The sequence below is a fragment of the Muscardinus avellanarius genome, assembly GCF_963383645.1.
Source record: "Muscardinus avellanarius genome assembly, chromosome: X".
NCBI lineage: Eukaryota > Metazoa > Chordata > Mammalia > Rodentia > Gliridae > Muscardinus > Muscardinus avellanarius.
Window position 1 is genome coordinate 65,571,562 of NC_137792.1, and position 72,089 is coordinate 65,643,650.

A 72,089-nucleotide genomic window follows, 5' to 3' on the forward strand; every position below is an offset into this window, starting at 1 on the left:
TGACCAATCAGAGGGTATGGAATAGGGGAGAATGGAGCCTCTTTAAAACACAGGAGGTACATAAACAAATGTATCAAAGTTAATCACCAAACAAGCACGGGATCGAGGGAGGGGGAGGGAATGGGATGGGGGCTGGATGAGGGCTAATTGGATGATGTGTGCTTATATATCCTCTCAAGTGAGACTTCCGGGAAAATGGCGACCGAGAAAAGCGGGGCTTAAGAGCCCTGCTAACAACCAATCTCCATTACCACAAAATCAGCACCTTTCATAGCCAGAAAACACCATCACCAGAGAAAAAAAAAATCATCAGGCTCCAGAGAGAAAGCAGTCTGAGAACAGAGCTCAGAGCCACAGAGGAGATACACCGGCCTCACGCCTGAGGACGCGGCAGCAGTGCCATATTGCCGGTGGCAGCGGCAAATTCACCGGACGGCTACAGCAAGCCTAGGTGAGCCGCTACGGAACAGCCAGGCGGGATTTCTCGGCGAAGGAACATCTAAAGCTCCCAGTGGCTGAGCTCAGCACACGCTGCAGGGATTCAGAGTGGAAATCAAAACCAAGAAGAAATATGCCAGCCTCACGGCCGAGGGTGTAGCAACAGCGCCATATTGCCACCGGCGGCAGCATCAGCAAATTCACCGAGTCCAGTAAGGCTACATCTGCGTACTCAAGAACAGTGAGTCAAATTGCGGGCCACAGAGGAGAAATCCCAGTACTGTATTCCCTGGGACTTGACCCAGTGGAGGAGTGGCGGTGGCAGAGATATCACACCATAGGAGAACGTGCAACCTGGAACCCCCCACAGTCTAAAGCAGCCTCTATCGACTCTCTGGGTCGGAGACTCTGTGATACAACCCAGTAAAGGAGTAGTGGGGTCTGAGATACTACTGACTCGAGATCCAGAACACCTTAAGTGAAGTCATAGTGACCTAAGGGAAGAACCCAGAGAAGGCACAAACTTCTGAAATCATGGGAAAGAGGAATAATACTGGAGCAATGAATGCCCACAACCCCACAACATCAGAACCCGATAAAACTGAAAATCAGAGATTTTTAGAAGATCAAATCAGGAAAATAACTGTAGAAATAATAGAGGTGCTTCGAAAAGAACTCAAAGAGAGCCAAAAAGTGATAAAGGATGCAATTAATGAAGTAAAGGCCTCAATTCAAAGCACAAACAACCGATTAGACCACATGGAGAACAGAATCTCACTCTTATAAGATGATCATTCAAAAAATGAATGCATAGTTTCTAATCTAGAAAAAAATATCTGACAGCAGGTATCTGATATTGAAGAAATATGGGCCCATTTTAAGAGAGCTAACCTAAGAATAATTGGAATAGAGGAGGGAAAAGAAAGTGAAACCAAAGGGATCAACAATCTCTTCAAGGAAGTAATAGCAGAAAATTTTCCAAACATAGAGCAAGAGTTTGATACACAGGTCCAGGAAACTTATAGAACTCCCTTTAGACAGGATCAGAGAAGAGGATCCCCACGCCACATAATTGTCAAAATGACCAATGTGGAAGCCAAGCAGAGAAACTTAAAGGCAATAAAAACAAAGGGCCAAGTGACATTCAGAGGCAAACCAATTAGAATCACTCCAGACTTCCCAAACCAAGTCATGAGAGCCAGAAGGGCTTGGAGTAACATATTCCAAACTCTGAAAGAAATCAACTTCCAGCCAAAAATTTCCTATCCAGCAAAACTTTCTATCAAATTAGATGGAGAAATAAGAAGCTTCCATGACAAACAGAAACTGAAGGAATTTATGTCTTCAAAACCAGCACTAGAGAAAATACTTAAAGAGATTAACTACAAAGAAGAAATAGGTAACAGACACCAGAACCAGAGAAACAAGAGTTTCCATCCAACAGTCAACTAAGATTGGTTATCTGTGGAGATTCATTACTTATGTTAGTCTTTTACCTATCTCTAAATGGTATTGTTTGCCTTTATTGTTGTTAATTTTTAGGATTTCTAGTTGGAATATTAATATACCTTCAGATATAGCATTTGGAAATATTTTATCCCATTCTATTAGTAACTGTTAACTCTGTTTACATTGTCTTTGGATATACAATATATATTTTTTTAGGTAGTTTATATACTCTTCTGTTGCCTGTGCCATTGAAATCATATCCAAGAAATCACTGCCAATTTCAATGTTGTGAGGTTTTATGACCCAGATTTTCTCCTAAAAGTTTATAGTCTTAAGATTTATATTTAGGTCTTTTATCTATTTTGAGTTAATATTTGTATATGGGATTAAGTAATGGTCCAATTTTATTCTTTTCCATGTAAGTATTATTTTTCAACAATATTTAGTTAAAAGATTATTTCCACCACCAAATGTTCGTGGAAATCTTGTCAAAAATAACTTGACAATATAGGAAAAATTTAGCTCTAGGTTTTTATTTAACTCCAATGGTTATATATCTGCCTTTAGAATAGTACTACACTGTTTCAGTTATCGATGCTTTATATGGTTTGAAATCAGAAAATATATATCTTCTAGCTTTGTTCTTTTTCAAGATCGTTTTGGGTATCTAGAGTCCATATTCCATATTAGGATAGAGTTTTTTTCTGAAAAATAAATATATAAATATATGATAGTTTCACCTAAAAAATAGAAAAAAATATTTTCTGGTAAGAAAGAAAGTAAAAAGAAATATTGAAATGTTATCTTTAAGTCATCAAAAGCTTGTTATCAGACAAATGAAAGTGTTATGTGAGATTATCATTTTTAATTTTGGAAAAATTGCTATAATACTAGATGTCAACCACTAAGCCAAGCATGGGAGGGAGGGATGGGGAGGGAATGGGGTGGGGATCGGGTGGGGGCTGACTGGGCAATGTGTGCATGTGTGTCTAAAAAAGTTTGTATCCCACTATGATGTAAGAATACAGTGCACCAATAAAAAACAAAACAAAACAAAACAAAAGATAAATCTAATTTCAAAAAAAATATCCTCTCAAGTCTTGTATTCCAATATGATATATGATTACAATGCAACAATAAAAATTAAAAAATAAAGTAAATATGAAATTCCAATAAAACCTCAATGCCTAAAAAATAAGGTAATTACCCGAGGTGGGGGTACACTTTAGCCACCCTCATGGGATCCAGCAGAATCTTACAAGATCCCATTCTCACCCTAATTCATTCCCACCTTGACTACCTTGTCTGTCTTCTCAAACATATATTCCTCCCCACAATATATGTATGTTTCTTTTACTTTTCAACCTCAACTTGTACATTTTACAACACTTAAACAGTTTTATTTCATTGACCAAAATATTAAAATAAAGGCTAATGAACAATAGTGATAAAAGTTTCTGAAAAACTATTATTTATGTAGTATTAAGTTAATGAAGCCAAATTACCTAGTAGCTTGGAGATCAAATGCCCCTGCATTTGATCAGGGTTCCAGCCCCTGCCCTATTTTTTCTTATTTTGAAAGAGAGTCTCACTAAGTTGCAGAGGGCCTCACTAATTAGCTGAGGCTGTCTGCGAACCGCCATCCTCTGGTCTCAGCCTCCCAAATGCTGGGAGTACAAGTGTGCGCCACCACGCCTGGCTTAATTTTTTCAAATAGTCTTTGACTCGTAAAATTTCAGAATCTCTCTTTACAGATCAATGATAAGCTAAAGGAAAGGAAAAAATGTGGGCAAAACTATAAAAATTCAGTTGCCTACACAGCCACAATTACATTGCAACTGGACAACAAAAGGTTATTACTTTTTTCCTAGGGATGTGTCTAGGAAATTTTGCACATGCACATTCATGTCTTGAAAACTGCAAGAAAGTTTACATAATGTATCATTCTTTGGGCTCAACAGACCACACCAACTCACTACAACCCAAAATCTGCTACTATTACTGTAGTTTGCCATCAAGACCTCCATAATACTCATTCCCTTTATCCTTGTTTGACTCTTTTTTTTTGTAGAACCTATCACCTTTTGACATACTACATATTACTTATTTATTATGTTAATTGTCCATTATCTTTCTTCTTTCTTTTTTTTTCTTTTTTTTATAACAATTTTTTTATTGAACATAAATAGTATACATTTACACTATATTTGGTGCCCTCCCCCCCGCCCCCATTTCCCCCCCCCCCACCAATGGTTGTCCAGGTTAACCATGTCTTATTCATAATTTTACACATGTTCAAGTGTAGACCCTTATTAATCAAGACCGGCCTTCCTCCTCTCCTATCTTACCATCCAAACTTAGCTAGTATTTCCCCTTCAATATCTGGAGTCCCTCTGGTATTCTTTGTGTTTCCTAGTTTGGGCATATTAGAGGAAACATATGTATCTTCTTCTTCTGTGCTTGGCTGATCTCACTTATCTTTCTTCTTTCACTTGTTTATAAGCTGCGTGGAGGCAGAAACCTGTCTGTTTGGGTTTACTCCTGCATCATTAGCATCTACATCACCTGGACCAGAGGAGGTACTTAGTATTTGCCAAGTGAATAAATGGATGAAAAGGATTAAATATTACTCCGTGTTCACAGAGGAAAGCAATAAATTTCAAGAAAGTAATCGCTTCATGAAGTATTTCAGATGAACTTCATTAGTATTAACCTCAAACATTAGAAATAATATTTGACTGTCTTTGGTAATGCCAAATATACTAATTTCAAAAATGACTTAACTTTTTAGAAGCTACCAAAAATCTCTTAGAACGAAAAGCATTAAAAATAAAATATGACTAAATGGTACATTGTCAATTTGTGTTCAAAGAACATATTATAAGACAGTGTTTAATAATTTGGCTTATTTGCACACACAGTATAAGCCAGAAAGAATTCCCAAAAAAGAATTCCAAAAACATTTTTGTTCCCATTGCATGGTTTGAATAGGTGTATAACTTTTTGTGGAACAGTTTTGAAGTGAGGGATTCTGATTTTTTAAACATCATCATCTTGTATTCATCCTGTACAAAACTGCTGAGATAGAAGTCTTCATTGAATTTAGATAAGCTAGATAAATTCAGCTCTTTATTCTTCTCAGATATGAGCAGTATAGAGATTTCTCCTCAGTGGGCCTTCAGAAAGTGTGAGGCTATTGACTATGGTAGGGCTGGAAAAAAAGTTGGGTTTGAAGAATCTTGATTCCACTGATGCTGATGGTTAGTGGCTAGTGGCAAGGATGCTATAACTCAAATAATAGAAAAATAAAATTCCATTACATTTAAAATTAAAGTATTGAGTTTTTCCAGCTTCTGGCATATGCTAAATAGTATATTTTCAGTATCAATTACTTGTATATGTTCAAAAGTATAATGGAAAGAATTTCTAAGAAATTTGATCACCTGCTTGCTCATTTCTAAAAATGAGCAAGAAGGTAATCAAACCTTTCTATGGGTTATTTCTAATTATTTTCCTAACACTTTAGAAGCAATATACTAAATAGGTTCCATTTCATGTTCCAACACAAACAATTTAAAATAGTTACCTGAAGCACTATATTGAGAGGTGTGTAGAAAATTTTAGGTCATTGGAGAAACATGCCATAATTGATTAGTGGTATCTTCTATTGCCATAGGATAAAAGATTCAGTACACATGCTAATCTTGGATAAAGAAAGAAGACTGAGGGGTGAAGATAAATATATTTCCTTAACCTGAGTATTTTGTGTCCATGAACTATGTAATAACTGCATTATTTCCCCAAAGCACTTCATAGTTATGAACACACTGAAAATGATTAGATGGTAAAAGAGTTTATACTCACTTTGGCTAGAAGTTTCTTCATACTTCAAATCCAAATTTAAAAGCTTTTCATTTTATACATGCCCTGATATTTTCTTGAAAACCCAAAGAAATAAAGTCCACCAACAACCAAGACAAAATACCTTGGGATATTTTTGTTTAAACACTTCACACTCAATACTGCTTGTGTTAACTGTGCATGAAATATATAATTCATAAGACATTATCTAACCTTCATATTTTTCTGGTATTGCTCAATTCCCCTACTAGGCAGGTATATACCTGTTTAAAAGATATATACCTGTGTAATATGAGCTAATTTTCATTCCTGAGATATCTGAGTTCACAGTTGTCTTATCTGTATAGTTTCAGTAAACAGCCATGATAAACCATTGCCCATTTTTGTCTTGTTTTGCCTGATTACCTATTGGGTTTCAAATGGCCCAGTGTCAAGCATACTATTCAGCCTTGGAAGGCACCTATTAGTTGCATAAGCAGTGTTCTAATTCATTTGACCTGCTTCCTTTCATATTCTGTATTTTCATCTATACCTGTTACAGGGATAATTACTTATGATTATGGGAATAAAATAAAAATTTAAGCCTGTGTTATAATGTTGATACCACACAGAGTGGTCTATTTTATTAATTACAGTCTCATGTGGATCTTTTCCTCCACTTCCTGAGACTGTTCTGGTATTATGTACTTCATGCCTTATGTCTTTTTTATTTTATCCTCTGGATTGCCATTCTTAAGAACCACTTTGTTCGTTTTATTTGTTTCTGATACAGATTTCCATATTTTCTGGCTTTATTCATTATAAGTAATTGAAATTTTATTGGAATCACCTTAACCTTGAGTGTCCTTAGTGAACAATGTCCTAAATAACCAAAAGGCACTTTGCTGCCCTTTTCTGGTTCGTAGAAACTATAATACAAACAATTGGATGAACTCTTTAATGCTATCATGGTTTATCTTTCAATTTTTGAACACCACTCATCATTTGGGAAGAGCAAATTTAGGTTACTAGACATGGAATACTTACAGTTACTCATCATCTATTATTAGTGAGAAATTTACTCTCAAGGCCAAGACTAGCTATGTAACCAGGCCCATAAAATATTTTCATGTTAAGAAGTCTAAAAGTATTCCTGTACTATTTCCAAATATAAAAGAAAATATTCTTGATATTATGGGCATACCTTCCAATTAATTATTCAAAATTGCATTATATTGACTATGAGTAGCAATACATTATATTTCAGAAAAGTACTGGTGGTAGTTGATGAATAATTATTATATTCTCATTTTCAGTAGTCAGAAAAAGAGTTTGAATATAACACATGAGTGGTTTCCCACAGCTGAATAGAAATCAAAATAATTAGCATAGTATCATGAAATTTCACTTTGGATACAGCTATTTTTAGTATTGTATCCTTTCAAATACCCAAAGAGATTCTAGACAAAACAAATAAAAGAAGAAAGAAAACTGCCACAAACAGTTCCAAATGCATATTTGATTGTTGGACTTGGGAAAAGAAAGGAAACATAGACAAAAAGTTCACTCAAGCTACTGTCTACATGAAGAGTACTAGGAAAGCTCACAAGCCATAAGCCCATGCCTTGAAAAACAAAGATTCTCTAAGTTTAAAACATCATTATGAAGTTCCAACTAACTGAAAAATATACAAGGAGTTCTTCAAACCTTGAGAAAAATTGAGTGAAATCTGTTGTCACAGAAAGGGTAAAGTTCATTAATTTCCCATCTCCTGAAGGTAGAAATCAATTGACTGTAAACAGGACATTCAAGCTTAAAGATTTATTATTTAACAACTGCTTCTAAATAGTTTAGCATCATTAAACAGAGTAACAGGGCACAAAAATCAGAACTAAATTAATTCATATAAACAGTGTGCATCTGACTATTGGTCCAGATAAATACACAGCATTCCCTAAACATGAGCACAACCCTGAATCTATCAGTGCGGTGGCATTTTTTAAATACCATCACCAACCAACATGAGATCGTTATGGCCAAGATTAGAACAGCAGCTGTGATGCTGACATTTATTTTGAACTCATTGCATATTACAAGTTTCTTTTGTGAAATACAGACCAGGTAGAAAGCCTTTAAAAACGAAGATTATGATAATATTGCTGTGGAAAGTTCTGTATACTATAGACATAGTTAGAATCCAAGGATTATCCAGAAATGCATTTCCATATGTTTACTGAATATCTCCACTGTGTGCTTCTCTATGTGTACTTTTATTCATTATGCCCAGACTGAATTCACTTTCTTTTCCCTTCCTTGCCAAGACCTGTAAAGCAGAGCAAAACAAACATTAAAAACCCTGCTATCCTCCTTTGCCTTTTATCTGGGCAATTAGTGTCAACATTCATCCAGTCACACACACCAGAAACCTGGGCATCATTCTATATATTTCTTCTTTCTTACTTCCTTTACACTCCATCACTATGTCCAAATGATTTTGCCCACAAAATGACTAAAATTTGTTGTTTCCTCCATCTCCAACAGTATTTATTATACTAGTCAGCTTTTCGTTGTTGTGGTCAAAATATTTGAGAAAAACAGCTTAGATGAGGAAAGATTTATTTTGGCTTAGGGTTTCAGAGGTTAGCAGAAACCAACTTTCTTTCCTTCACTATGCTAAGAAAGAAATATCAGGGCAGTAAGGAGTTAGGTATTGGTTAGGCAGTGAGTGAATGAGATTCCTAGGAGACAAAGGTTAAAAAAATCCTTAAGCCCTTATGAAGGAAGGTAGTACTACGTTGTTCATTGGACAGGAACATGGATAATTGAATGTAGACAAATGGAGCCAAGATGTCAAGAACTAAATACACATGTGATCTATCCATCGACCCACAGACTGCTGCCACATACAGAACAAGGATAAACATACAGAACAAATAGTATAACAACTCTGGGGAATTAATGGCTATAGATGAACAAAATAACTAAGTGAAGAAACAAAATGAAAGACAGGGACTTTCTTTAGTGGATGTCTACACAAAGGGGTTTTAAACATATATACAGATCTGGGTGTGGTGGCAAATTCTTGTAATCCCAGCATTTGGGAGCTAAGACAAGAAGATCCTGGTTCACAGCCATCCTCAGTTACTTAGTGAGGCCCTTTGGAACTCAATGAAACTCTTTTTTCAAAATAAAGAATAAAACATAGGTCTGGGGTTGTAGCTAAAAGGTAGAATGTCCCTGGGTTCCATCCCCAGTACTGCCAGTATAAAGGGAAAAAAAACATATAGAAACATACAGAAACATATAGAAAGCCCTATGCCCAGCATAAATATTGGTTACCCCTTGAGATCCCTCCCCTTCATGGGAGATATAAATCCCCTACTCTCTTTGATGAATAAAGTGGACTTTGGGAAAAGGTAGTGTACAATTGACAGTGTTTTGTTCTGGGCTACATTCCAGTAGGGCCAGAAGGCCCTGCTAGGTTCCAAATTCTGCCAAGATCCCCATGGATAATATGCTTTCCCTGCTGGCTTGCTCTTTTTTATGTGATACTAGGGATGAAACCCAGTGGCACTCTACCTCTAAACTATACCCCAAACCCTATTTTATTATTTTGTTTGGAAACAAAGTCTCACTAAGTTGAGGAGAGCCTCCCTAAGTTGCTGAGGTTAGTCATGGACCTGAGATCCTCCAGTCTCAGCCTTCTAAGTACTAGGATTTCAAGTGTGTGAATCCACACCTGGCTTTCTTGCTTTTTTGGAATAAACTTTCTACTTTCACTTTCCTGGTGTTTGCAGATTTAATTCTTCAACCCCATATAAACCAAGGACCTGGTAAAAACTCAGTATCAGTAGCAGGGCATGGTGAAGGAAAATTGCTCAGCTTTTAGCAGCCAGGAGAGAGAGAGAGAGAGAGAGAGAGAGAGAGAGAGAGAGAGAGAGAGAGAGAGAGAACAGAAAAAGAGACAGAGAGAGAGGAAAGAGAGATAATCAGTGACATATAGAGAGCCCAATCAGTCATAATCTACTGATGAGTTTAGAACATTCATAATTTAATTATTTCATTGCTGAACATTGCTACATTGCATGAGGTGGGGGGGTTGAGATCCAAAGTATAACAATCATCAACCTACTTCATTATGTCTCAGTTCTACTACAACAAAAGACTCCTTAAGATCTGAGGATGAGCCGAGCATGTTGGCACATGTTTAATCCCAGCATTTGGAAGGCTGAGAAAGGAGGATTGTGCTTCACAGACAGCCTCAGCTACTTAGTGCGGCCCTTTGGAACTCATTGAGAGCCTGTTTCAAAATAAAGAATAAAGCCGGGCGTGGTGGCGCATGCTTGTAATCCCCGCGCTTGGGAGGTGGAGACAGGAGGATCGCGCAGGTTCGAAGCCAGACGCGTGAGCTGGCTTAGGAGACCCTGTTTCTAAATAAAAATATAAAAATAGGTCTGGGAGTGTAGCCCAGAGGTAGAAGGGCTTCCAGGAACCCCAGTACCACCAAAAAAAAATATATATATATATATATATATATATATGGAATAAAAAATATGGCTTGGGATGTAGCTCTGAATTAGAATGTCTCTGGGTTACATCCCCAGTAACACACACACACACACACACACACACACACACACACACACACACAAATCTAGGGATGTAGTTCAGATATAAAGCATTTTTCTAGCATACCAGAGGCCCAGAGTTTTATTCCCAATATTGCAAAAAAAATTCCTAAATTATTTCTGTCACTCACTTCACACCTTTCCTATTTCTTCTCCATTCGGCAGTTATAATAATATTTCCCCCAAAATGAAAACCTGATCACCAAATGGTATTGCTTAAACCCTCAATAACTTACCATTTTTTGTAGGGAAGAAAAAAGGATTGTTTTAGTGGTTCCTAAGGCTTTTGTATGTGCGGTTAGAGACTGTAGAGAGTAGTATGCAATTCCATCTTTTCAAATAATATGATAACAAATCTACCATTTGATCCAGCAGTACCACTTCTGGGTATCTGCCCAAAAGATAGGAAACTAAACTACCAAACTAATGCATGTGTATCTATGTTCATAGCTGCACAATTCACCATCGCCAAACTATGGAACCAGCCAAGATGTCCATCAACAGATGAATAGATTACAAAACTGTGGGATATGTACACAATGGAATTTTACTCAGCCATCAAAAAAAAAAACTCAATTACATCATTTTCAGGGAAATGGATGGAAATGGAGGACATTATGCTAAGTGATATTAGTCAGTCACAAAAAATAAGAAATCAGATGCTTTCCCTAATATGTGAGAGTTAGGGAGAAATGGGTCATAGGAGGGACTCTAGATGAAAAAGGAAATCCTATAGAGGAGCAAACAAGGCAACCTAAAGGAGGAGAAAGGAGGGGGATCTAAAACACACAATGTACTTAAACATATCAAAGTCAACCACTAAGCCAAGCAAGGGAAGGAGGGATGGGGAGGAAATGGGGTAGGAACTGAGTAGGGGTTAAATCAGTGATGTGTACATGTATGTACACACAAGTTTTTTACCCCAATATGATGTATGAATATAATACACCAATAAAAATTTAAAAATATGTGATAAAATTTGAATCCAGTTATATGAATATTAGAAAACCAAGGAGACATAAAAATATATGTAATGTCTAGGGCTGCAAACCTTTATCCTACTTTAAATGCATAGATTTATCCAGATATAATTGCACATGCTTGTATTCCCAGCATTTGGGAGGCTGAGACAAGAGGACTGTGGTTTGAAGACAGCATCAGCTACTACTTAGGTCCTTTGTAATTCAGTGAGACTCTATTTCAAAATAAAGAATAAAAAATAGGGCTGGGGTTGTAGCTCAGAGGTAGGATGCCCCTGGGTTCCATCCCCAGTACCACAAAAAAAAAAAAAAGAATGGGTTTAGGGTTCATCATTGACCTATCAGGTCAGATTCAGGTAATTAGAAGTAGTTCCACATGTTAAACTCTCATTTGAGTAAATTAATTCAGGAAATAGCACCCAGGTCTGTAATTTTTGAATAAATTCCCTAATCTGTGATCATATTATGGTCACAAATTTTTGACCCAATAAATATTGTGAGACACTTTGCTTGTTAGGTTTGCAAGATTGTCTTGTCAAGCATTTGAAGTATATGAGAAGAGAATCAGATTTATTAAATTTCAAAGTATATTTAGGATGAAAAATAATACATTAATATAGGAAACTATTGCTAATAATTATTAGCATGTATAAGGAGGGAGGAAGGGGTGGTGGGATTGAGTTAGGAGGGAAACACATGAAGAAATTCTGGGTGGATATAGCATTGTATCACTGTGAATCTTACTATGATATATAATTATATTGCACAAATAAAATTATTATTAAGAGTTAAAGAACAAATGTAAGTGTGCGTGCGTGTGTGTGTGTGTGTGTGTGTGTGTGTGTGTGTGTGTTACCGGCATTGAAACCAGGAATTTTCTACATCTGAGCTACACACTCTGCCCTGTTTTATTTATTTATTTTTATCTTTTATAAATGTTTTATTGGTGCACTGTATTCATACATTATAATGGGATAAAAACTTGTGTAGACATACATGCACACATTGCCCAGTTAGACCCTACCCAATCCCCACCCCATTCCCTCCCCATCCCTCCTTCCCATGCTTGGCTTAGTGGTTGACATTTAATATTATAGCAATTTATCCAAAATTAATAATGATAATCTCTCATAGCAGATTCATTTGTCTGATATCAAACTTTTTATCACTTAGATATAACATTTCAGTATTTATTTTTGCTTTCTTTCTTACCAGAGGATATATTTTCTTTTTTTTTAAATAAAACTATCGTACATTTATTTTTTTTCAGAAAAAATCTATCCTAACATGAAATATCAACTCTAAATTCCCAAAACAATCTCAAAAAGAAACAAAGCTAGAAGATGTACATTTTCTGATTTCAAACCTCATAGAGCTACAATAATTGAAACAGTGTAATACTGCTATAAAGGCAGATATATAAGCCAGTGGTGTAAAATAAAAAAGCCTAGAAATAAATTCTTCCATATATGGTCAAGTTATTTTTGGCAAAGTTTCCAAGAACATTTGCTGAAGGAAATAATAATCTTTTTACTAAATATTGTTGAAAATAATTACATGAAAAAGAATAAAATTGGACCCTTACCTAACACCACATACAAATATTAACTCAAAATAGATAAAATACCTAAATGTAAATCTTAAAACTATAAACTTTTAGAAGAAAACCTGAGTCATAATACTTCACAACAGAAATTGGCAGTGATTTCTTGGATGTGATTTCAAAGGCACAGGCAACAAAAGAATAAACAAACAAACTTCATTAAAAATAGAAAAATATTGTACATCCAAAGACAATGTAAACAGTTAAAAGTTACTGATAGAATGGAATAAAATATTTCCAAATGCTATATCTGAAGGTATATTAATATTCCAAGTAGAAATCCTAAAAATGAGCAATAATAAAAGCAAACAATACAATTTAGAAATAGGTAAAAGACTGAAATAAATAATGAATCTCCAAAGATTTTAAGCTATAAATGCATGAATAAATTCTCCTTTGCTTAGTCTTCTGCTGGATGGAAAATCTTGTTTCTCTGGTTCTGGTGTGTATCACCTATTTCATCTTTGTAGTGTTTTCTCTAGCGCTGGTTTTGAAAACATAAGTTCCTTCAGTTTCTGTTTGTCATGGAAGCTTCTTATTTCCCCATCTAATTTGGTAGATAGTTTTGCTGGGTAGGACATTTTTGGCTGGAAGTTGTTTTCTTTCAGAGTTTGGAATATGTTACTCCAAGCTCTTCTGGCTTTCATGACTTGGTTTGGGAAGTCTGGAGTGATTCTAATTCGTTTGCCTCTGAATGTCACTTGGGCTTTTGTTTTTGTTGCCTTTAAGATTCTCTGCTTGGCTTCCACATTGGTCATTTTGACAATTATGTGGTGTGGGGATCCTCTTCTCTGATACTGTCTAAAGTGAGTTCTACTAAGTTTCCTGGACCTGTGTATCAACCTCTTGCTCTGTGTTTGGAAATTTTTCTGCTATTACTTCTTTGAAGAGATTATTGATCCCTTTGGCTTCACCTTCTTTTTCCTCCACTTTTCTGATTATTCTTAGGTTAGCTCTCTTAAAATGTGCCCATATTTCTTCAATGTCAGATTCCTGCTGTCCAATTTTTTTTCTAATTTAGAAATTATGCATTTGTTTTTGGAGTGATCACTTCTAGGAATGTGATTCTATTCTCCATGTGGTCTAATCGATTGTTTATACTTTGAATTGAGGCCTTTACTTAAATGATTGTTTCCTTTATTCCTTTTAGACACTCTCTAAATTCTTTTTTAAAGTCCTGTATTATTTCTACAGTTATACTCCTGATTTGATCTTCTGGAGATCTCTGAATTTCTGTGTTATCAGGTTCTGATAATATGGGGTGGTGGGCATTCATTGCTCTATTGTTCTTCCTCTTTCCCATGATTTCAGAAGTTTGTGCCTTCCCTGGGTCACAACAATTTCACTTAGGGTGCTCTGTATCTCAAGTCTGTTGTTATCTCAGCCACCACTACTCTTTTACTGGGTTGTATCACAAAGTCTCATACCCATGAAATTAATCGAGGCTGCACGAGACTGTGGGGGTTCCAGGCTGGGTGTTTTCCCATGGGGAGCTGTGACTAGAGTGTGGTATCTCTGCCACTGCTATTCCTTCACTATGTTGGACTGCAAAATATCTTCCCCAAGGAGATTATCAAAGCTACGCAAGTCCCTGGGAGTGCAGTACAGAGCTTTCTCTTTTAGGGGCCACAATTACACTCCCGGTTATTGTGCGCGCAGATCTAGAGCTGCGGTGGGGCTCAGTGAAATTGCTGTCGATGCTGGCAATGTGATGCCACTGACACGCCCTCGGCTGTGAGGTTGGCATATTTCTTTTCAGGTTTTGAGCTTCGTTTTGAGTCCCTGGAAGGTGTGTTGAGCTTGGCCACTGGGATTTTTAGACATTCATTGCACTGAAAGAACTGCTGAATTGCACCTGAATGATCTGCAGCTGCTCACCTCAGCAACTTGTTCACCTTTCCTCTCTGGATCCTGGTGCTGTGAGGGAAGATGGAGCTGGCACAGCTCTGCTGCCACATTGCAGGCTTGATTTCTAGTCTCTGGTTGTTCTTCTAGTCTTTATTTTTCTTTGTCCCTTGTGTTTACATTTTTTATTTCTCTGCTGATGGTGTTTTCTGGCTATGAAAAAGTGCTGATTTTGTGGCAACAGAGATTGAGTTTTAGCAGGACTCATAAATACTGCTTTTCTTGGTCATCATCTTCCCAGAAGTCCCTATTTTTGTCTTTGAAACAGGGTCTCATTAAGTTGCTGAGAGTCCCCTAAGTTGATGATGCTAACCTTGAACCTGCAATCTCAACTCCCAAGAACTGGGATCATAAACATATACCATTACACCCAGTTATGAAAGTTATCTTTAAAATATGATCTGAACATGGTGGTGCATGTTTGTAATCCCAGTACTTGGGAGGCTGAGACAGGAGGATTACAGGTTTGTGGCCAGTCTTAGCTTCATAGTGAGAGCCTCCACAACTTAGTGAGACCCTATTTCAAAATAAAAAATGAAAAATAGGGCTGGGAACATAGCACAGAGGTAAAATGTCCCTGGGTTTAATCCCTAGTACCACAAAAATGCTACAAAATACTAGATTTATGAGTAGAATGTTGGGGCTATTAGCTGAATTTAAAGGCTTAAAGAAGATCTTGACCATAAATTTATAGCTTTAACTAGTTAGTAAATATTAATGCAATCCCAAAGAGCTCTATGCAGCTTTACTGTCACTCTCATTCCATTCTATTTTTACTAGCTCTTTTAGACCACTCTAGACCTCTTCCCTCGACCACAGGTATTTGGAATAAGTTGTCCCCTCTTTCTGTTTATGCTCCTCCCTGCCCTGCATTATCACTGCATTGACTTCTTCCTACATACATCACATCTTTAAGGACATATCCCCACAATATAGGATTAAGAGGCTATTATTGTTTGAATTTAACTTTGTATTTTTCCTTCTTTGCATTATCTCAGTTATACTTTTATGTTTTCCTTCTCTATAAGATCCACAAGGGCCAAGAGTATTTTTGTATCCATTCATTATCCTATATCAGGTGGATGGTGGTTTGTTACATACTAGCCACTGAGCTAAGTGTGGTGGCACTAACCTATGGTTCCAGCCACTCAGGAGACTGAGACAGGAGGATTACTTGAGCAGAAAAGTTCAAGGACAGCCTAGGGAACACAGTGAGACTCTATCCCAAAAGAAGAATAAAGGACTAAAAATAGTAGAGGAAAAATATAACATTTCCTCATCCAAATAATTCAGTAGACCCATTTTTATCAAATCTAAATTCAAGAAGTCTAACAATTTTCTTTAATTCCATTCATACTCTCATTATCTCTTTTTCTTTCTCCTCCTCCTCCTCCTCCTCCTCCTCCTCTTCTCCTTCTTCTTCTTCTTATTCTTCTTCTTATTCTTATTCTTATTCTTATTCTTATTCTTATTCTTTCTTCTCCTTCTCCTTCTCCTTCTCCTTCTCTTCTCCTTCTCCTTCTCCTTCTCTCTCTCTCTCTATCTCTATCTCTATCTCTATCTCTATATCTATCTCTATCTCTTTCCTGCCACCACCAAGACAATCTACCTCTAACCTACTCCCACAGCACTTTTTTCGGGTGTGGTGGAACACGCTTGTAATCTCAGCATTCGGGAGGCTGGGACCGGAGGATCACAGTTCGCAGACAGCTTCAGCTACTTAGTGAAGCTCTCTGCAACTCAGTGAGAACCTGTTTCAAAATAAAGAATAAAAAAAATAGGGCAGAGGGTGTAGTTCAGAGGTAGAATTCTCCTGGGTTCCATCTCCAGACTCGCCAAAAAATAAATAAAATAAAAAATAAAATTGACTATCTTTTATTTTGAAGTCTCTCTGAGTTACTGAAGGCCTCAATAATTTTCCAAAGTTGGCTGCAAATCCGTGATCCTCCTGTCTCAGCCTCCTAAGTATTATAATTATAGGCATGTGCTACTAAGTCTTGATTTGTCTCTTTTTTATCATTTCAAACTGGCATGTTTTCCTCCAGGGGAAACTGATTAAGTCTTTGATTCACTTCCACACTAATCTTATTAAAAGGATGTTTGGCTATACTCTTACTCCTTTTTCCTGGACATGTTATCTCATTTTTCAGTACTGATAGGCATATATTTTTTGAATCTTTAAATCTTGACTTCTTTTCACTTAACCATTTTAAGTAATTATCTCTTCCTGCATTTTATTAGAAGCAGTCAGCTGGAGCCAAGGAGCACATTAAATGCTTTTCTTAGAAATAATTTAGACACATATCCAAGTTCATTGCTTGCAAGTACTACTTTCCACACAACACTGTCGGGGCCCACTCGGCTGGACCGAGATGGCACCCAGGCTTGTTGCCAGCATGGATTCCAGATGGCGCCTAGGCTTGCAGCCAAGTCATGAGACTCACAAGATGGACGTCTCCTTGAGCATGCGCAGTGTGCCATGCTATGTGCCTGCAGAATGATCAGTGACGCAAAGCCTCATGCTGCCACCAGCCTGCCTATGAGAGAGTCAGAAGTGTGCATGCCCTAGCTGTGGAAGCTTGGGGTTGGTAGGGAATAGAGGGAGGGATTATGATGCTGATATATATTGTGCTTGTTGTACGCATTGTCAGACATATTAAGAGACATATTAGAAGAGACATATTGAGACATATTAAGGATCCATTAAAGAAGAATTCATATTTCAGCTGAAGAGGTGTCTGTGTCGTTCTCTAAGCCCCTGCGGGTCGGAGTCTTAGGGGACGATAAGTGGCGCCGAAACCCGAGAAGAAAAACAATGTAACAAAAAGTTTGCAGGTAAGCGACAAATAAGATTAGGCTCGCGGATAAGTGAGGGACAGCTGTCAAAGTTCACAGGTAATTGCGACGATAAGCTCGCAGGTAATTGCGACTATAGGCTCGCAGGTGTTGCAACGATAAGCTCGCAGGTGTTGCGACGATAGGGGTGTAGGAGTTTGTAACAAAGTAAAACTTATCATGGGGTCTAAGGTTGCTACCATGAAGGTCAAAGAGGCTCTTTGTAACATTCTGTCTAAGGGAGGAGTGAAAGTGAAAGCAGCCACTTTAGAAAATTTTTTTAGCACAGTTAAAGCGATAGCCCCATGGTTTTTGGAAAAAGGATATGTTAATATTTCTCAGTGGAAACGTCTCGGTCAGGATCTTCTTAAGGCCAATGCCGAAGGGGCTCTCCCACCTGGGACATTGGCTATCTGGAGTTTAATTAAAGCATGCCTGACAGATAAAAAAGGGAGGTATAGTCAAGTTCTGGCTGAAGGCTCTAATGCTTTAGAGGAAGCAAAAGAAGAGATTTCAGAGCAAGGTCAACAGGCAGATTCTCACAGGGACGAGGAGTCCTCTGAAAGCAACTCCTCCGATTCCTCCGAGGAACAAGAGACATGGCCTATTCCACCAGAAAGAGATAAGGAGTAAGAAGCCTTGTTAGAATCTTAGCACAGGTTCCAAATGTCTTATAACAGTAAAAAGAAACATCCTGAACCTTCCGCTCCTCCCCCTCCCTCTCCTATTCCACCGCCATATCTTATAGAGAAGGGAAAGTTTGACAGACAGAAGAAACTCAAGGTTAGCCCATGGGCAAAAAATTTTACCCACCCCAGGGGCATTTCCTGTGTGCCTTGAAAAAAAAAGTGTTGTCATGGGATCCAAGGCTCAGATCCACAAACTTTTCTTTTTCCCCATTCATCAGCACAGGCAGTAGAGATTTTGACAGTGATTCAAGTATTTATGCTCTATGATTCCACTCCATTTAACTTAATTTCAGATAGCTTATATGTGGTACAGACACTTAATAGCCTTGAATGTGTAGGACATATTAAGGGACAATCTACTATTCTTTTATTATTGGCTAAGTTACAACAATATATTTGGAACTGAAAATGTTCCTTCTATGCAACCCACATAGGAGCTCATTCAGGACTTCCTGGACCGCTTGCTGAAGGCAATGCTATTGCAGATTTTCATACTCAAACTGTACTTATTTTTTCAAATGAAGACAAAGTTTTACAGGCTCAAGAATTTCACAATAAATTTCATGTAAATTCCCAAATGCTGAGAATAAAATTTAAAATCACTAAAGAACAAGCTCGACGCATTGTATTGCAATGCAAAAATTGTTTGACATTATTGCCACAGCCTACTATAGGAGTAAATCCTCGAGGTTTGCAACCTCTTCACCTATGGCAAATGGATGTCACACATCTTCTTGAATTTGGCTCTCTTAAATATGTACATGTTTCCGTGGATACATGTTCCAGAGTTATCTTTGCCTCTGCTCATACTTGAGAAAAGGCCCAATGTGTAATTTCCCATTGTCTGCAAGCTTTTGCTGCCTGGGGCATCCCTCACCAAATTAAAACTGATAATGGACCTGCTTATGTTTCTCAAAGATTTTCTCATTTTTGTGCCAAAATGGCTATACAATTAAATCATGGATTACCATATAATCCACAGGGCCAAGGCATAGTAGAATGAGCCCATGCCACCATTAAATCTGCTTTAATAAAACAAAAAGGGGGGATAGGGGCTCAGTGGTACACACCAAGAGATAAACTAAATCTTATTTATACCAAAAGATAAACTAAATATTATATTATTTATTCTAAATTTTTTAACGTTGGATGCCAATGGACGAACAGCAGCGGAAAGACATTACAGGCCTCATGAGCGCTATGCAGGGCAAGCAATGTGGAAAGATATTCTTACAGGAGCATGGAATGGTCCGGATCCAGTGCTAACGTGGGGTCGAGGGTCGGTGTGTGTTTTCCCACAGGACAAAGACTCGCCGATTTGGGTTCCTGAAAGATTGGTGCACCATGTACAGGAACCAATGGAAGATGCCAAGCAACAAATGGATATGGCTAACTCTGTTGGTAATGTTCAACATTGGAGTGAGTGAAAAAGATCTTTGGGGAATTATTTCTGCTTTCCCTCTTCCTTTACCTGTATCTACCACTGCTACCATTTTTCCTCGGTTCTTTAAGACCAATAGTTCCTTAAATTTGCCCTGGATTCCCTTTGATGAAGAAAGTATGCCTTATGCATTTTTTAATATAACTTTAAGTGGCAGTTTATGTTTTTATGCTAATAAAATTTTGAATGATACCTATGATAGTCCTAATCCATGTGTGCAGTTATATAATCAAACTATGGGAAAATTTCAGCCATTTAATTATTCCAGTCCCATAGGAAATGTTACTGCATTAGAAGGATATGCTCCTTTAGCATTTTCTAGATATGAACATCCCGAAAATAAAACAGCTCCTTTGCAGCCGGGGTGGGCTCCAAAATGTTATAGCCCACGTAGCTGGCCATTTAAATGGACTGATTGCCAAGACTCTAAGGTAGTCTGGGCCTCTTCAGGCTATGATTTAAGTTTTTCTCCAGGCATATCTACTATGCAAAATCATACTTGGGCAGGATATAATTATACATATCAAAATCCTATACAGTATAAGCCGCCCAATCCTTTTAATATTTGGCTTCTCTGTGTGATAGCAGGAGGCTGTACTGATATAACAGCTATGTCTATGATTTTAGGGGGAACTGTAAAAAATTGCAGCTATTCTCAGAATTTTTCTGATACTTTTGAGGATAGCGTCAAAGTAAATTGTTCAATGGGACCACAACTCCCATTTGGACCCACTAGTGTTTGTGTAACTACTCCATTTTTTTTTTGGCTTGTTTCTAATAGTTTCTTAATTAATGATAGTCTAAGTTGTTTTATTGATACCTGTTTTCTAATTTTCTGCTGGAATGCTTCTATGCACCCTTGGGCAGTAGTAATGCGACTGCCTATAGCAGTTCCTTGGCCAATAAGAGTGGATGTAAATTCCCTTCCAGTTTTGCTGAACCGAGAAAAGAGAGATTTTGGAATTTCTGCTCTGATTGCTGTAATTGTGGCCTCTGTGACCGCGGCAGTTACAGCTGCTGCTGCTTTGGCAACGTCTATAAATACTGCAGCCACTATGAATGCCCTATCCTCACCTGCAGCTACTGCCATGGCTCAGCAAGCTCAAATAAATGGACAACTTAAAGCTGGCATATTAATGGTAAATCAAAGAGTAGACCTGTTACAAGAACAGGTTGACATTTTAGGGCAAATGGCGATGGTACCATGCATTTATAAATTATCGGGATTATGTATAACATATGTGCAGTATCAAAATTTCTCCCATGCAGGTAATTTGTCTCGGCAATTAAGCAAGATGCTTCTAGGGACTTGGAGCCGTGAATTTGAACACACCATGATTGAGCTTCGAGCGTCCATCGTTGCAATTAATTCTACCCATATGGAAGTCGCCACAGTACAACAATGGATGGACTTGATACATGGAACATTGGGTTTCTTAAAAGATTGGGGTGGCATGGCATTCTGGGCATTCTTGCTGGTGGTAGCATGCTGCTTCCTGATTGGATATATCAGACGAACTCGACAACGCACACTGCAACAACAGCGCATATTGGTGCAAGCTATGGCAGCCCTTGAAGCTGGCTCATCTCCCCACGTATGGCTCAGTATGCTGGATTGGTAGTCAGTGACGGGTAAGATCGTCCCCGGGACCATATCAACCTAAGACAGGGAAACAATCATGCTATTGTTCTCCCAGTGACGGGTAAGAATGGTCCTTGAGGGTCAGCAACCTAAGACAGGCACGATCCCGAGCCTTATTTTAATAAAACAAAAAGGGGGAGATGTCAGGGCCCACTCGGCTGGACCGAGATGGCACCCAGGCTTGTTGCCAGCGTGGATTCAAGATGGCGCCTAGGCTTGCAGCCAAGTCATGAGACTCACAAGATGGACGTCTCCTTGAGCATGCGCAGTGTGCCATGCTACGTGCCTGCAGAATGATCAGTGACGCCTACCACCAGCCTGCCTATTAGAAAGTCAGAAGTGTGCATGCCCTAGCTGTGGAAGCTTGGGGTTGGTAGGGAATAGAGGGAGGGATTATGATGCTGATATATATTGTGCTTTTTGTACGCATTGTCAGACATATTAAAAGACATATTAGAAGAGAAATATTGAGACATATTAAGGATCCATTAAAGAAGAATTCATATTTCAGCTGAAGAGGTATCTGTGTCGTTCTCTAAGCCCCTGTGGGTCGGAGTCTTAGGGGACGATACAACACTATGAAAAACCAATTCAGTCAAGCTATTGACACTTTTTTAGAAAAATTCCTTTTCCAATAACATGTACAACTTCCATCTGAGACCTCATTAGAATTACATTAATTGTCCATATTTTTATCAACATTTTGTTTTTGATGAGCTATACATTTTCTAATACAGATCTTTTTTTTCTTTCTGAGCCTTCAACAGAATTGTTCTTTACAGTCTGTTCATGGTAATGCTAGATTTTTCTAGCTTGCTCTTCAGACGTCATCTAGCCTCTCTACCCATTACTTGGTAAAAATAAATGAAAAATAAATAAATAAATAAATAAATAAAGCCACTTCTTTAAGTTACAAATACATGTAACCTTATGTGTTACATCAGTAACCTGGTTATCTATATCAATTTTTTGTCTCAGTCAATTTGGGCTGCCATAGCAAACTATTTTAGACTAGATAACTTTGTAAAAAGCAGAAATTTATGTCTAATAGGTTGAAAGACTTGGAAGACCAAGATTAAGGTGTTGGCCAGTTCAGTTTCTGATAAGGGCATACTTTCTTGTTCACAGATGATCATTTTCTTTCTATTTTATCACATAACAGAGGAAATAAGGAACTATCTAGGGTGTAGGAGGTATCTGGAATCTATTTTATAATAGCACCAATTTTATCCATGAGGGATCTTCCCTCATAACTTAATCACCTGCTAAAGGTCCCACATCCTGATAGTTACATTGGGGGTTAGGATTTTAACATATGTAATCTGAGGATATAAAAAATTAATTCAATAGCATTTCCACACTACAATCCTACAGACATGTTATAATCTAGCTGTATCAGATTATTTGCCATTGTCCCCACATGTGCCTTATTGATTCCTAGTCCTCCATCTAGAATGCCTCCTCCCTATCTGCTCTCCAGTTCTTCATACCCTCATATCACCATAAATGCCTGGAGATGTGCTGCTTATTTCATACAGTACAGCTCAAGCCATACTTTCTTTTGCAGTCATTTCTATATTTTGCTATCACAAGTCATTTTCCCACGCTCTAGTCTCCCAGTCAGCCGTATAACATTGGTTTGACCATAAATCCTATTGTTCCCTTAAGACCACTGGTTTTTAGAAAGTGTCTCTGAATTACCTGATGTTCTTGGTAACAATTCAGATTACAGAGCTTTAGGTTATTTCTATGGAATAAAAAGTTCTGTTGGTAAGTGCTGAGTCTGCATTTTCCCAAACTTTTTTCTTGATTCTTGGGCTTACTAAAATTCCAAAGCATATACCCTAGACTGAGACAACCTCTGCAAGAGTCACATTATTAGATCTGTTGGTTGTTTCCTCTTCTTCATTCTTGTTGAATCTGGCATAGTAAACACTCAATAAAAGCTTTAAATGTTAATTTAATGTGACCACATGAGAATCTTGAAACAGAAGATAGCTGCAAATCTAAAGAATTACACAACACCTCTACAACTTTAGTTTTCAGTAAATTTGAGTTTAAAGGCAAGGGAAAGCACTCATCAGTATTAAGGATACCAAAACTTGTCATTTTCCCTTCTTTCCACATTTGTGATCCACTACTGAGCTTACTGAAATACATAATTAATTTTACAGCTTGAATTAATATCTATCACACTAAAGAACTCTGTACCAATTCTTAATCGAATGAGAATAGTGTTCTTGCCCTTAATCACTGAAGCTTTTAATATAGGTACACTATATTTAATTTTCTGGGCCCCTTAATTTATTGACATTTAAATTATCTCAATTAAATTTTCTGGAGCACTGTTCCAAATAAGTACCTTTTTAAAGATACTGCATTGTCCTTAGGAATACTGCTATTGGCTGCCATGTGCATCTTCTATACCTTCCTGAAAATTTACCTTCCATAAAGAATTTTCCATTTTTCCATAGTCTATAACTGCATAATCAATATAGGATTTTTTATATCTTAGCCAGCATAATATCAAGAGAGTATAACATATAAAGAGGATTTTTATTATCTTTAGTTTAGAGTAAATTCAAATACTCTAAGCATAGATAATACTATTTTTTCTATATTTCCACCCTATTACATTTGGTCCCCAAAACATTTCTATGAGACTGATATAGCTACTATTCTTCAGTTAGATAGATGTAAAAAATATGTTACCAGTAAGTCGCGTCATTTCATTCAAGTATGCTGTCAAAGCTTAAACACAGAGCATGATCATTTTACTATACTGATCTCTCTCCAACTTTTTGGACTGCAACAATTATAAAATATATCCCTAAGGTCTAGCTCCCTACCTGTCCTCACCAATGCAAAACAATACTGATCATGCACTGACAAACTGTGACCATTCCTGTGGGTGCCTTTCAGAGACAGTGAGATCAAACAGCACAGGCAGCATCTACTTCACATACAAAGCCAGGCCAGGTTGGACTTGCTGTTGGAAAAGGAAGGCAGAAAATAAGTGCCTTGTCAGATGCTAAGCCTATAGCTTTATCCCCATTCCTACAGTGGCAGCATGCATGAGTCCTTTCATTTGTAGAAGAGTACCTCTAACAGGGATGGTGTAAAAATATTTATAAAATTCATAGGAAATAGCATAGTCCATCAAAATATAGGGATTTCACCTAAATGACAGCTCATTAAGATTCAGTAGAGCCAACTGCGCGGCCGCTTGTTGAGCCGGCAGGGCGGTCTCCATGACGCCCGGCAAACATTCCCGAGCCGCTGGCGCGGGGGGTTAGGGTGCAGCGACTCCTGAAGCAGCCGGGAAAGGGGTGGCCGGCCACTCCCCGGACAGTCGCCACCATGCCCATCACTCCACCGAACACCTGCAAGCAGCCAGCCTTTGCGTCGAGTACTATGTTACAACTGAGGAAGTCTATTAGCTTTATTAATCCAGCAAAAGCAACTTCATCAAAAGGATATGCTGATGCAAATCAAAGCAGAATGGGCAGTATCAAGAAATTTGCTTTGTACCTGAGATGAAAGCAGTAGATAAAATGAATATTTCCAACACTAAGACACTACAGGTCTTTGATATAAATGGAGTTGATGTTACTCCTCGACCTCTTTATTTTCCAGATCCACATGCTGGTACGGCAAAGCCAAATAAACTGTTTATCGTCCCCTAAGACTCCGACCCGCAGGGGCTTAGAGAACGACACAGACACCTCTTCAGCTGAAATATGAATTCTTCTTTAATGGATCCTTAATATGTCTCAATATTTCTCTTCTAATATGTCTTTTAATATGTCTGACAATGCGTACAAAAAGCACAATATATATCAGCATCATAATCCCTCCCTCTATTCCCTACCAACCCCAAGCTTCCACAGCTAGGGCATGCACACTTCTGACTTTCTAATAGGCAGGCTGGTGGTAGGCGTCACTGATCATTCTGCAGGCACGTAGCATGGCACACTGCGCATGCTCAAGGAGACGTCCATCTTGTGAGTCTCATGACTTGGCTGCAAGCCTAGGTGCCATCTTGAATCCACGCTGGCAACAAGCCTGGGTGCCATCTCGGTCCAGCCGAGTGGGCCCCGACAACTGTTGACATCACAAGAAGGATCACTTGGATCAGACTTTATTTCTTCCTATAGCCTATATCAGAATACATGAAATCCTAGTATGTTGGGTCAGTTTATAAGGTCAGCTTTAGGAAGCAGTACAGTTTCTAAGTCCAGTATATCAACATCTGAATCAATAGCAGAAGACTTGGAAGAACCACCCTATAAACGAGAAAGACTAGCTAGTTTTACAGATTTACGAGTTGTGAGGGCAGCACCTGAAACAATTTTAACAAAAGAAGACCTGGAGAAGAATATAGAGATATTACTCACAGAGACAGAAACACTACAATTTTTTGACCTTCCAACAGTCATGATCTCTGTAGAATCTGAAGAAGCAGAGAAAATAATCCAGAGAAATAAGAATTATGAAATACTTTGTAGAAATAGATTAGGCAATGACTTATATGTTGAAAGGATGATGCAGACTTTTAATGGAGCACCAAAGAATAAAGATGTTCAATGTGATAAAATCATAACAGAAGAAAAAGGTATAATGGCCACTACCTGGGATTTGTATGATTCTTATAATGCTCTAGAACTTACAACTTTATCAATAAAACGATCTGCAATTGAATCAAGTAGTAAAGCAAGTGTAATTTCTAAAGATCGGGACCAAAGATTGCTAGGAAATAATATCGAAAGAAATAGTGAAGCTAGCTCTCTAATGGATATAGAAAATGTAATTCTGTCTAAAATCCATGAAGATGAAGAAGACCACTCAGATGCAATATTAAAATCTGACAAATTTCATCAAGACTTATTTTTCATGGAACGAGTTCTAATGGAAAACATATTTCAGCCAAAACTTGCCACTTATCGTCAGCTTCCTATTCTAAGAGAACCTGAACCTGAAGAGCCTGAAGAACATTTAGAAGGCGAAAAACTTGAAGAAGTCGACGAAGAAGCTAAAAAAGATGAAGAAGAAATAGAAATAGATACAGAACAATCAACAATACCAGCCAATTTGGAACAACTTTGGTCTTTTTCCTGTGACTTAACCAAAGGCCTTAATGTAAGCAGCCTTGCCTGGAACAAAACTAATCCAAATCTTTTGGCTGTTGGCTATGGGCACTTTGTATTTAAAGAGCAGAAAAGAGGTTTGGCTTGCTTCTGGTCAATAAAGAATCCCATGTGGCCAGAACGTATTTATCAGAGTCCATATGGAGTTATTGCTGTGAATTTTTCAGTTGGAACACCTGACCTATTAGCAGTTGGCTATTACAATGGCACAATTGCAATTTACAACATACAGAACAACAACAACGTTCCAATTCTGGATAGTAGTGAATCCCCTCAAAAACATTTGGGACCTGTGTGGCAACTTCAGTGGATAGAACAAGATAGAGGAACAAAGGGTGATGACAAGAGGGAAATCCTAGTGTCCATATCAGCAGAAGGAAGGATCTCCAAATGGGTTATGGAAAAAGGCCTGGACTGTCATGATTTAATGAAATTGAGGCGAACTACTGCAAGCAACAACAAAAAAAGAGGGGAAAAGGAAAAGAAAGGTGAAGCTCTGATATCTCGGCAGGCTCCTGTGATGTGTTTTTCTTTTCATCCCAAGGACACAAATATCTATTTGGCTGGCACTGAAGAAGGTCATATTCACAAATGCTCCTGTTCATAGAATGAAAAATACCTAGATACCTACAGAGGACATAAAGGTCCAGTGTATAAAGTATTGCCAAGACATCCTGCTGCCTCGGCATCTATGTGTTGAAGACGCCACTCCACATAGTTATCGGCAGAAAGCCCCGAGAAAGAGGTATCGTCTCTGGCAAAAAATATCCCCCACTTTAGATATCCTTCATAACTATTATTCTCTTGGTATTCTTTTAACTCTCTACACGAATTGCTCTGATGATGTGAGATCAGAAATTGAGTCCGTGGAAATAAACGTCCTTGGCTCTGCTCAATAATAATAAAAACTGGCCAGAACTCAGATGCTGTGATAAGCATTCCAGCTGCAGCAATTACAAAGGGTCTCTGACCCTCACTATCACTAACTTAGGTTAAGCTATTAACTCAGGTAAGGTAGTTCAGTTTAAGGAAACTTTGTTTACCCTTAAGATCCTGCCTAGAGACAGAAGAGATAAAATTTTGTGTGTGACTTCGAAGCAATTTAGTTGATAAACAACTTAGTTGCCCAAATACAATAGACTCAAGGAGAAAGATTGGTGACTTTTACGCCCAGTGTAAATATTCCTGAAGACAGAGAGGCTGACCGCATGGTTAATGAATATGACTAAATAAAGGACAGACGTTCTAAATATATATGTATGAAGGAAAGGAAATACCGTAAGAGTAAGAAAAGCATTTTTGCATGAAGAAGAGCTTATCATAAGAAAGTCCCAACTGGGAAAGGAAGGAATTAGAAAGTTAGAAGCAAGTTGCAGAGGGTTTGTGACAGAGAAATGGATTATTAAAGATGGTTAGACTTTTAATAGGCTTATTGTCTAAAGAAGAGTGTTCAGCAGTTAAGGACAATTAAAACCAAGAACTTTGTGGTGTTGTTTGTGGTATTTTGTCTGCAAAACTGTGTTGTGAGTATGCTTAAGCTTTCAGATTAAGAAGATAAGATGCCAACACCTGGAAAAACTCTATCACATCCACCTGAATCACCACATCTCCCCACACTTGCTATATGAACTGAGCCCAAAAGATGGAAAGTTCCAGGAAAGTTAAAGAAGATTCCCCGAAAAACGAAAAACCGCCAAGCCTTGGCCATGCTTGTTTATTTTGGGAAGTGGCCCCCTAGGACTGCTTATCTGCAAAGACCTTGGAAAAGAATCAGGAGTCAGAAGTCAATCTCTCTCGAAGATCAACAGCCAGCTGAAGGACTAGTTTTATTACCTTTGTTTACATGTCATTCATTATCATTTCACAGTGATTGCATTCACCCCCCTTTTCTCTTATTATTAACCTTACTGGTGAAGGGTATAAATTTCTTGGAGTTTTTGTAATAAAGTGTCATTGGTTCAAGAAGCCTTTGTCCACCTCAAATTCCTTCCCAAACGTCGTACCCAAAAACTTAGGGAATTCATAGAGGGGAAGGAATTGCTGCAGAGAGGTTTCTGCAGGACATCACCTGCCTTTTGCCCCATCTTTCTGAGGATTTGACCGGGAGCTGACAATAAGGACCCAACTGAGATTAGTCGGCAACAAGTGGCCCCCAACGTGGATTCTCACGGATTTTAAGGTCTCACCCAGAAAGGTAAGCTATCTCTCCTCTTTATTTCTTAAAAAAATTTCAGGCAAAAGGATAGGTCCTCGTCAGAGTGGTGCAGACTCGCCGATAAAGGACATCGGTTAAGTACGAGTAGAAAAAGACTAGAAAGTTAGAGAAAAAATTATGGGGCATTCACAATCTAAAAATAAGGAATTTTTTGTGTCAGTGCTTAGTCACATGCTTGAGTCTCGAGGACTCAAAGTTTCAAAGAAAAATCTCATGGAATTTTATGATTTTATTTTAACTGTGAGCTCTTGGTTCCCTGAGGAAGGCAGCCTTTCTTTACGGGATTGGAAAAAGGTGGGAAAAGATATAAGAAAACATTATGAACAAAAAGGTCCTAATGGAGTACCTGTACAAGCTTTTAGTTTGTGGTCTCAGATTAGAGACATCCTGAGTGAAAAATCAGAATTGGAGTGTCTTATAGAAGAGACACCTTCAGAGAATGGCAGAGATGAATCTGAGCCGTTAACAAAGCTCTCTCAGGATGAGCAAGGATGTAGCTCAGATAAATCTTCAGGAAACAAACAGAGAAAAATTAGAAATTCTTATGATTGTGACTCAGAAGAACTGGCATGGGAGACAGATGAAAAAGAGACAAACGGAGATCATGAGAATGATCCTGGTGGAAGGATTTATCCTGTAGTTCCCTCAGCTCCTCCCTTGCCAATTTGTCAAAACAAATCTCTGCCTGAACCAGGCTTTCTGGGTGCTATGAAAGAGGCCAGACAAACAGGAGACAGTTCCTTTGCTTTTCCTGTAATGCGCATTAATGAACAGGAAGCTAACTGGGAACCTTTAACATTGAAAACTTTGAAAGAATTACAAACAGCTGTTAAAACTATGGGACCAACTTCCCCGTATACCTTACAGATAGTAGAGATGTTAGCAAATATGTGGCTCACACCTTTTGATTGGCATCAAACGGCAAAAGCAGTCTTGAGCCCTGGACAATATGTCCTATGGAAAATAGATTATGAGGATCGAGCAAATGCTCAAGTACAATTAGGTTCACCAAGGAGGGCAACTAAACCCACCATGGCCATGTTTATGGGGAGAGATGAATATTCATCACCCCGATCACAAGTGAAAATTCCTAAAGATGTGTTACAAGACATCTCAAAGATAGCTGTGCAGGCCTGGAGTAAGCTTCCTTCTAAGGAAGGCAAACCTACAGCGCTAGCAGGAATTCATCAAAAGCAGGATGAACCGTATGAAGATTTTGTAGCTAGATTACAGGAGGTTCTGGAAAAGATGATGCCTCCCTCGGAGGCTAGTGACATTTTGCTCAAACAATTGGCATGGGAAAATGCTAACAAATATTGTCAGGAACTTATACGACCAATCAAAAAGACAGGCAGTATACAAGATTACATTAAGGCATGCTTAGATGCCTCACCGGCAGTCATTCAGGGGATGGCGTACGCTGCTGCCATGCAGGGAAAAACATTTGATTCATTTATAAAGCGTATTCATAAGGGGACTCCTCGAGCTGAAAAAGGAGCGTGTTTCTCGTGTGGCCAGCCAGGACACATGCGTAAGGACTGTGAAGTAACTCATAAGACATTTTATAATAGCAATGCTAAGAAACCACCAGGGTTGTGTCCTCGTTGTAAAAAGGTATATCATTGGAAAAGTGACTGTAAATCGAAGTTTCATAAAGACGGATCTCCTCTAGAGCAGAAATCAAAAAACGAGCTGAGGGGCACACCCTCAGCCCCGTAAAAGAAAGAGGGATGTATAACAATAATTCAGAACAAAAAAGGCCAACAATATTCAATATTCCTCGAGCCACTCCTGACAGCGCAGGATTAGATTTAGCTGCAGGAGGAGATTATATTTTATCAAACATTGATGGAGTGCAACTAGTAAACACCTTAGTGAAAGGCCCTTTACCTCCAGGGACCTTTGGCCTTATAATAGGTAGAAGTTCTAATTATAAGAAAAATTTTGAAGTGCTTCCAGGAGTTATAGATGCAGATTATGAAGGTGAAATTAAAATAATGGTCAGACCTTTAAAAGAAACAATTCAAATACATAAGAACCAGCGAATAGCTCAATTGTTGCTTATGAAATATGTTAACACTCCAAATCCTGTATTAAAGTTGAAGAGAGGCACGGAAGGCTTTGGCTCCACTGATGTTGTGGCCTGGTATCAGGAAATCACCCATGACAGGCCGCTTAAAAAATTATTAATCCAAGGCAGAGAATTTGAAGGCCTGCTAGACACAGGTGCTGACCGATCCTGCATAGCAGCTAGGGATTGGCCTTCTTCCTGGCCTGTAAAGCAAACGGCTTCTACCTTGGTAGGATTAGGATCAGCGAATAATGTAAAGCAAAGTTCAGCCCTGCTGAAGTGGAATTGTGAAGACAGAGAGGGAGTGTTTCAACCTTATATAATAGCTTCTCTCCCATTTTCATTATGGGGAAGAGACATTATGGAGGCTATGGGAATGCATTTAACAACTATAGATTCCCTTGAGGAGCAAAATTTTTCATAGGGGCCGCTGATGACTTGTACGCAGAAGCAATATCATGGATAACTGATGAGCCTGTGTGGATTAATCAGTGGCCCCTAACGCAAGAAAAAATACAGGCTGTAGAACAACTAGTGCAAGAGCAATTAGAGAAAGGACATTTGGAAGAATCGAATAGTCCTTGGAATACTCCAGTCTTTGTCATTAAAAAGAAATCAGGAAAATGGAGACTGCTCCAAGACTTGAGAGCTATAAATAAAACAATGCGTGATATGGGCGCCTTACAACCGGGACTCCCATCACCAGCAGCGGTCCCTAGAGGGCACCACATAACTGTTATTGATCTACAGGATTGCTTCTTTACGATAAAGTTGAATCCTAAAGATTCACAGAGGTTTGCGTTTAGCATACCCTCTAGTAATTTTAAAAGGCCTTGGCAAAGATATCAGTGGAAAGTCCTACCACAAGGAATGAAAAATTCTCCTACCTTGTGTCAAAAGTTTGTAGATAAGGCAATTCTAGAAACTAGAACAAAATTTTCAAATGCTTATATAATTCATTATATGGATGACATTTTGTTGGCTCATCCTAAAAAAGAAGTAGTAGAAGAAATTCTTAGGCATTTGCTTCAGCATTTGACTAAGTATGGCCTTCAGATAGCACCTGACAAAGTTCAACAAAATAGACCTATAAATTACTTAGGAAAAGTAATATATGATGAGTGCATAATGTCTCAAAAGATGCACATTAGATTGGATAAAATAAAAACATTAAATGATTTGCAAAAATTGCTAGGGAATATAAATTGGGTTAGACCTTACTTGAAAATCACAACAGGTGATTTGCATGTTTTGTATGAAGCTCTTAATGGAGACCCAAATCCTAAATCAAAAAGGAAACTAACTCCAGAAATGTTACAGGCATTGGCCTTGGTAGAAGAGAGGTTGCAGGAAGCTAAAGTCAAGCAAATAAATTATGAAAAGCAATGGGATTTTTTGATATTCCCTACCACTTATACTCCTACGGGGTGTTTGTGGCAGGAAGGTGTGTTAGAATGGATACATCTGCCTCATACACAAGTAAGAATGGTGGCTTCTTATGTTTTGTTGTGTAGTCAATTAATTATTAAAGCCAGAAATAGATCAAGAGAAATGTTTGGAAGAGAAATGCATAATATTGTGATTCCATATACTAAACAACAGTTTGAAACATTATTGCAGAATGATGATGATTGGGGTATTGCTTTATTAAATTATTTTGGAGAAATTAAATTCAATTTACCAAAGCACCCTTTAGTAAAATTTGCCAGAGAAGTACAATTTATTTTTCCAAACACTATATCTGTGGAACCTTTAAGTGAGGCTGTTACTGTATTTACTGATGGATCTTCAAATGGAAGGTCTGTGGTCTATACACCAGACCACCCACCCATAATTCATTATAATGCAAAGTTTTCTGCTCAGCAAGCAGAAATTTATGCTGTGATATTGGCTTTAACACATTGGAAACAAAATATTAATTTGTATACAGATTCAAAGTATGTGGTTTCAATATTTCCTGCTATAGAAACAGCTTTATTGTCTGGACATTCAAAAATTATTACCTTGTTGGAACAATTACAAAAAATCATCCAAGGGCGTAAAAATAAAATTTTTATATCACATATTACTGGACATTCCAATTTACCTGGGCCATTAGCTCATGGAAACGCTATGGCTGATTTGCTTACCAGGGAAATCTCAGTAAATAATGTCATAGAGCAGGCACAACGAAGCCATGCATTGCATCATCAAAATGCTTTAGCTCTAAAAAGAATGTTTCATATTACCAGAGAACAGGCTAGACAAATTGTTAAAGTCTGTGAACAATGTCCACTTACTCATAAGGTGCAGAAAATGGGAGTCAACCCAAGGGGCTTAAAGCCTCGAATGGTTTGGCAGATGGATGTAACCCATGTACCTGATTTTGGAAGATTGGCATATGTACATGTAACTGTGGACACTTATTCACATGCTCTCTATGCTACAGCTAGGAGTGGAGAAGCTGTTAAAGATGTCATACAGCATTTGATTGCCTGCTTCTCCTATTTGGGAACTCCTAAGAAAATTAAAACTGATAATGCTCCAGCATATACATCAACTGGTTTCAAAAAATTTTGTGAGAACTGGGAAATTGAGCATGTTACAGGAATACCTTATAATCCTCAAGGGCAAGCAATTATAGAGAGAACTCACCAAATCTTAAAAAATCAATTGTTAAGACAAAAGAAAAATCATTATTTCTCGCCTCATCAGGCTCTACATCATGCTTTATTTGTATTAAATCATTTAAACACCAATGATCAAAATCTCACTCCCATGCAAAGACATTGGGAAGAAATGCCTTTGACTAAACAGCCACAAGTACTTTGGAAGGACCTGCTTAGTGGGGTCTGGAAGGGGCCGGATGTTTTGATAACCTCGGGAAGAGGGTATGCATGTGTATTTCCACAGGATGCCTCATCACCCATCTGGATCCCAGACCGACTTATCAAGCCTTTCCAGGCGAGAAAGACAGAAAAGGAGGAGACAAAAAAGGAGGATGAAGGAGATGATGCTGGCGTTTAAGTGTTTAAACCCTTCCTCCACACAGGCAGGAGCTACAAGGGAGACAAGTCCCCCCACCTGGGGTCAACTTCAGACTCTCACTAAGAGAGCAGAAGAAGCCGTAATTTCGGCAGGAAAGGTTGTTACAGTGGAAAATATGTTTTTAGCAATGTTAACAATAATTTATTTACAGGTACCTAATGTGGAAGGAGTCAGCTAATGGACCTATATACCTGACCCTCCTATCCTACATCCTGTAGGATGGGGAGACAGTGATATTATAAAGGTTACAACTAATAATAGTTATATCTTAGGAGGTGTAGAGGATAATTCTATCCCACTGATATCAGAAATAATAAATTATGAAGGAATGTCTGATACTACTCCAATTTGTGTCACCATGTCAGGAAGGTCGCCTGCAGGGTGCCTTCCCTTAAATTATAGAACATTTTTGACTGATGCTCCTGATTATGCTGATAAGGAGCGGACAAAGCGTCTAATTTGGGAACTGGAAATGATGACGTTAGGACATTATAACTTTAATGACAAATATTTGGAAAGGAAATCGCACTTGCCCAACTGTGCGCAGACGTATAAAGACCCAGATCAGTTCTGGAATGCTTTTAATACTAAACCAAAATGGCTTCAATGTAGCTTTAATAAGGCCGCCGTTTTCATACCCAAGAAATCACAAGATCAAATTCTAGATTTCTCAGTGTCAAGTCCATCTTATGATTATACTCAGTACTTAAGGAATAATTCTAAAAAATTCAATAATTATCAGCTACATACTCTAGGGGAGCCACTGCGGAGATGGTTTACTCCAGGCTGGGTGGCACCAGTGTTTATAAGCTACTCTCCCATTTACAATAAGACAGTCATTCAACCTGAATTGTTTCGTCTCTTTGCGGCCTCAAACATGATTCTTTTAAAGAAGCCTAAAGAAACTACTTCTACTCCTATTGGAGTCAAAACATGCATAGAATATCCTATGGGAATTTTAGCCGGTAAACCAGAAAATTTAGCCATAGATAGATTTGGAAGATCTTATCATATTTCATGCAAAAATTGTATATTTACAAATTGTTTAACATCAGATTTAAATAAGCAGTACTCTGTAATTATGATTCTTAAAAGACCACAATACGTAATGCTACCAGTGGATTTAAAGGATGATCCTTGGTTTGAGAATCCAGCTTTACAGACACTTAAAGAACTGCAATATTTACTGAGGCCAAAACGTTTTATCTCAACTCTAATCTTAGGAGTGAGTGCTTTGATCATGATTTTAACCTCATTAGCAATGTCAACAGTGGCTTTAGTTCAGGAAGTACAAACTGCCAATTATGTAAATGACTTAAATAAGAATGTCTCTCTAGCCTTAGCACAGCAAGAGATTATTGATAGGAAACTAGAAACAAAAGTCGATGCTCTGGAACAAGCGGTTCTCGGGCTGGGACAGGAAATACAGAATATAAAAATCTTATTGTCCACACGCTGCCATGCCAGTTTTAAGTATATTTGTGTTACCCCTATGCCATACAATTCTTCGCTTGATTGGAACAATACTGGAAATCATCTGTTAGGTATTTGGAAGGATACAGATATTACACATAATTTGCAGCTTTTACGGTCTGAAATCACTACTATGAGCAAAGCGCATCTGGATGTGAAAAATATTCAAACTTTGGCTGATTCTTTATTGACAGGTTTAAAAGAACTTAATCCTTTCAATTGGACAAATAATATAATTGGCTTTGCAGTCATTGGAGCAATTTTATTTTTCATACTTCTCATATTTCCAATTGTCTTTCGCCTAATCTGTCGTTCTATCTCTACCATTCAAAGTGAAACCTATGCCCTTATTCTAAAAATAAAGAAAGGGGAAATGCCAAGACATCCTGCTGCCTCGGCATCTATGTGTTGAAGACGCCACTCCACATAGTTATCGGCAGAAAGCCCCGAGAAAGAGGTATCGTCTCTGGCAAAAAATATCCCCCACTTTAGATATCCTTCATAACTATTATTCTCTTGGTATTCTTTTAACTCTCTACACGAATTGCTCTGATGATGTGAGATCAGAAATTGAGTCCGTGGAAATAAACGTCCTTGGCTCTGCTCAATAATAATAAAAACTGGCCAGAACTCAGATGCTGTGATAAGCATTCCAGCTGCAGCAATTACAAAGGGTCTCTGACCCTCACTATCACTAACTTAGGTTAAGCTATTAACTCAGGTAAGGTAGTTCAGTTTAAGGAAACTTTGTTTACCCTTAAGATCCTGCCTAGAGACAGAAGAGATAAAATTTTGTGTGTGACTTCGAAGCAATTTAGTTGATAAACAACTTAGTTGCCCAAATACAATAGACTCAAGGAGAAAGATTGGTGACTTTTACGCCCAGTGTAAATATTCCTGAAGACAGAGAGGCTGACCGCATGGTTAATGAATATGACTAAATAAAGGACAGACGTTCTAAATATATATGTATGAAGGAAAGGAAATACCGTAAGAGTAAGAAAAGCATTTTTGCATGAAGAAGAGCTTATCATAAGAAAGTCCCAACTGGGAAAGGAAGGAATTAGAAAGTTAGAAGCAAGTTGCAGAGGGTTTGTGACAGAGAAATGGATTATTAAAGATGGTTAGACTTTTAATAGGCTTATTGTCTAAAGAAGAGTGTTCAGCAGTTAAGGACAATTAAAACCAAGAACTTTGTGGTGTTGTTTGTGGTATTTTGTCTGCAAAACTGTGTTGTGAGTATGCTTAAGCTTTCAGATTAAGAAGATAAGATGCCAACACCTGGAAAAACTCTATCACATCCACCTGAATCACCACATCTCCCCACACTTGCTATATGAACTGAGCCCAAAAGATGGAAAGTTCCAGGAAAGTTAAAGAAGATTCCCCGAAAAACGAAAAACCGCCAAGCCTTGGCCATGCTTGTTTATTTTGGGAAGTGGCCCCCTAGGACTGCTTATCTGCAAAGACCTTGGAAAAGAATCAGGAGTCAGAAGTCAATCTCTCTCGAAGATCAACAGCCAGCTGAAGGACTAGTTTTATTACCTTTGTTTACATGTCATTCATTATCATTTCACAGTGATTGCATTCACCCCCCTTTTCTCTTATTATTAACCTTACTGGTGAAGGGTATAAATTTCTTGGAGTTTTTGTAATAAAGTGTCATTGGTTCAAGAAGCCTTTGTCCACCTCAAATTCCTTCCCAAACGTCGTACCCAAAAACTTAGGGAATTCATAGAGGGGAAGGAATTGCTGCAGAGAGGTTTCTGCAGGACATCACCTGCCTTTTGCCCCATCTTTCTGAGGATTTGACCGGGAGCTGACAATAAGGACCCAACTGAGATTAGTCGGCAACAAAGTATCATGGAACCCATTTTGTCATGATATATTCTTAAGTTGTTCTGCAGATTGGGGTGTTATAATATGGCAACAGGAGAATCTCAAGCTATTTATGAGTTTTTATCCAACTACTCATGTTGTTTATGATGTTGCCTGGTCTCCAAAATCATCCTACATATTCGCAGCTGCAAATGAAAGCAGGGTAGAGATTTGGGACCTTCACATCAGCACTTTGGACCCTCTGGTTGTGAATCTTGCTAACCCTGGAATCAAGTTCACAACCATTCTATTTGCCAAACCATCAGATTGACTTCTAGTGGGAGACAGTGATGGACAGGTTGCTGTGTATGAATTGAGAAATATGCCTACTGGTTTAGATTCTAGTCAGGGTTATATAATAAATGCTTTGCTTGGACCAAAATCCAACCAACCAGGATAATTCATCATTACCAATATCTCTTTGTTATTGTTTAAAGAAAAAGCAACAGTGATTAATATTAAATAGTCTATATTATATGTTGTAAGCTAGGATTTTCACATTAGAAAACAATATTTGATATATAACTCCCATTTAAATTTAATGATCTTTATTTCAGAAACATGATTACATTGTGATATTGGTTAAAAGTTATTCTTTTAAGAGTTTTGTTGGAACTTTGTTAATATATGTCCACTCTACATGGTCATATTTGAATTACATAAGTTTATACATAAGCAAACATATAAAATCTTTAAACAGGTTAGAAATTATATTAGAATTACTTAAACTAAATTCTTTACAATACAAATTACAATGATTTTTACATCTTCTTTTTAAGCTCTGTCTTCCAGTATTTATAATACTTGAAGTTATTAATATGATGAGAACCCAACTTTTAACCAATCATATCCAATGTTTAACCTGAAATTTATCCGTATAGATCTGAGGGCTGAAGCTATAAAACTTTGTTAGAATATTTGACAAGCAAAGAACAAAACAGCAAATATTAGAATAATATTGTTTGGCCAGTAGGCATTGTATTTTCAATTCAGTGAGGGAAATTGATCTGGAACACATTAGGGAATACTCATCTGCATGCTCAGAATTTGCTCTGGACTAGACTTAAATGGATTCAGCAAGAAAATAGAAAGTCTCTGATCTATGGGCCACATCAGGTTATTTTATGATGAGTTCCAAAGAAAGGTTATAGAAATGAAGGTGAGGGCAGTGACTCCTCCAAATGTAGATAGCTAACAGGCAGTTCCATGAGGTTTAACAAGTCCTGGGTTGTTACAAGCATAGGGCATTATGCCTTGCTCTGTAAAACATTCTGTGAGGAGTTTACACATACACAGGCACGCAGGCACGCATACATGCACTCACAAACACACATACTGAGAAATGAATCAGTGCAGCAGTGGGAACTACCTTTTCAGATATCTATTTCCATTCTTAGAGATATACTTTAGACAAAAGCAAGGTAATGTTTAGGTGGATTGGGAGTTTAGGTCATGTTATAAGAAATATACATTTTTTACTGGTGTAAGTCATTGTGATTATCTTTCTCAAAAATTGAATTTCCTATAATACTTCGTGTGTAAGAAAATAAAATCTTAATTTAATTGAAAAAAAAGATTCAGTAGATTCACTATTCAAATGGGCACACTATGCTACCCTTTCTGTGATAAACACTGTGACACGTACCAAAGAGGTGGCATCAAGCAAAATAGGGGAACTTTAAGAAAACTGTGTGGGAAAGTCAACATAGCAGGTTAGAGACACCAAACACTCACCTGCTTCTCTACAACATAGAACCAAACCAAGGTGTAGTTGTATGGTGAAGTGGGAGAGAATCCTGAGGAAGTTCTAGAATTCAGCAATAAAGTATCAATGACCAGCTGAAACACAGAAATATAAGTTATTGGTATAATAAGATAAACACAGTACCAAATTCCTGGTGGCTTGTATGGGGTTAAGAAGTACCTCTTGGTGGGGGAGTATATAGGTGAAAAAGGGAGTACTGGTGATCACCATATGTATGGTTCCCAGCATCCTGAAAGCATATAATCTAAATAGACAAGAGAGCTGGGATCTCCATGGGAAACTGATATTAAGAAGTTATCTGCATTTCCCAGTTTATTCATACAGTGCCATACTGAGGGCCATCTTGAGAAGGGCCACATTGATTGGGATTGCTGCTCTGGGAACTATGCATTTTGTATCTCCAAGACTCAATGGCCTCTTCTCTCTGCTGGCTCAGCAGGCACTGAAATAAGAGTTTAGTCAACACCAGTGACTCTAACACAAAGGCTCTGAGACTTCTATGTGGCAGGAAGTGCAGAGTGAGTTTCATATGGCTTCACTTATATGGGTTCAGGAGACCTGCTATTAGAGCTTGGCCTTGGAACTCAGCATTCTTTGAAGGCTCATTGGTACACCAATAAATGAGGGAGAACATTTATAGTAGAATCGTATAGATGAAACCCTATTCAGTAATATATTGGCAGGAAATTTCCCAGTCTTAGAACCCCAAATAGACATGACCAGAGAAGAACCTCTCCACATCATATGGTAGGAAAATTATCCAATGTATATGAGATAGAAAAATATTAAATATATAAGAAAGAAGCATCAAGTAACACTTATAGGTGAACCTATTAGACTTAACAGATTTCTCAGATCATGCTAAATGAGATCAGCCAGTCTCAAAAGGTCAAAGTTAAGATGTTTTCTTTCATAAATGGAAGCTGGAGAGAAAATAGAAAACAAAAGGAACTTCACTTAAATGAGGAGAAAGACAAGTAGAATTATGAAAGAGATCTTGGAGTTGGAAGTGAAGTGAGAAGGAGGAAAAAGGATACTTGAGTAAGGGAACATTTCAAATAATATTATGTATATATATGAAGGTATCAATATCAATCTCTCTGACATGTATGACATGTACTGGGAGGGAGGAACAAGGTGAAAGGCAGAAGGAAATACAACATGATGTATGTATATATCCAAAATATTTAAAAAATTGAAAAGTTAGCAAAAAATATATAATCCAATTTAAAAATGGACAAATGGCCCAAATAAACATTTCTCAAAAGAAAAAGAAAAATGGCCAATAAATATATGAAAAAATGCTTAATATTTGTATCCACCAAGGAAATGCAAATCAAAACTACATTGAGATTCCATCTTGCCCCATTTAGAATGGCTACTATAAAAAAAATTATAAATGACAAATTCTGGCAAGGATATGGAGAAAATGAATGCTAACATATACTGGTGGGAATGTAAATTAGTACATCTACTTTGGAAAACAGGATGATGTTTCAAAAATCTAAAACTAGAACTATCATATGATCCAGCTATATCTCTCCTGAGTACATATCTAAAGGAAATTAAGTCAGCATATGAAATAGCATATGCATACCCGTGCTTATTGTGACACTGTTCACAATATCCAAGATCAGCCTAGGTGCTTGTCAACAGTTGAACAAATAAAGAAAATATGATATATACACACAAGGGAGTATTTGTCTACCATGAGGAAGAATTAAGTTTTGTTCTTTTCCAGAAAAAGGATGGATATATAGAATATTATGCTAAGCATAATGAGTCAAATACAGAAAGACATATATCACAAGTTTTCTTTCATGCAGAAACTAAAAAGATAACCTGAGAGTACAATAGAAACTACTAAGGACTTGGAAGGAGACTGGGGGTGGAGGAGAACAGAGAAATACAAGAGAGAGTAGAAAGGAGGGTGAATGTAGTGAATACATAGAAAATCACAATGAAATATATTAATTTGTTCAATTAACTGTGCTATTGAATATATATGATATATAATAAATGATTAAAATAAAACTGTCTGGAAGTCTTGCCATGAATCTCCTAGATTTTGGAAAATAGAAATTCTTTTCTTCTTTTTCATGGAAATCAATGTAAAAGACAGGCTAGCGTTGAATATAGGTGGTGCAATTGACATGACCAGAGTTTGGTGAGCAATAGTATTTTCCATGGGCAACAATAAACAGTGAGGAAAGTTGATGAGTGTGAGTCATCTTGAAAGCCTCAAGTCTAAGATATCTGCCTTCCAGGGTGGGAATATCTCATAAAACTATTTGTCAGTTGTACTGTCAGGAACAGAAGAGAAGTCAAATATCATCATTTCAGAGGATGTAACAGCTATAATGGGTGTGAGGCAGTGAGATGACTCTCTGTTGCAGTGCTGTCAGAGAACCCTTAAAAGCAATTTATAAGATGAGTTCTTATTGGGGCATGTATATCATGCAGAGCATATGGATGAAAGATTAACCATTCATATAATATCTTGCCCATTCCATTTCACCCATCCTATCTGTAGGACTCAAGTGAAGCCAGAAGTATAATGGGTGAGAAGAGACCACCAAGTGACAGAAATGGGGAAAAGACAGATTTTACCTCCTTAATGGGCTACCCAGTTTCTTGTTTAGAAACAAAGAAATTATTCCCCATAGACTCTAATTGCTGTCTGTTGATAGTCTCCATGCCACATTCAGTACAACTCAGCTTCCATTACTATCAAAAATATCTCAGTTAACAGTTTTATATGAAGAGAGAATTTATTTTGCCTCAGCATTCTAAAGATTCTTATTGCCGGGCATGGTGGCGCACGCTTGTAATCCCAGCATTCGGGAGGCTGAGACCTGGAGGATCGCGTTTCCGGACAGCCTCAGCTACTTAGTGAGGCCCTCTGCAACTCAGTGAGACCCGGTTTCAAAATAAAGAATAAAAAGTAGGGCAGGGCGTGTAGCTTGGAGGTCGAATACCCCTGGGTTCCATCCCCAAACCCGCAAAAAAAAAAAAAAAAAAAAATTTTATTCATGGGTGAGTGGTCCTATATCATTGGGTCCTTGGTGAAACAACACATCATGGCAGGAGCATGTGGCAGACAAAACCAAAACATCACAAGCCAGGGAGCAAAGAAGAAGAGAATGAAGCTGTGGTATCCTAATCCCCTTCAAGGGCATACCCCCAAATGACCTAACGTCTCCCCAGTAGCCCCACCTACTTATTGATTCACCACTTCCCAGTAGTTTCACTTTAGAAATAAATCTTTAAACATGGTCCCTTGGGGAATATTCAGTATCCAAAATATAACACCATTCTGAATGGATATTACTTCAGCTGAGAAAAGCTACCTTGCCAAAGATTATATCCCATTTTAGGAAGAATGGTTTTCATCCAACATATAATGAACACAGTGTATAAAGGCCTGTTCCCTTAGTCAATTTAGGACAACTCCAAAGATACATCTCAACTTCAGAGCTCCTTATAGAATTAGCCAAGATCTCAGCCAAGATGTACTGCAGCTCAGTTCCCCTGTGCTATCCTGCTTCTCTCCTTCACTTTCTATACACAGCTGTGGATAGCAAGAGCACTTTCCAATAAACCACCTGCTCACTAATTCCCATCTCAATGTCTGCTTATAAGGATCATAATCTACAACAGCTGCACCTTCCCTACCCAGTGCTTCTGAATCTATATTAGGCCTGGAGCTGGAAGGGAAGAGAGAAGCTTTAAATCAAATGAAATTCAAGTTCTGGTTTTTGTCTGGCTGGGATTTTTAACACTTTAGTCTGAGATCAGTCATTTTAAGTGTGTTAGTGACTGACATAGCTAAGGAGTCTGCTTGAGATTCCATCTGGGAGAAGGAAAGGAGATCTTATAGAAAGAGCTGGAAAGTCACTATCGTGAGACATTAAAGTGTTTTCTTTATTTTACCTCACTGACTTCATACTGGTCAACTAGTCATACAGGTCACACTACAGCTTTCCTGGTATCTGTGTATTTTTCTTCTCTGGCATTCAATTTTGTAGATGATTGCCGTTGCCTTCAGTTCATCTCAGTAGGAAATCATGCGGTAATTCCAGTGATACTGCCAGAACTCCAAATATGTTTGTCACTCATTTGGATGAGCTCACAGAGGGCCTCAGTCATTGCTTCATTTGTTTTTTCCCTCAATGGCAGCAACTATTCGTTCTATAAGCACATTTCTTATTTCTGAAATATTTAAAAGTGACTCAATGAAATCCGCTGAATTGGGTAGTGCTTCTCATTCATAGATATTTGAAAGTAAATAATAATGTTCTCAGTTTAGTGTGTACTTCAACATTATAAGAAAAAAATTTCATTTGGCTAGGTAACTGTCTCTAAAAGGAAAAAAAATTCTGATTATGTTTTGAGCAATAGCAGGATCCTTAGAATAAGATGAATATTCTCATTTGAATACCTGACTTCTGGTGTGTATGCTTTCTAAGTATGATCTATCTTGAATCCTACATTTCATTAGTATTCTATAGATAATTCAGGAAAGCTATAAAGAAGAGAAGTGATGCCCTGCTGCTGCACATTGACAGTCATGTCAGCAGAAGAAAAGGAATAAATGTATAACTGGAAAAGAACCTTGCATTGGGTCTTATATCAGGCAGCCTCTGTTAGTTATCAGATTGTCACAAAAACTCCAGGCATTTTGAAACTATTATGTTATTAGAACACACATAATATCTTCCCCATCCACACCCCCAGCCTGTATTCTTATATTGCAGTAAACAGAAAGACTTCTTATAAAGTATGGCAGATGTTCACTTCAGAAAGCCACAAGAAGGAATTGGACTAGGAAACTAGTTTCTGTGCTTTAACAAGCTTAGAACTCAAATGCCAACAAAACAGTAGCTTAAACATTGTGATCCAGAAGAAGTTTAGAGAAATGGATAATTGGACAAAAGGTTATGTTCAATGTTGTTTCCCAGGAGGGACCTAGAAGACCTAAACATCATTTATTTTACCATTACACTCAGATATCAGCCCAATGTTTAGAGAAGTTAACAAATGAAAGTATATGTAATCATGTTATTTCCCCTGAGTACATATAATTTTCAATAGGATGGAACCCATAGCTAAAGTTAAGGGCTTGTATGTACAATAATAAAAACAAGCACGGGGTAAATTTTTAACACTTCAGTCTTAGTATGAAGTTTGAGTTTTGAAAAATTTGACATCAGAATAAGAATAATGAATAGAGTTCTGGTTTCCCTCTAGCTGAAAAATAGAAACATTTTACAGTTTATTGGGCCTGGCACTGAGTTTAACACTGCAGAGACTAGGAAAATGAATGAAATATAGACCATACCCTTGAAAAAAATTCACTTCAGAGAGAACAGGATGCACATAAATAATTATAAAATTTACAAGGCAGGGTGTTGCATATTCTAATGGCCCCATCCTAATAGTTACCACAACTGTATTTAATAATTAGTGTGGCAATGTTGTACATACACCATTGACAGCATCAGCTCATAGCTATGACTTATTTTACCTTGTACCTGCCCACAAGTAGGGGTAGTGCTCTACAATAAATCTGGAAAAATCCCTCCTGGATTTGTAAGTGTTCTGTTTCATTATATAACTGCACTGTTTTTCAAAGAAAATAGAAGACTTCCTGGAAGATGGCGACAGAGAAAAGCAGAGTTTATGAGTCCTGCTAACGCTCAGTTTCTATTGCTACAAAATCAGCACTTTTCATAGCCAGAAAAAAACTATCACCAGAGAAATTAAAAATGTAAACACAAGGGACAGAGAAAAAGGAGTCTAAAAGAACAACCAGAGACCAGAAAAGAAATGAGCTCACATTATGGAGCCACGCCATCGCGATCATGCCTCACAGCACCAGGCTCCAGAGAGGAAAGGTAAATAAGGAGCTGAAGTGAGCAGCTGCAGATCATTCCAGTGTAATTCAGCAGTTCTTTCAGCGCAAAGAACATCTAAAACTCTCAGTGGCCAAGCTCATCACACCTTCCAGAGACTCAGAACGGAGCTCAAACCCAGAAAAGAAATATGCCAGCCTCGCGGCCGAGGGTGTGGCCACAGTGCCATATTGCCAGCAGCAGCAGCGAGTTCACCACACCTGTGACAGCTCCAGATCAGCGTGCAAAATAACTGTAAGTGAAATTGCGGCCCTTACAGGAGAAATTCCAGCACTGCACCCCCAGGGACTTGTGCAGCTTTGATAATCTCCCTGGGTCTGAGATTTTTCAGTCCAATGCAGTGAAGGAGTAGTGGTGGCAAAGATACCACACTCTACTCGCAGCTCCACATGGGAAAACTCCCAGCTCAGTACCCCCAAGGTCTCGCGCAGCCTCAATTAACTCCCTGGGACTGAGACTTTATGATACAACCCAGTAAAGGAGTAGTGGAGGCTGAGATTACCACAAACTCAAGATCCAGAGCACCCTAAGTGAAGTTGTGGTGACCTGGGGAAGAACCCAGAGAAGGCACAAACTTCTGAAGTCATGGGAAAGAGGAACAATGATAGAGCAATGAACACCAACAACCCCATAATATCAGAACCTGATAACACAGAAATTCAGAGATCTCCAGAAGAGCAAATCAGGAGTATAACTGTAGAAATAATACAGGACTTTCGAAAATAATTTAGAGAGAGTCTAAAAGAATAAAGGATGCAATCATTGAAATAAAGGCATTGATTCAAACTACAATCGATTAGACCACATGGAGAATAGAATCACATTCCTAGAAGATGATCACTCCAAAAATGAACGCATAGTTTCTAATTTAGAAAAAAAAATCCAACAGCAGGAATCTGACATTGAAGAAATACGGCCCCACTTTAAGAGAGCTAACCTAAGAATAATCAGAAAAGAGGAGGAAAAAGAAGGTGAAACCAAAGGGATCAATAATCTCTTCGTAGAAGTAATAGCAGAAAATTATTCAAACGTAGAGCAAGAGGTCGATACACAGGTCCAGGAAACTTATAGAACTCCCTTTAGACAGGATCAGAGAAGAGGATCCCCACGCCACATAATTGTCAAAATGACCGATGTGGAAGCCAAGCAGAGAATCTTAAAGGCAACAAAAACAAAAGCCCAAGTGACATTCAGAGGCAAACGAATTAGAATCACTCCAGACTTCCCAAACCAAGTCATGAAAGCCATAAGGGCTTGGAGTAACATATTCCAAACTCTGAAAGAAAACAACTTCCAGCCAAAAATGTCCTTCCCAGACAAACTATCTATCAAATTAGATGGGGAAATAAGAAGTTTCCATGACAAACAGAAGCTGAAGGAATTTATGTTTTCAAAACCAGCGCTAGAGAAAATACTCAAGGAGATTAACTGCAAAGAAGAAATAGGTAATACATGCCAGAACCAAAGAAACAAGTTTTCTCATCCAGCAGACAACTAAGCAAAGAAGAATAAACAGTATCTCAAACAGAAATAAAATCATAACATGTTATGAATTTCACATTGAATGCAAATGGCCTCAATTCCCCAATAAAAAGACATAAAGTGGCAAAATGGATTAAAAACCAAAATCCATCCATCTGCTGCATACAAGAAACACACTTTACAAGTAAAGATAGTAACAAACTCAAGGTAAAGGGCTGGAGCAAGGTAATTCATGTTAAGCAGCCATCCTAACAAAAGTGAAGTTGTATTTCACTATAGTTTTTATTTGTATTTCCTTAATCATTAGTTATATTATGATAGTGATGAGTGATGTTCATGTATTTATTGGCTATATAAAAATCTTTGGGGATTCATTATTTATTTTAGTTTTTTACCTATTTCTAAATTGTATTGTTTGTTTTTATTGTTGCTAGTTTTTAGGATTTATATTTATAATATTAATATATCTCCAGATATAGCATTTGGAAATATTTTAACTCATTCTATTAGTAACTTTTAAATCTGTTAACATTGTCTTTGGATGCACAATATTTTTCTATTTTTTGTGAAGTTTGTTTGTTTATTCTTTTGTTACCTGTGCCTTTGGAATCATATCCAAGAAATCACTGCCAATTTCAATGTTGTGAGGTTCTATGACCCTGGTTTTCTTCTAAAAGTTTATAGTCTTAATATTTACATCTAAGTATTTTATCTATTTTGAGTTAATATTTGTATATGGTGTTAGATAAGGACCCAAATTTATTCTTTTTCATGTAGTTATTATTTTTCAACAATATTTAGTGAAAAGATTATCATTTCCTTCACCAAATCTTCTTGGAAACTCTGTCAAAAATAACTTGACCATATATGGAAGAGAAAAAAAAAAAACAAATATCAAAGTTAATCAGGAAACCAAGCATGGGAAGAAAGGAGGGGGAGGGAAGGGTTAGGGATTGGATAGGGGTTGATTGGGTGATGTGTGCGTATATATCTCCACAAGTTTTTTATCCCATTAAGATGTATGACTACAATGTACCAATAAAAATTTATTTAACAAAGAAAAAAATATAACACTCTTTAAATATTCACAAAGTATGCAAAGCTTCTCAAAAGACTTCAAAGATTACCTTATATTATTAGCTGCATGTAGAAACCCACAAACATAAACTTCAGCAGAAATAAATAGCTTTCAGCAAAGAAATAAGAGAATGGTGATGTATGTTTCTAACAAAAATGTGAAACTATCACATCACCCACCTGGTGTCCCAGGGATTCTAAAAAGCAGCTAAGGTGTCAGAGTATGTCATTACCTCTTACTATTTCTGTCTGAAATAAATAAATTCAGTATTTCAATTGTATTCTTCCTTGTGGGGCATGCTAACTAATGTATTATTTATTTTAAACAAAAATAAAATTAAAATGGTACCATTTTAAAAATAAAATTTACAGAAAGTGAAGTACATACATACTTCTCTTAAATCTGGTATTAAACTTCTGAATAATATTTGCCTTTGAAAAGATGGCTTTAAGTAACAAATTTATTTTCTTTTGCTATTCTGAAAGAAAATTGCAAAGTTAATCACAAAATCACTTTCCGACATTTCTTCAAGGTAATACTTAATGGATATTTCAAAAGCAAAATCTGGAGAAAATAGGATATCCTGAACAATCCTGTCAATGTAATTTTAACAGAAACTTTCTAAGGTAGAAATTATGCTTATTCATTGTATATTCAACTAAATGTCTTATGTGATATGTAATGACTTTAAAAAGCAGATGACCCTTATGTCCAAGCTCCAGGATGGATAGAGACTCATGGAAGGAATTGTCTCATGCCTTCCAACTTAAATTTAGATCCCAGACTGGGAAAGGTGCTAACAGTGCTAATATAGAAACCTCCCAGGTAACACATCTGTCTAGTAGCTTCCACTATAGTCAAAGAAGCTACTTAGAATCTTGCTTTAATCTGTACCATGTTTAAACAATCCATATTCCACAGAACTATGGAGAAACTATACAGGCAATATGAGAAAACATGGAAAGATGGTCCACTTTTTCTAGGATTTCATGAATATTATTAGTGGTATAGGTGATATTTATTCCTGCAAATCTCCTTTATGAAATCATGTTGACAGTATGGAATCAGGCCACTATCACCCCACACAAAATGTAGGAACTTACTAATGTCAACCCATAGTATCTGTTAAGATCTGTTTTGGCAATCTATCTTTTTATTCAAGATCCTGTGTAGTTTGTATCATCCCAGCCTTGACTCTTGTGACTTGCTATGCTATTTATAATCTCTTCTAATATCTTGGGACTAAAACTTGATACTATTTTTCCAGATCTGAATCTTGTTTTTCTCAACTATGATTTAACTATAACTTCTCATTCTTTCAGAAGTTCTTCGTAAGAATATGGTTCATCTTAGCCCAAAAATTAACACATTCAGACCCCATTAGTGTCAACAGAGAGCTGAGGGACACAATCAAGCAATCTTTACATAACACACATAGCTACATGCAAACAAAATATATCATGCACTTTTCCACACTGTGGTAAAGTGTGACTTTATATAACAAAGAAGCTTTTCTGGAAAGCAATTCTAAATTATTATTATTGAAAGCCAAATTAGGCTGAACAAAAGAAACTGTGGTCCACCTACTTCCCTGATTCTCAATAATAATGGAAGCAAAACTCAATAATAATTATTCTTGCTCTGTTATAGATTAAATGCCTTATCTAATTGATAATTACAAGATGATCAACTCTGGCCTCCTTCTTTTGGCTTCTAGATACTTTCTGCTTTTGTGAAGATTCTGCCTATTCAGAGGATAAGAAAACTGTTCTGAATTAGTGTTAATATGGCTGAATGAATACTTCTTTCAATTTTATGGATTCTGTATTATTAAGCCTAATTCACTAACAGCTCTGATGTCACATCTTCCAAGGTGGTCTCCAAAGATAAAACAGATAGTTTTAATCCACTTGTCATATATTTGTTTTCTTAAAAATTCTGAAACAGTTGTGGGAGAAGGGTGTCTTCTTAGAGATCTCAATAAACACCATGACATAAGACTCCAAATTCTGGTTGTTTTCACTCTTACATGTTTCTAGCATATTATATTAGCTAAAGTACTTATTGGCAAGTAAAAGTGGTGAATACTGAGAAGCTTCTGGGAGATACTTCTTAACCCTTTAAAGGATGAATTTTCTCTCTCTTCAGTCTTTGCATGATGCCTCATGTGGCTACTATTCTTGAAACCATAGAAGCCACCTTTCCAAGATAGAACAATCCTGAGACTGAAAACAGTAAAATGGATAAGTGGAAATGGCCTGAGTCCTTGTTTATATTGCTAAGATGTTTCTATATCTGAATTTGTAACCATTTGATTCCTGGACTTTCTGTAATATGCAATGATAAATTTCCTTAAGCTTTAAGTAAGCTTTAATTGAGCCTTCTATTGCTGAAATTGAAAACTTCTAACTGAAAGAGCAGTGAACAAACAAGTTACTGTTCACCTGACAGGGAGAAGAGGTGGCAGTAAGCATGCATATGCAAGTAGATAATTTTAGGCACCGATGCATGCTCTTAAGAAGACAAAATGTGGAAGAAAGATGACCAGAAGGGTTGCTTTATCTCTGGTAGTCAGGGAAGGCTTCAATGGAGAGGAAGTGATGCTTGACTTGAAAACTGTATAATGAGCAGGAATCATCCAACTGAAAAGAAAAATGGATAACATGCCAAAGCGAAAGAACAGCAAGATGTAAGATCCTCTATGGGAAAATAGCATTATCATGTTCAACAGACAAAAAAAAAAAAAAAGCTAGAGTGTCTGGAGCAGAGGAAATGTGGGTAGAATAGGAGAGGAGGTTAGCAAGATGGGCAGAGGCCAGATCATGGACTTGTATAGGCCATACAGAGGAAAATGAATACTCCTCTGCTTGCTACTGAGAACCACTTCAGATATATTAAGCAACGGAATAGTAGCCCTGGTTTAAAGTCTTTTAAAACAGCCGGGCATGGTGGCTCACTTTTGTAATCCCAGCATTTGGCAGGCTGAAACAGGAGGATTGCAGCTCATGGACAGCCTCAGCTACTACTCAGTGAGACTCTGTTTCAAAATAAAGGATAAAAAATAGAGCTGAAGTGTTTCATGGAGGTAGAATTCCCCTGAGTTCCATCACAAGTACTGCAAAAAATAAAAAATAAAGTGTTTTAAAACATTGTGATGGTTAATTTTACATGTAAGTATGACCAGACAAAGATATGACTAGGTACCTAGTAAAACATTATAGCTGTGTATATTTTAGGGTGTTTTCAGAAGAGATTAGCTTTGGAATTTGCAGTCTGAGTAAAGATGAGGCAGGTATTATCCAATACATCAAGGGCCAGGATAGAAAAAAAAGTTGGAGGAAGAATGAAATCCCTGTCTTCTTGAACTTGAATATCCATTTTCTCCTACCCCCAGACAACAGAGCTCTCATTTCTCAGACCTACAGACTTCAACTTGAAGTTACCATCAGCTCATCAACTTGTTCCATTTGGGGGCATTCCTGGTTTTCCAGTTTGCAGATGGCAGATAATGGGACTTCTTTGCTTCCATAATCACGTGTGCCAAATCCCAGGAGGTATATCTATATATAGATATAGGTTTATACTTTTAAGTCTATTTCTTTGGATAATTCTGACTAATTTATACTCTAATGTAGTGTTTCCATGGGTTTCATCAGGACTAGCAAGAAAAATATTAATACCTAGGCTAGGCATGATTGGGAATGCCTGTAATCTCAGTACTTGGGAGACTGAGACAGGAAGATCGCAGGTTTGAAGCCAGCCTAAGCAACTTAGCAAGACCCTAAGGAACTTAGTGAGACTCTCTTTCAAAGTAAATAATTGACTAGGTATAACTCAGAGATATAACATCCTTGGGTTGAATCCCCAGTACCACAAAAACTCAGTATCAAGGTCAAGGGTTACCTCCTCTTTGAAGCCATTGTCAAATACCCCATCCTCAACTCCTCTACCACTTAAAGCTTACATCATGTTTGTCCTCCTGATATTTCTATGTCTCACTTCATACACGTGTTGTCTCTTCCTGAGAGTAAGACATTTCCTTAACACTCAAAGGCCCATATGGCATGCACTTTTGTGTTTACCTACATTGGGGGCTTAGTTTATACTTGTTGTTAATGATTATATTAATGGCTATACTAAAAGCAAACTGACTGATGTATATAATATTTGCTAAGATCAGTGACCTAATTTCATTATGGGTTACTTTATGGCAAAGTATAACACTTTTCTATATTTAAAAATATCAGCATGTGAGGACAGGATTAAAACACGACATCTTATATACAAATTACAGAATGTGGAATCTGTACATGAATCCTGTGAATGTTTTATTAAAGAAGACTGAGCAAGTTGTCATGGAAATTGTTCGAATATGAGACATACTGAATACACTGATATTTTATTTCTAAACCTATCACATTTCCCAGAATCAAAGACATGCAGCTTGATAGGAACTATAAATTTTCTTGGAGAAGGTAACAGATTTGGTCTGGATCTTTATAATGTCTAGAAAAAGCAAAGTCATAAACTGTTCTATACTACTTTTTCATAAAAATCAGAATCTAAATTTTCAAATAAGCTGTGCTATTTTTAAGAAGTGAAAATATGGTGATGTCAAACAGTTTACATCCTTAGCATACCTTCCATCGTCCTGAGTCTTTGTAAAATTTCCTACAAGTAACTGGAGGAAAGAGGTGTGAGGCCAATGTCAGGGCCAGTGAGGCTGAGATCGGAGCCTACCATGAGGCAAGGCTGGTGCCGGGGCCACCAAGGCTGGGATTGGAGCCTGATGAGGGGTGAGCCCAGAGCCGGGGTCAGCAAGGCCGAGATTGGAGCCTGCCATGAAGCAAGGCTGGGGCTGGGGCCTCTGAGGCCGGGACCGGAACCTGCCAAAGTGTGAGGCTGGTGCCAGAGCCAGTGAGGATGGGATCGGAGCATGCTGTGAAGCTAGGCCGGTGCTGGAACCAATGAGACCAGGATTGTAACCTGTCGTGAGGCAAGGCCGGTGCTGGGATCTCCGAGGCCGGAATTGGAGCCTGCCAAGAGGTGAGGCTGGTTGCAGGGCAGCTCGGCTGGGATCGGAACCTGCCGAGGGATGAGGCTGATGTTGGGGCCAGTGAGGCCGGGATCAGAACATACCATGAGGCAAGGCTGGTGCTGGAGCCTCCGAGGCCAGGATTGGAGCCTGCCAAGTGGTGAGGCCAGTGTTGGTCCAGCGAGGCTGGGATCAGAGCCTGCCATGAGGCAAGGCCAGTGCTGGGGTCTCCGAGGCCAGGATCGGAGCCTGCCAAGGGGTGAGGCCGGAGCCAGGGTCAGCGAGGCCAGAATCAGAACCTGCTGAGGGGTGAGTCTGGTGCTGGGACCAGCGAGGCCAGAATTGAAGGCTGTCATGAGGCAAGGCCAGTGCTGGGGCCTCTGAGGCTGGGATCAGAGCCTGCTGAGGGATGAGGCCATGGTCAGGCCCAGAGAGGCCGGTATCAGGGCCTGCCATTAGGTGAGGCCATATATGGAGCCAGCGAGGCTGGGATAGGAGCCTGCCTAAAGGCAAGGCCGTTTCAGGGGCCTCAGAAGCAGGGATCGGAGCCTTCCATGAGGCAATGCCGGTGCTGGAGCCAGCGAGTCTGGTAACAGAAACTGCCGGGTGACCAGGCCAGTGCCGGGGCCTTTGCGAGTGGGATCAGAACTTGCAATGCTGCCAAGCTTGGTGGCGCGCGCTTGTAATCCCAGCATTTGGGAGGCTGAGACTGGAGGATCACAGTTCGCGGACAGCCTCAGCTACTAAGTGAGGCCCTCTGCAACTCAGTGAAACCCTGTTTCAAAATAAAGAATAAAAAATTGGGCAGGGGGTGTAACTTGGAGGTTGAACGCCTCTGGGTCTTATCCCCAGAGCCATAAAAAACAAAGAATTTGCAATGCGGCATACACAGAGAAATATCAAAGAAAAATAAAAATCAGATAAATCAGATGTTCTCTCTAATATGCAAAAACTAGGAAGAAATGGGTTATAGAAGGGAATCTAGTGGAAGAAAGGGCCCTATGGAGGAGCAATTAAGGTGACAAATCAGAGGGGATGAGAAGGGGGAAGATGGAATCTCATTAAAACATAAGATGTACGTATACAAATATATCAATGTTAAACACTAAATTAAGCATGGGGTTGAGGGAGGGGGAGGGAATGGGATGGGGATTGGACAAAGGCTAATTGGATGATGTGTACTTGGATATCCACACAAGCCTTGTATTCCATTGTGATGTTTGATTACAATGCACCAATAAAAATTTATTTTAAGCCAGGCATGGTGGCGCACACTTGTAATCCCTGTGCTTGGGAGGCAGAGACAGGAGGATTGCGCAGGTTCCATCGCGCTGACGTAAAAGACCCTCTTTCAAAAATATAAAATAGGTCTGGGAGTGTAGCCTGGAGGTAGAAGGGCTTCCAGGAACCCCAGTGCCACCAAAAAAATTTAAAAAAAAAGAATATTTTGAGGGAAATGGCAGTAAAGTTAAGAAAGAAAAGTTGGTGAGAAGTGGAAAACTACAAGCAAGTCAATGTCTGACTGATAAGTATACTAAATGATTAAAATGAGAAAAAAGGGATAGTGAAACATAATTAAAGGAGTATTAGAAAATGCACTTCCCTATCAAAAGACTGTTGTTCTAGCCGGACATGGTGGTGCATGCTTGTAATCGTGCTTGGGAGGCTGAGACAGGAGTATCACACAGGTTCAAAGCCAGCCTCAGCTACTTAGTGAGGCTCTCAGGAACATATTGAAACCCTCTCCAAATAAAATATCAAATAGGTCTGGAAGTATAGCCTGGACATAGAAAACCCCTGGATTCCACCCCCAGTACCACCAAAAATAAATGAATAAATAAAGACTGTTGTTCTGCTTTTGTGTGTGTGGTACTGGGGTTCCTGGAAGCCCTTCTACCTCCGGGCTACATTTTCAGACCTATTTTTACATTTTTATTTGGAAACAGGGTCTCCTAAGCCAGCGCGCGGGGCTGGCTTCAAACCTGCGTGATCCTTCTGTCTCTGGCTCCCAAGGGCGGGGATTACAAGCGTGTGCCACCACGCCCATCAAGACTGTTGTTCTGAAGCAAAATACTGACAGATGATACACTATGGTATGTTGCTTACCAAAAAAAGCCACAATTATTTTCCTCACACTATCCAACCTCCTTGTATACCTCCTGACTGAATACCTCCGTTAGCAGTGGAATCTATTTCCCCAACCACTTGAATCTAAGTTGGACTTGTGACTTCCTTGTCCAATACAATGTGGTTGAAGTAACACTGTGCTAAATACAAATTGTTTCTTAAGAGACCCTTCAGATTTCTATGCTTGTTTGGAACACTATGACCATTTTGTGAACAAACCCAGGCTAGTCTAATGGGTTAGAAGGCACATAGCTTTGCTGAGGTTTCTTCTCTATTATCTTGGGTCCCTCTAGTATCTCCAATACTTCCTAGCTTGAGCATATTAGAGAAAACATATGTCCCTTCTCTCTGTGCTTGGCTAATCTAAGTTAACATAATGTTCTCCAGGTCTTTCTATCTTTTGCAAATGACACTCGATATTGGGAGGGACAAAAAAGGGGAAGCAGGAGAGGGGCACCAAGTACTATGTGAATATATGCCATTGTCAACATGATCCATGTTATGATGTGAGACTATAGTGCACCAATAAAATAAAATTAAAAAAGAAGTCTCATAGCACAGGCACTAGCTCTCAAAATTGATGCCTTCCTAATACTCAGCTGATCTACTAGGTGATCACTGCCTCATAAATGACCCCAGCAAAACCAAAATAACTAACCAGCTGAGATCCAGCAAATTTGCCAACTCACAGACGTGCAGGAAACAAATGGACTGGATACATGGACTGTGAGGGAAAAGAAGAGCATTCCAGGCAAAGATTAGCAGGTATAAAGAACTGGAGGTGAGATCATGCCTGCCACTTCTGAGAAAAATGTAAAAATGTTCACCCATTCTTTCCTTTCCTACACATTTGCCCTTGCAATGTGATATTCCAGATCCTCCTATTAAATACTCCTGTTCTCCACTGCTAGCATCTGGATTGGCAATGTGACTTGCTTTGACTAGTGGAATAATAACAAATATGAATTAAACAAAGGCTTGAAAAGCACTGCACATCAAACATTGCTTTCTTGTTGTTCCTGAAACCCATGACTGTCATGTAAATCTAGTATAGGATTTTTTTAGTATGAGACTGAGTTATTCTTTATTCTTGTCGTCCTAGATGACACTCGACCAGTCTCTAGATATGGGAGGCTATTCATTACATAAGACTGAAGAAAAATAGGTTATAGTAGATTAATATTAAAATACCTGCCCATCTGAGCTCAGCCCAAACTACCAAACCACAGAACAGGGAACTTAGTAAACAAGTAACTTAGGACATAAGATCTTTATGTCGTTTAATGTACAACAAAAGTTAACTGATGTGCATGCTTTGTAAATTATAAGGATAAAGAGAAAGTAATATAAAATTGCTAAGAGAGGGTATGAAGGATTAGTTGTATTAGCTGGCATTAAGATTTTCATTCACAATGGAAGCATGCTTATGAGTGCAAAGACATTTCTTTGATGTGAGGTTGAATTAAGGAAGCTTAATTAACATTTATAATTGCATACTTCATTGGGAACTCAAACATATGGTACTCTGCAACTTTGATGATTGTCATTTTCACTTGAGTAAATAAAAGGGTTTACAGAGTTGAGAGTTTAGGCAATAACCATTTTGTCCTTTCCTCACTTCTTAGCTTTGTTATTCAGAAATATTTTAGGTACTGTTCTAATTGCAAGAACTTCATAGAAACGTTTCTTAGCATTGTTAAAAAAATGATATATGACCTTATGATTGGGAAGCAGCATTTTGTCCACTTAATACCTCACTTAAGTTTATTGCATGCATCAGAAACAAAGCATATATTTATTCCATTTCAGATTATTTTTACATCAGTATAAAATGTATAACATGTGTCATATAATGCATAATATTAAATATAAAATATATTATACCCAATGGCTATCATGTTGTTCAGTTTAATGGCTAATGTACATCCTAATCTTCTCCTGAGATTTGCACTGAACTTAGTACTCACCTCTTTCTCCATGATATTCATTTTCCCATGGCTTTGAGGACAGCACATACTCTTGCATCATCTCTTGCCTTACTGGTCACTGCTTTGCTGATTAGTCCTCCCCCATCTCCAAATATTGCAATCTTCTTAGGGCTTAGTCTTGGTCTAATCTGTACTCTCATTCGTTTGATGATCTCATCCTATTATATGCCATTGAATTTATAGGCTTTTAATAGTTAAAACCAAGTGTGGTGGCATACACCTATAATCCTAGTACTTGGAAGGCTGAGACAGGATGCTTGCAGGTTCAAGGCCAGCCTCAGCAACTTAGAGAAGTCCTTTTTCAAAATGAAAAAATTAAAAGGGCTTGAAGTGAAACTCATAGGTAGATTCCCCTGGGTTCAATACCCACTAACACACACACACACACACACACACACACACACGCGTGCGCACACACACACACACACACACATACATACACACACATACACACTAGTTCAGATATTCACTGAATTAATGTTAACTGTCAGGCACTGCCCTTTATACATGGAATGTATTAAATAATAAGGGATATCTTTCAACTTTCATGGAACTTGCATACAAATGCAGTAGACAAGTGGTAAAAAATAAAAAAGGTATATACCATGTTCAAAGTTGTATGAGAAAAGAAGAAAGTATATTTGGGTATGTTTGCAGTGAGGCAGGCCTTGTAATTTTAAATAGAAAGTCAAGACAGAACTTAATAAACTTGTGACACTTAAATAAAGACTTGGTGGGTAGGAAATTTTTGGCTGGAAGTTGTTTTCTTTCAGAGTTTGGAATATGTTACTCCAAGCCCTTCTGGCTCTCACGACTTGGTTTGGGAAGTCTGGAGTGATTCTAATTGGTTTGCCTCTGAATGTCACTTGGCCCTTTGCTTTTGTTGCCTTTAAGATTCTCTGCTTGGCTTCCACATTGGTCATTTTGACAATTATGTGGCGTGGGGATCCTCTTCTCTGATCCTGTCTAAAGGGAGTTCTATAAGTTTCCTGGACCTGTGTATCGACCTCTTGCTCTACGTTTGGAAAATTTTCTGCTATTACTTCCTTGAAAATATTATTGATCCCTTTGGTTTCACCTTCTTTTCCCTCCTCTATTCCAATTATTCTTAGGTTAGCTCTCTTAAAATGGGCCCATATTTCTTCAATGTCAGATTCCTGCTGTCGGATTTTTTTTTTCTAAATTAGAAACTATGCATTCATTTTTTGAATGATCATCTTCTAGGAGCAAGATTCCATTCTCCATGTGGTCTAATCGGTTATTTGTACTTTGAATTGAGGCCTTTACTTCATTAATTGCATCCTTTATCTCTCTTTGGCTCTCTCTGAATTCTTTTTGAAGTTTATAGTATTAAGATTTATATTTAGGTCTTTTATCTATTTTGAGTTAATATTTATATATGTGTTAGGTAAGGGTCCAATTTTATTCTTTTTCATGTAATTATTATTTTTCAACAATATTTAGTTAAAAGATTAGTATTTCCTCCACCAAATGTTCGTGGAAACCTTGTCAAAAATAACTTGGCAATATATGGAAGAATTTATCTCTAGGCTTTTATTTAACTCCAATGGTTTATATACCTGCCTTTAGAACAGTACTACACTGTTTCAATTATTGTAGCTTTATATGGTTTGAAATCAGAAAATATACATCTTCTAGCTTTAAAAAATTAAATAAATAAATAAATAAATAAATAAAGACTTGGAGGAGGCAAGGCAGTTTGCCAGAAGGATGTTATAGAAAAGCTTTTCTTATAGAAAGGCAGTGAATCCTAAGAAGAGAGAGTGCCTGGTGTATTAGAAAAATAGCAAAAATAACATTGGAACTGTCTTGGCATGAGAAAGTCAGATAAAAGGAGATATAGTCAAGCAGGATATATAGTGGGCTCACCTGAGTCTGCTTTGTAGGACTTTGTGAGGCCTGTTGCTTACAGTGAAAATGGAAAGGATCTTTTGATCAGACAAATTATGAAAAGTGTTACCTAGCAAGGTAATAAAAGTTGAGGAAGTAAAAAGTTGTTAGATGCTGAATAGTTTTTGTTTTGTGTATTATAATTATATTGTGACATGTTTGTACATGCACATAACATAATTTGTTCAATTTCATTCCTCAGTACATTTGTTCCACTCCTTCCACTTCTTCTACTCTACTGGATTCCATTCTATTTTCAGGTTCTTTTTTTTTTTTCTGGCTTCCATATATAAGAGAATACATAGGAACCTTTACTTTATGAGTCTGGATTATTTCACAGTATGGTGTTTTGTATAATGATTTATTATATAGTAATGGTTAGCATACAGAATTTTTTGGGGGGTCTGGAGATGGAAACCAGGGGCATTGTACCTCTGAGATACACCCCCTGCCCTATTTTTGATTCTTTATTTTGAAGCAGGGTCTCATTGGGTTGGAAAGGACCTCACTAAATAAAGAATAAAAAATAGGGCAGGGAGTATAGATTGGAAATTGAATGCCCCTGGGTTCCATCCCCAGACTGGCAAAAAATAATAAAAAAAATAAAGGTCTCCAACAAAACCGCCTTGCCCCTCACATACACTATATAAGATCACAGAGAGAAGGTACTATATATATAAATCGGAAAGAAGACCCTCACCAGACAAAAACTCTGTCTTGATCTTGAAATTCCCAACCTCCAGATCTATGAGAAAAAAATTCTGTTGTTCATAGCCACTCTGTTTATGGTTTATGTAGTTGTTATGGCAGATTGAATGAATAATTACAGTAAGTAAATATGAATTTATACAGTAAGTAAATGTGACATATGTTATCTTAACTTTCTAATGTGTATAAGCTGGTGATTATGATCATTAATATTGTGAATTATACAGGTATATAGAAAAATATACTTGGGTTTTCTGGATAAAAATTAAATGTCTGACAAATTTTGACATTGGTATGGCTAAATTTTTTGATATTTTAATTGCTATTTGCAAAGATGAACTGGTTTAACACTAAGATAAAATATCTGCATTTATCTAAGAACTTTTGAAAACTTGGAGTTCAATAGTAAAGGTACCTTCAAACAATTGAAAGAACAGTAGTTCTGTGTTGGCCAGCTTTCCATTGCTCTGAAAAAATACCTGAGAGATTCAACTTTATTTTGGTTCATGGTTAAAAGATTTGAGTCCATGGTCACTTGGCTGGTAGTGTTGCTCACCTCATGGCAGCAAGAGAAGAGAGAGAGAGAGGTGGGGGGGGAGAGAAGAGATGACTCTCCAGGGATAAGGCATAGTCCCCAAGGGCACTCCCCAAATTTCAACTCCCTTCAACTAACTCCCACCTTCTGTAGTTTCCATCACCTCCCAATAGTCCATCCAGATATAAAATCATTAATTGGTGAAGCTAGTTCTTTCATTACTAATCATTCCCTCATAGCCCCATCTCTGAACATTGCCGGATTGGGAACCAATTCTTCAACATATTAGTCTTTAGGGATAATTACATCAAACCATAACCATTAAAATTCAGCAATAAAGGAAACATTAAGACAACTGTATAAACTTTTTTAGCTACATATGTTCTATATTCTGTGTTTTCTGAAGGTGGTTGGGGATTTATCTTTTCAGGTAACTGAGGTTTGAGTGATAATTAAAAGTAATGGAGCAAGGGAAAAACTCACCAATGTCTGTCACTATGTCTGTCACTATGACCATGAACTATATTATTACGTGAGGCTATAATGTACCAATAAAAGTATAAAAAAGAAAAGAAGTAACAGAGATAGTCTGAAGTAGTACAAATTCATGGCCACTTTTGAGAAAAATAAACAGAGACAAAAGTGAAAAATTGTATGCTGCTGAATTGGAGGTGAAAAGTGCAACAGATAGCATGTTTTCAAAACCCAGCATGGTATAAGTAAATCAATAGAGCTTAGGAGAGGTGGTGCACACCTGTAATCCCAGTACTTGGGAGACTGAGACAGAAGAATCACAGGTTCAAAACCAGCCTCAGCAACTTAGCTAGACTTTCAGCAATGTAGTGAGACATTGTTTAAAAACCAAAAAACACGGCCAGGCGTGGTGGTGCAAGCTTGTAATCTCAGCATTCCGAAGGTGGAGACCAGAGGATTGCAGTTCACAGGACAGCCTCAGCTCCTTAGTGAGGGAGGCCCTTTGCAACTCAGTGAGACCTTGTTTCAAAAAAAAAAAAAAAAAGACTAAAACATAGGACTGGGGGGGGGTAGCTCAGATGTACAATGCCCTTGGGTTCCATTCCCAGTACCGCAAAAAATTTTAAAAATAATAAAAAATAAAAATATAAAGTCTTGGGGGTCTACTTCAGACATAGAATGCCCCTGGGTTCAATCCCTAGTACCAAAAAAGTAGTATAATACTTTAAAATCATCCTGAAATATCCTGTTCTTGTGAGAAAAGCAGGGGTACTTTCAAAGGTTTTTGGAAGTTGTGACCTCAGAGACAAATTAAATTTGTTCTCACTGGTCTATAAAATTTGAACTTTTAAAATTTTTTGATTATTTTCATCTAGAACCAGTAGTCTAGGAAAAGACAAAATCCCATGGTGATGTTTAAGAGGAAAATAATGCATAAGAAAAGTTTTTTATAGTATGTCATTAAATTGGGGCACAAGTATAAATCTTTTTAGTTACATATCACTCAAAAAGGGTCAGGAACTGGATGCATGTCTTATGGCAGTCTGTAGATAAACTTATTATGTCTACAAAGTCTGAATGTTAAATCAGACTCTATGTTATCTTCAATTACTGGAAACTTAAGGCTCAGATATTTCATGGACAAGTGAAATTGGCCATTACCTCATTCTTCATGTTCCTAAATGAAGAAAGGAACTTTTTGATACTGAGCCAGTTTAAAAATGGAGACATATATGTATATGTAATTATAATTATGTGTAATTATAATTGTGTGTGTATATATATAGATATAATTCTGTGGGTTCTTTCTAAAAGAATAACATAAGGCCCACATAGTAAAAGGTGATGGTAGCTGGGCACAGTAGTTGACACATATAATTCCAGTACTTGGGAGGCTTAGATAGGAGGATTTTAGGATTAAGGCTGGCCTCAGCATCTTACAGAAACATTGTTTCAAAATAAAAAATAAAAGGGGGTAGAGTTATAGCTCAGTGGTCAAATGCCATGGGATTCTATCTCCCAGTATAGAAAAGAAAAAAAGGGGGGAAAAGGTGCTGGTTCAACAGTGAGTTTAGATGTGCCACAATCTCACCCTTAAGTATATTTGCAGCAACCCATCTGCAGGGATTCTAATGTACCAACGTAAGCTTTGTTAAGATATGAAAAACTGAGACTTTATAACACCCTTTAGAGAAAATAATTGAAAAATATGTGCAAGAAAAGAGATGCGGTGATAACAATGGTAACCAGGACAATATATTGTCTCAATAATTTCTGGTATGCAACTATAAAATTTAGAAAACTATTAGGCAAAGGTCCAAAACTACAAATTCCATAGTGTTAAAAACAAAATGATTTTAAACTCTTAAAAAATGAACCAGGCGTGGTGGCACAAGCTGTTAATCTGAGTACTTAGGAGGCTGAGACAGGAGAATACGGATTCACAGCCAATCTCTAGTACTAGTGAGGCCCTAGGGCTGGGGTGTAGCTCAGAGGTAATATGTCCCTTGGTTCAAAACCCAGCACCACAAAAATAAAATCATAGAAAAGAAAAAGGATACCAGTTCATCAAGACTGATTTTAAGCTTGTCATGGTAGTGCGCATCTGTAATCTCAACAACTTGAGTGAGAGGCTGAGTCAGGAGGATTACAAGTTCAAAACAACCCTGGGCAACTTAGCAATACCCTGTCTCAAACTAAAAATGAAAAGGTGGTGTACCTCAGTGGTAGAGCACTTCTAGGTTAAATCCCCAGTACTGAGAGGAAAAAAAAAAGAGAATTCAGTTTTGTTGTTCCAGCAGAATTCTACCATATAAAAACAGTATTGCTTGCAGCTGTACCTGCTACCAGGAACTTTAGAAACAGAGCCTTAAGGAGAAGGTAGTACGGAAAGAGATAAAAGCACAAAATATATTAGAGTTCATGTTTTATTGTGTGGGAGTTCCATAGATAGTTGTTTAAATCATTATATTGGTTTTCAGAGTCTAGGGTTCTTGGGCGCTCTTCCTAGTTCCATTCCAGGAAAGGAAGGGTCATTCCTTTGTGACTAAAAGGAAACAAAAGGCTTTCTCAGACCCTTTGACTTAGAATAGTTGATTAAAAAAACCTCCACAGGAGCTCAAGGTCATGGAATAAATGCTGTGTGGCTCGACCAAATAACCAACTCTAAAGCAAGTAGGAAATTGGCTTCTGCTAGGAAGGATTTGGAAAGCACAGTAACTGAGGAAAAGTTTAAGTTCAGGCGATTGCAGCCACCCCTGTTACTCCAGAGAAACTATAAGAAAATCTTTCGTTTGAGGTAAAGGGTTAATATAAATTTCAAAGTTAAGTAATTTTAGGATATGGTCAAAACGTCTTTTTTTCAATAACATTAAATACTTGAAACTTTAAGGATCCTAAATGAAGTTTGTTCCCACACCGTTTTGTAACCAAAATATGTGTTCCCTAAAAATGCAGGTGTTTTCTCTTGGGAAAACATTAGGACACAATAACAAGTCTTCTGAGACAGATGTGTAGACTTAGTAGTTGGGGAGGTCCCTGACAAAAAGAGAAAAAGTGAAAAGAACAAAACAAGAAAGTCAAGGAAAGATTAAAGATGAACTGAAGAGGTGGTCAGAAAATCTAGCTGACTAGAGTAGAAAATCCATGGGCAAGTAGAGAACAGAAATGGTTATATAGGGAAGTTCATGGGCTTGGATAAAATGTATAGAAGTGTAAATAGAAAATTGAAATTATAAGTTTTTAGTGATATGAAGAAAATGATATTTAGGGAGATTAATCTGGTAACTATAAACAGGATAGACAGGAGTAGTGTGGGATGGGGAGTTTAGTGAAGGGATCTAAAATCTTTATGGTGAGAGCCCAAGCAAAGGGAGTGAGAACGTAAACCTATAATAGACACGTTGAAAAACACATATATATTTTCTCTGTTTTATTACAAAGTTATTACATACTCATTTAAAAGTTACAATAGTAAAGTCTATCAAGTAAAATATATGCATATAAATCAGTATAATAGTTATTGGAATAGAAGTGATATTTCAAACTTAAAGTATAGGAAAAATAAATACATACAGTGACAAATACAGCAAGAGGGAAAAAATAAAAATAAACTTTGGAAAATAATCATGCAAAATTATAGTAAATATGAAACGTTTAATTGTGATTTAAAGGCAAACATCCTCAGATGGAGGGGGAAATCTCATTATGTATTATTTAGAAAATTAAAAAAGCAGTAAAGAAAAGTTGAAATGTTAGAATGGATAAAACTATATAAAGCAAATGCTAAAAAAGTAGAGTTAGCAAAGAAAAGTCAAATCAAAAAGCACTAAATGGATCAAAGAAGACATCTTTGATTGTCAACTAAGACAATCCAATAAAGATTATCATGAAACAATGCAATGAAGAATTTCAAATATATAACACAAAAAGTTTAGAAGTGGGAGAGAATAATAAAATAATGAAATAGAAGAGTTTCCATACTTTTACCAGAAAATTTAGATCATTCAGATAAAATAAATATATGAATAACAATGGACAGATTTTATTTAAAATGTAGAAATATGACATAATATTACCCCCAACAAAAAGAAAGTACATGCTTGCTTCTATTGCCTATGGAATATTATAAAAATAATTACATAAAAGATTCAAAGAAAACATTCCATTCCAATGTGTAAGTTATACAGGAAACATTTTTCATACATGATACAGTATAAGTAGTAATTAGTGGGGAAAAGATACAGAAAACAAAACATCAAATAAAACCTAAACAGACTGAAATAGATATACTTCTAAAAGAGCATTAGATTAAAAATAAAAATAAAATTTTAACGGCAGATGAAGTGACAAAAGAAAGACTATTAAAACACTGCATATTAACCCTATGGAATACAGTCAAAGATATATTTAGAGGAAAATGCATATTTTAACTGCATTAATTAAAAAACAGAAAAGATAAGAATATATACTAAGCATCTGCCTAAAGTTTATAGAAAGTGATCAAAGCAAACACAACACTGTGGGATATGTACACAATGGAATTTCACTCAGCAATAAAGAAAAGCGCAATTACATCATTTACAGTGAAATGGATGGATGGAACTGGAGGATATTATGAGAAGTGAGATTAGTCAGTCCCCCCAAAAAAAGAAATTGGATGTTTTCCATAATATGCAAAAGCAAGAGTGAAATGGGTAACAAGAGGAACTCTAGATGAAGAAGGAAATCCTAAAGAGGAGCAAATAAAGCAACCTAAATGAGGGGATGGGAGGGGTAAGAAGGAAACTTTCTAAAGCACATAATGTATTTAAACATATCAAAGTCAATCACTAAGCCAAGCATGGAAAGGAGGGATGGGGAGAGAATGGGGAAGGAATTGGGTAAGAGCTAATTGGGTAATTTGTGCATGTATGCCTACACAAATCTTTTCTCCCATTAAGATGTATGACTACAATGCACAAATAAAAAATTTAAAAAAAAAACAAACCCAAGAATTCAAAAGGAAGGAATTAACCAAAGCAGAAAATAATATTAATAAAAGCACTTGTAAAATACCATCACTGATAATAAAATATATTAACCTATGACAACCCATATCAAAGAAAAAAATTAAAATGGTATATAGCCACATATATTAAAATTAAAACACATTAGAATATATTATGTGCAACTTTCAGTAATACATTTATTTGAAAATCTAGATGAAATGGAAAGTTTTTGACAAAACTGACTCTAGAAGTAGAAAAATTAGATGAACCAATAATCATAGAAGAAATGGAAACAAAATTCTAACCACCCTAAGCACAAACCAGGACAAAATGGTTTTGTATTGCTGAGTGCTAGCAACAGTTTAAGAAGTTTGTGAGCCAGGTGTGGTGGCTCACACTTGTAATCCCAGCATTTGGAAGGCTGAGACAGGAGGATTGTGGTTCAAAGCCAGCCTCAGCTACTACTTAGTGAGGCCATTTGCAACTTTGTGAGACTCTGTTTCAAAATAAAGAATAAAAAATAGGGCTGGGGATGTCACTCAGAGGTAGAATGCCCCTGGGTTCCAGCCCCAGTACTGCAAAAAAAAAAAAGTTTTTGTCTAAGTTATTTACACTGTTGCAAACAATAAATATAAGCAAATTCTCAGTGGAACATAATCATAATATAAAATCAGGAAAAGGCCATCACATAAAGTTACATAATAATTGAAAGTTTCCCAACAAGTGTGTCTTGGCACATTTGTGCCCTGTGGATGGATTGTATGTGTCCTGTGATCTCTATCTCCTAAGTACATGGAACAGCCAAGCAATTCCTGGGATTCCTCTGACCTAAGAAATTATGTCTATTTACCCCAACATACCATGCTATGAAAAATGTAAGGATGAATTACTATAGATATTTAATAATATATAGTTTTATATCCTATGTGAAATAATGACACACAAAAACACCATGTCAAATTTATTCCTGAATTACAATAATAGCTCAACATTATGAAATTAACTACATTAATAAGTTGAAGACAATAACCATATTACCATTATATCATCTCGACAGGTGTCAGAAAAGGCATTTTAATAACATTATATCCCCATTTCTGATAAAATTATAAGTCAATCAGGAATATAAGGATACTTCCATTACTTGAAAAGAACATACATCAGAAAAAATGGCAATCATATTTTAGAGTGAAACAACATATTTCTATTAAAGTAAAGAACTTGAGGTTGCCTACTCTTTATTGATTGACCTGAAAGTAGAAAAATGTTTACTAGTGTGCCAAAAAAGGAATTAAATGCAAACATTATCAAGGTAGCAGCAAATATTTTATTATTCACAACTAACATGACTGTACTCCTGAAAATTCAAAGCAGTCAACTGATAAAATATTATTAGAGCTAGGAACCATTTAATATGATACCTGGATGCAAGATAAATATTACAAATCAATATATTTTCTATTCACTATTGATAGTTAATTTTTAAAATGCAGTTACAACTTACAACAATTGCTAAGATATGGATTCCATAAGTGGGTAGATACACAAAATATGCTATATATGCAGCACAGTAGAGTATTATTCAACCATAAAAAATGAAATTTTTTATTTGAAATAACATGAATGAAACTAGAGGATATTATGGCAGGTGAAATAAGTCAGACACCAAAGAACAAATACAATATGATCTCACCTATATGTGAAATATAAAAAAGTTAATCTCATAGAAGCTGAGAATATAATGTAGACTGTGGAGAGTAGGAGAGTGGGAAGGGTGAGGTGAGGCTGATCGGTGGATACAAAAAAGAAAAATTGAGTTTTAGTGTTCTGTAGTACAGTAGAGTAGTTATCATTTATTACAGTTTATTATATATTTCAAAATAAAAGAGTCTGAATGTTGACAGCATATAGAAATGATAAAAGAGTGAAAATGCTAATTTTTCTGATTTGATCATTACACATTGTGTGCATGTATCAACCTATCATTCCATACCTCAAAGATTCAAATATATGTGGAAATATTAGGTGCCAATTAAGTGTATATATATATATATATATATATATATATATATATATATATGTGTGTGTGTGTGTGTGTGTAATAAGAGTTCATATTATATATTGTTATATATTATATAGTATATATAAAATTATAACAAATACGACATAATATATAATATTATATATAATACTATTCACATTAGAATAATAACAACTATAAAACAATAAAGAAAAATCTGAATAGTTATTTAATAAGTAAGTGAGGAATACAATAAAGTTAAATAAAGAATGATACCATGTTCCCAGATGCAAAACTCACTATCATAAACCTATTAGCTCCTGACGTATTGCCCAAAAGGTCTGAGACATTTCCAAGAGATATTTTATGAAAGTTGATTCTAAAATTTATCTAGAAAAAGAAGATGCACAAAATAACCAAGATTATTCTTTAAAAAATAATTATTGGAGAGCAATCCTATCACATTTAAAAATATAATTCTATAGTAACTAAAGCAATGAGATACTAGCTCAGTAACAGACAAATATCAGTTGAATAGAAAAGAAACACATCTATATAATTCATGATCTGAAGGAATTTCCAAATCATTATGAAAATAACTCAGTTGATTAAATAAGTTAAGAATCTGGTCATCTTTCCCTAAAAATAAATTTAGATTCCTGCATACACAGATATAAAAACATAAGTGTAGAGAAAACAAAGCAATAAGCAATAGAACATATAAAATATTAGAAGAAAATAGAGTTTTTATAATCTTAGCATATCTACATATGAGCAAAAACCAATAAACTGTAAAAGATTAAAATGTTTGTTTATGCATGTAATTAAATCTTCATTTTGGCATATAGAACCATAAAAAATTTAAAATACAAATGATTGACATATGCAATATATACTATACACAAAGACACCAGTATTGATATAGAGTTCTCTCAAACTAGAAGAAAAAAAAGGACAAATGACACAATAAAAGAATAGGCAAATATTAAAACCAAGTAATTTCTCCAAGTAGAAATACAAATAGATAAGGTGATTAACTTTACTAGCTATTAGGGAGATGTTTCAAGGAATAAGATTGAATTTTCTATTCAAAATATTGACAAAAGTTAAAAATAATGATAGTATTCTGCATGCCGGAAAGGCAATTTTGCTCAAATATTTTTATATAGAAATTGTTTCTATGGTTACTAGCTCATAAAAATACTTGTAAAAGTTCAAATCATAGATGAAAAGGGGCACTTCTTAACATTATTATCTATAAAAGCAGAAAACCTAACAACTTAAAAATCTGTCATGTTGGAATAATTGAGTAATTTGTACACTACAAACTATTATGAAATAGTAGCTGCTGAAATACTTTTTTATGCTTGTTGTTGTTACTGGAGATGGAACCCAGGGGCATTCTAACTCTGAGCTACACCCCCAGTCCTATTTTTTAATCTTTATTTTGAAACCGTCTCACCGAATTGGCAGAGGGCCTCACTAAGTAACTGAGGCTGGCTGCAAACTCGCAATCCTCCTGTCTCTGCCTCCCAAGTACTGGGATTACAAGCGTATATGCCACCAAGTCTGGCTAACTTAATCTTTAATAAATTATTTTTATGCCATATACGTAGCGCTAAATAATATACTGTTTAGTTTTATCTGTGAATAATACTAAAAAGGATATCCTATTATATACAGTCTTTTGAAACTTGGGATCTTAATTAACATTTTAGAAATAAATTCAACCCATATTATTATTTGTAGCTCTGTTGCATTCAATTATAATAATCTATTTTATAAATATACCATGATGTATCCATTTTTGTAATTTTTTCTGCTGACATGTCATTATATATCTTCTAGTTCTTTTCCAATTATATTTTAAAGTTTCCCTTCTACAAGATATGAATGTCATATATATTTTCAAGTGACCTGTTCCTCACACTGATGATAATACCTTATGAACATAGTCCCATTTCAGTAAATATTCTTCTATGGTACAAATTTAAACGGCTTGAAACTATCCCATCATATAGTGACAATATATATTTTGGTACTGGAGACTAAACCCAGGGGTGTTCTGCCTCTGACATATAACTCCAGCCCTTTGTCTTCTTTTTAATTTTGAAACAGAGTCTCACTAAGTTATTGTATACTGTTATCCTCCTATCTCAGTCTCCTAAGTTTTGGGAGTACAGGCATGTGCCACTGCACCTGGCTACAATATGATTTGTTAACTGCCCCCAAATGATAGATAATTGGTTTGCTCTAGTTTCTTGCTGTGACAAACATTACTGATACCCTTTGATTCATTAACTCTCTTTTAATTATTTTTAATTATTTATCCTGAATAAGTAATATCTGAACAAATTTGCACACATCTTATGTATTGGGCCATAATGTAAGATGACAGTTTGTGTTTGGCACAATTTACACAGCATATATGTTCATCATAGAAAGTTTTTAAAATACAAAATATTGGATGAAAGTTATGCCCAAAATAAAATGGGATTTTGAGCAAATAAAGTATTTGTTAAAATTATAACATATGAATACCCACTAACATGGAAAGTTGTTAAGAGTTTATTGTTAAGTGAAAAAATAGCTTAAATTGAAGAATACATTTTGTAAAAATGAATAAATAAATAAATAAATAAATAAGTACATAAATTTACCTGTGATAGATTCTGGAAGAACATACATCACAATCTTACAGTGATTATTTCTAAGAACTGAGACTATTTGAGCATTCATTTTATTCACTTGGCTTACTTTTAAAGTATTTTCAACAGTAAAACTTGATTATATGTACAGTAAAAAAGATGAATAATGAATATATGCATACTAATTTAAACATTTTCTGAACAGAAAATGCCTCCACATTCTAAGAACTTCAAGTAAAACATCCAATGAGAATATGAATACAACCATGCATAATCCAGTGGTAATTAGTTCACGGCCTCCAATGTGTTTACTTCTAGTGTTGTGCCTAATTATATATTTTTAAATAGTTGCAGCCACATTTTATATTATCTTTTCTGCTGATTTTTCACTTAACATTTTATAATAAATATGCCATAAATATTTTAATGGAAGTATATTACATTACTGTAAATAATATATTTTTTCTTCATCATTCCCTTAAAACTATACTCTTTGGCTTTTCTATTTTTTGCATACTAAGTATAAAGAACATATTTGTGCATGGATTATCCACATTAAATAATGTCCTCCAATAAATTCCCTGAAGTGAAAATACTAAGTACAAATATTTTTTATATTATTTTATTAAGAAAGAATAAAGTTGTGGAAAAAAGAAGTTCAAACAAAACCTAAATCTCATACCCATTGTCCTTACTCTGATTAGGTAAAACCAATATAAAACATCTGTCTTATCTAAGTCACATCTTATTATAATAGCCCCATAATAAACTGGATCCATAAGAGTCACCATGATTATTATTTCCTCAGAACTGCTTTCTTTAACTTTGCAAACTCTCAAAGAATCCTATATTAGTTTTCCTTCATGGACTTACCAGGATTGACAAATAATTGTTCAATAATTTGTACATTTTCTGCACTCCCCCAGCTGATTTTAAGTTTCATCAAAACACACCTGGCACATAGTTGGCGCTCAATAAATATTTGTTGAATGAGTGGGTGGATGAAAAAAATGAAATGATAGCTCTTCAAACACTGTAATTCAGATGATATTGCTATTTTAATTTTTATTATTGTTCTTTTTATTATCATGTAGATGATTCTAGATCTTTTGAGATCACTTGTCTAACTATAATTCATTAAGTTGATCTCATGTTGTTTATATCAGCCAGAGGCCTGGGTAGCAACACTGCTGGTAATGCCTAGTGACAGCTGAAACTTGGAGAACCAAGTAGTTCTCTAGGTCAGCATTCTGGGATTTAAGGAGTTGTAGTTATCATTACTTGGATATAAGTCAGTGGTCAGGAACCCAGGAGATCAGTGATATTTGAAGAAGCAGGTAGATCCTGGAGGTCAGAAACAAACTAATGGTAAGTGGTCTGGATACTAAGGTTCACACTAGGGAAGATTCAATGGGAAGGTAATATTCTAAGCACCAGTTCTCTAAGCATGCATCTATGAATATTATTCAAAAATAAATGGTACTTGAAATCAGTGCTCTCATATTCTTCCTATCAAAACTCAACAGGACATCAGAAAATGTTTGCATCTAGCTCCATATACATGATGAAAGGAATAGCAGTAACTGATTAAGAAATGAAGGCCATAGATACAAGACAAATGATATTTTACAAAATTTGGTATATAATATGGGAACAATGAAACTTTAGATCCCAACAGCGTAGATTATAGAATAATGGTTAGAATTATATATTCTGGAAAGAGGTTAACTGGGTTCAGATCCCAGCTTCATTATTTATTAGTTGTGTTATTGAACAAGTTACTTCACCACTGTGTGCCAGTTTCCTCATCTGCAAAACAGGGAGAAAGATAATACCTACCTCAATGGGTTATTGTGAAGATTAAATGAGGTAATGTATGTAAGGACCTTAGAACAGTGCCTAGACACAGCAAATGCTATATGATGATTATGATGATGATGATGAGGAGGAGGAGGAGGAGGAGGAGGAGAATGATTTTTAAGACCAAATTAAAAAGTTATTTTAAAATGGACAAATATACTATATGTTAACTTTACCTACAATCATCTTGAAATATAATTTTTTTCTTTTTGAAAGAAAAATTTCATCTGTAACTAAGCATAGTTTACTATAAAAGAAAACTATAATCATTAGCAAAGTAGAAATATTGTGGCA

At 36.9% G+C, this 72,089-nt stretch overlaps 1 protein-coding gene across 1 annotated transcript; it reads left to right on the forward strand.

The window, feature by feature from the left end:
• Nucleotides 1–25,635: 25,635 nt before the first annotated feature.
• Nucleotides 25,636–37,661, forward strand: LOC308279252 (dynein axonemal intermediate chain 4-like; the record flags this gene model as incomplete). Its single annotated transcript, XM_080719268.1, is given in 5 exon segments — nt 25,636–26,090; nt 26,226–27,201; nt 27,205–27,255; nt 37,242–37,529; nt 37,533–37,661. Coding segments are annotated over 5 exon segments (1,899 nt in total).
• Between the last annotated feature and the right edge of the window lie 34,428 nt (nt 37,662–72,089).